The following is a 72,089-nucleotide window of genomic DNA, read 5'->3' on the forward strand; positions in this document are numbered from 1 at the left end:
GTTAAGGCAGATCATACATAATCTCTTTCTTCCTGTGATTGGTTCTGAGCCATTTCAGAATCATCCTATTAGTTGGGAATGGCTGTAGGGTGGGCTGGAAGCCGCCTCCACTTTTTGAGTGTGGTAGTGCCATCCCAAAATATTCCCCCATGGCAGGAGCTGTGGTAAGGTGGATGGAAGGCAATTTCTTTTTTCATATGATTGGTTCTGAGCCATTTCAGAAGCATCCCATTAGCTGGAAGCGGTCGTCTGGTGGCCCAAAAGCTACCTCCACTATGGGAGCAAGGTTGCGCCAGGGCAGGGTCATCTCCCATGGCAGGAAATGTGTTAAGGTACATCAAACCCATTCTCTTTTGTACTGTGAGTGGTTCTGAGCCATTTTGGAAGCAACTGATTAGCTGGGAGCAGTGTTAAGTTGGCCAGGAAGCCACCACTCCTAAGGGAGTGGCATTGTGCCATTCTAAAATATTCCCTCTGTGCAGGAGATGAGGCAAGGTGAATGAAACACACTCTCTTTTTTCCTCTGAGCGGTTCTGAGCCATTTCAGGAGCATCACATAGGATTTGAAATTCCATAGGGTGGCTCAGAAGCCACCTCCAATATGGGACCTGCATGGTGCAAGGCCAGAATACTCAATGAGGCAGAAGATGAGTTATAGCAGATTGAATACAATGACTTTTTTCGTGTGATTTTTTGTGATCCATTTTGGAAGCATCCCATTAGCTGGGAGCAGCTGTACAGAGGCTAGCATGCGGCTTCCTCCATGAGAGCAGCATTGTGCCATTCTAAAATATTCCACCATTTCAGGAGATGTGGAAAGGTGGATGGAATACATTCTATTTTTTCTTGTGAGCTGTTCTGAGCCATTTCAGAGGCAATCACTTTGCTGGGAGAGGCCGTAGAGTGGCCCGGAAGCCACCTCTACTACTGGAGTGGGGTTGTGAAAGGCCAGACTCCTCCTCCATGGCTGGAGATGTGTTCTGATAGGTCATACATAATCTCTTTTTTCTGAGATTTTTTTCTGAGCCATTTCAGAAACATCCCATTTGCTTGGAACAGCCATACACAGGCCTGGAAGCTGGCTCCATTTCTGGAGTGGGGTAGTGCCATCCCAAAATATTCCCCCGTGGCAAGAGATGTGGTAAGGTGTAAGGAATGCAATCTCTTTTTACCTGTGATTGGTTCAGAGCCATTTCAGAAGCATCCCATTAGCTGGGAGCAGCCTTACATTTGGCAGGAATCTGCCTCCATTTCTGGAGTGGGGTAGTGCAGTCCCAAAATATTCACCCATGGCAGGAGATGTGGGAAGGGGGGATGGAACACAATCTCTTTTTTTCCTGAAATTGGTTCTGAGCCATTTTGGAAGCATCCCATTAACTGGAAGTGGCCGTCTGGTGGCCCAAAACCACCTCTTCTATAGGAGTAGTGTTGTGCCAGGCCAGGATTCTCCCCCGTGTCAGGAAATGTGGTAAGGTACATCAAACGCATTCTCTTTCTTCCTGTGAGTGGTTCTGAGCTATATTGCAAGCAACCAATTAGCTGGGAGAAATGGTACGGTGGCCAGGAAGCCACCGCACCTATGGGAATGTCGTTGTGCCATCCTGTAATATTCCAAAGTTGCAGGAGATGAGTTAAATTGGATGGGATGCATTCTCTTTTTCCTATGAATGCTTCTGATCCATTTCAAAAGCACCCCATTAGATTTGAAGGTCCGTTTGGTTGCATTGAAACTGCTTCCACTATGGCAGCTGCGTGGTGCCAGGCCAGTATCTTCAAAGAGGCATTAGCTGTGTTATGGCATGTCGAATGCAATGGCTTTATATGTGTGATTTTTTATGATCCATTTTAGAAGGCTTCCATTATCTGGGAGCAGCCATAGAGTGGCTAGGTTGCCACCTCCACTTTGGGAGTGGCATTGTGCCATCCCAAAATATTTCAGCATGGCAGGAGATGTGGAAATGTGGATTTAATGCATTCTCTTCTTTCTTTCTTTTTTTTTGGACATTCTTTTACTTTTATTGAGTTGTTACATTTTAGGTACACATTATGATCACATTCATTATTGGGAATTTGTAGCTGTACATGACATATCTTTTATTTCCCCATTAAGTTTATTGGTACATTTTTGGTATAAAATACAGTTACATTCATCATTGGGACCTTGTACCTTTACATTAGTCTCTTGGTTCTTATTTTTTCCCCTTCCCTTGCCCTCCCTTCACCCCTCCACCTGTCCCTATTTGCAAAGACCTTGTTTCCATTTTTTTTCCTCTTCTCATATTTTTTCTTTTCCCTTTTTTCCCTTCCCCTACCCCTCCCAATTCCCATGCTCTTTTAGACCTTTTCTTCCTGTTACACAATATCAGTTATACATTTTTGAAATTACAATACTAAGATCTAGGAGACATGACCACAGATTTTACAGAATTTAAAAGGATATAGAAAGCATATTACAAAAATCTTTTTTGAAATAAATTTGACAACTTCTAAGAAGTACCTTGGAAGACAAATTAATGAAACTAACTCTGGAGGAAATACAAAATTTGAATAGCACCTATTAAAGAAAGTATATTCCTAGCTTGAAAACCTACCTATATGACAACAGCAGGCTCATAAACATTTTAACTGATAAATTATAGCAAACAATTAAAGCAGAAAAAAGAAGGAACACTTCTCCCCTCATTTTAGGAAATCAACATTGTGCTAATCCTAAAACTGGATAAAGATAATAGAAGAAAAAAGTATGAACACAGATAGAAATTTGTTTAACAAAACAAACTCTTAGAAGTCAGATCTGGCAGGATGTAGAAAGTGGTTTTTTTTATAGGGATGGCAGAGTTGGTTCAGCATTGGAAGATCCACCCCCAAAAGTCATCATTTTAACAGAGGAAAGGAAAAAGCCATATGATCCTGTCACTAGTTGGAGAAAGAGTATTGGATTAAATTCTACAGCTGTTCATGGTAAAAGCTATCAGGAGACTAGAAGTAGAACATAAACTTCTCAACAAATTAAAGACATGTACTCCATACTTCCAGAGAGAATGCCTTATATAAATGGAGAAGATACAATGCTTTCTCCTTAAGGTGGGGAACAAGGGCAGATATGCTTACTCTTTATCTGTCCATTAAACTTTGAAACCTAGTCCCCACCAAAATAGTCTGGCAATAAAATGACACAACTAGGATAGGATTGGCACAGCAGAAGCAAAATCTTTATATGTAGATGAAATGATCATCTACAGAAAAAATACTAAGAAATCTCTAGGAGCCCCTAGAACTTGTACTTGAATTTAGCAGGATTAGAAAACACAAGGTATATATAAAAATTCAGGTCTGTGTATACTTGCTATAAATGAAGAACTGGATATTGAAATTTAAAAGTTATGTAGGAGTACAAAGGACCCAGAAAAGCCAAAAACAAAAACAAAAACAGTGTTGGAAGACGTTTAGTACCTAATTTTAAGACTTCTAAAGCTACAGTAATCAAGGCAGTGTTGGTGTAAGGAAAGACATATAGATCATTTGAATCAAACAGAGAATCTAGAAATAGAACCACACATATATGGTCCACTGAGTTTTGAAAGATTATTTAACATTAGCATTTTATAGAATATAAACTCGATTCAAGAGCCGAGGAAGAGATAGTGTTTTCAGCAAACAGCACTAGAACACCTGTATTCATATATAAAAAATTAACCTCAACCCTTTTTTTCCATACATGAAAATAACTTGAAGGGATCTATGAACCTAAATAAGAAAGCCTAAAAGTATAAAACTTTAAGAAGAAATTATAATGGAAAATATTTATGAATTCAGGGTAGGCAAGAACTACCTATGATACAAAAAACATGATGTATAAAAGAAAAAAATTGATAAATGAGATTCCATCAAAATTTAGAACTTTAAATGACATCATTAAAATGAAAAGTAGTTCTTAAACAGACCATATTTACAATGCAAATAATCTATAAGCAGAATATATAAAGAATTCTTCGAGCTCATTAATAGACAACCCATTTAAAATGTAGACATAAGAAGATGATAAATAGCCAGTATAGCACAAGGAATGGTGTGCAATTCTAGGATCAGAAAAATACTAATCAGTACAATAATAAGATTGAATTATACACTTATTAGGGAGATGAAGTTAAAAGGTTTTTTTTGTATTAAATTATTGGTACATTGTAGGTATACAACACAATTACATTTCTCACTGGGAATTGTACCTTTACATAATGCATTTTGGTTCTTATTTTTTCCCCATTCCTGGCCCTCCCTTCACGCCCTCCATCCTTCCCTATTTACAAAGACTTTACTGCCATTTTTTCCATTTCTCAGCATTTTTCTTTTCCCTTCTTTCCTTTCGCCTGCCCTTCCCACTAGCCCTACCCCATTGGACCTTTTCTTCCTATTTTACATTATTGATTATTCATTCTAACCATTGGTACATTTTAGGTATACAATATAATGACATATGTCATTAGAAATTTGCACCTTTACATAGTCTCTCTTGGTTCTTGTTTTTCACCCTTGCCCAGCCCTCCCTTCAACCCCTCCAGCCCTCCCTATTTACAAAGATTTTGTTCCTATTTTTCCATTTTCTCATATTAATCCCATTCCCTTCTATCCTTTCCCCTAGCCCTCCCACTTACTTCCCCTTTGCCCCTTTTCTTCCTATTTCACATGACCTATTATACATTTAGTCCTTATTTACACTTTCAGTTTCTCACACTAGAGAAACTATTCGGTATTTACACACCTGTGTCCTATTTATTTCACTTAAGAGTATTGCCTCAATGTGCATCCACTTAGCTAGAAATGTCTCTAATTTCTCATTTTTTATGGCTGAGTAGTACTCCATTTTATAAAAAACCCCCACATTTTCTTTATCCAGTCTCCAGTTGATGGGCATTTGGGCTGTTTCCAAGTTTTAGCTATTACAAAGTGTGCTGCTATGAACATGGGTGCACATATATCATTGTGGTATGATTCTTTTAATTCTTTGGGGAAGATCCCCAGCAGTGGAATAGTGGGGTCAAATGGGAGTTCCAGTCCTAGTTCTTTGAGGTATCTCCATACTGATTTCCTTAGTGCTTGCACCAGTCTACACTCCCACCAGCAGTGGAGCAGGGTTCCTCTTTCCCCACAGCCCCACCAGCATTTGTTATTGGTTGATTTCATGATAGCAGCCATTCTTTCTGGAGTGAAGTGGAATCTCAGCATTGTTTTCATTTGCATCTCTTGAATGGCCAGTGATGTTGAACATTTTTTCATGTATTTATTTGCTATTTCTACGTTTTTATCTGAGAAGTGTCTGTTCACTTCAGCCACCCATTTTTCAATTGGGTCTTTAAATTTGGGAAGTCTGATCTTTTTAAGTTCTTTATAGATTCGAGATAGTAGACCTTTGTCTGAAGAAGAGCAGGTGAAGATTTTTTCCCACATTGTGGATTGTCTCTTCACACTGCTGGTGGTTTCTCTTGCTGAGCAGAAGCTTTTTAATAAGAAGAGATCCCATTTGTTGATTGTTTGTGCTAGTTCATGGGCACCTGAGGTTTTGTTCATAAAATCTTTTCCTACACCGATGTCTTCAAGGGTTCTACCTAACCTCTCCAACTGGTTCAGAGTTTCTATTTTAATATTTAGATCTTTAATCCATTTTGATTTTAGTATAGTGCATGGTGAGAGATATAGGTCTAGTTTTAATCTTTGGCAAGTTGAAGCCCAACTTTTCCAGCACCATTTATTAAAGAGGCTATCTTTCCTTCAGTGAGGGTGTTTGGCTCCTTTGTCAAAGATGAGATGGCTGAGTGTTTCTGGCATTGTTTCTACATCTAATCTGTTCCACTGGTCCTCAAATCTGTTTCTTTGCCAGTACCATGCTGCTTTTATCACAGTAGCTTTGTAGTATAGTTGCAGGTTGGGGATTGTGATACCCCCTGCCATGTCTCTGTTACCTAGAATTGCTTTTGCTATTCTGGGTCTCTTCTTGCTCCAAATGAATTTTTGGATTTTTTTCTCAAGGTCTATGAAGTATGCTGCTGGGATCTCAATTGGAATTGCATTAAATCTATATAGCAGTTTTGGAAGTATGACCATTTTCACTATATTAATCCTTCCTACCCAGGAGCAGGGGATGTCTGTCCATTTTCTGATATCATCTTCAATCTCTCTTTTCAGAGTGCCATAGTTTTCAGAGAAGAGGTCTTTGATTTCTTTCATTAGGATGATTCCTAGGTATTTCAGTTTTTTGGATGCTATTGTGAAAGGAATTATTTGCCCTATTTCTCTCTCAGTGAGTCTGTTATTGGTGTAGAGGAAAGCTATTGATTTTTGTGTGTTAACCTTGTAACCAGCTACTTGACTGAATTTGGTTATTAAGTCTAGAAGTCTTTTGATGGAGTTCTTGGGGTCTTCTATATAGAGTATCATGTCATCTGCAAATAATGACAGTTTGACTTCTTCATTTCCTATCTTTATTCCTTTTATTTCTTTCTCTTGTCTAATTGCTGCGGCTAATGTTTCCAGAACTATATTGAACAAGAGTGGTGATAGTGGACATCCTTGTCTTGTTCCTGATTTGAGTGTGAAGGATTTCAGTTTTTGACCATTTAGTATGATATTGGCTGTTGGTTTTTCATAGATGGTTTCTATCAGTTTGAGGTAGAGACCATCTATTCCAATTTTTTGTAGGGTTTTTATCATAAATGCATGTTGGATTTTGTCAAATGCTTTTTCTGCATCTATGGAGATAATCATATGGTTTTTGTCCTTGGCTCTGTTGATATAGTGTATTATATTAATTGATTTTCATATATTGAACCATCCCTGCATCCCTGGGATGAATCCCACTTGATCAGGGTGTATGATCTTCTTGATGATCTTCTGCATTCTGTTTGCCAGGATCTTATTAAGGATTTTTGCATCTATGTTCATTAGTGAGATTGGCCTATAGTTCTCTTTTTCAGTTGGGTCTTTCTCTGATTTGGGGATCAAGGTGATGCTTGCTTCCAGGAATGAATTTGGGAGCATTGCTTCCCTTTCAATTTCACTGAAGAGTTTAAACAGTAGTGGCAGCTGTTCCTCTCTAAATGTCTTGTAGAATTCAGCAGTGAAGCCATCAGGGCCCAGGCTTTTCTTAGTTGATAAGTTTTTAATTACATTTTCAATTTCATTGGTTGATATTGGGTTGTTCAGAAGTTTTAGGTCTTCTTCGTTCAACTTTGGTAATTCATATGTATCTAGGAATCTGTCCATTTCTTCTGTGTTTTCCATCTTATTGGTGTATAGGTTCTGGAAGTAGGTATTGATGATCATCTGGATTTCTGCTGGGTCTGTTGTAATTTCAACCTTTTCATTCCTAATTGCATGGATTTGGGCCTTTTCTTTCCTTTTTCTGACAAGGTTGACTAAAGGTTTGTCAATTTTGTTGATTCTTTCAAAGAACCAACTCTTGGCTTCATTGATTTTTTTATTGTTCTCTTAGTCTCCATTGCATTGATTTCTCCTCTGATCTTTATAATTTCCTCCCTTGTATGAGCTTTGGGGTTGTCCTGCTCTTCTTTTTCTAGAAGCTTGAGGTTCAGCATCAGGTTGTTTAATTGGGCTCATTCTGTTTTCCTAATATGCGTATTCACTGCTATGAATTTCCCTCGTAAGACTGCTTTCATTGTGTCCCATAGATTCTGATATGTTGTATTGTCATTGTCATTTAATTGAAGGAACTGTCTGATTTCTTCTTTAATTTCCTCTGGGACCCATTGGTTATTCAGAAGTGTGTTGTTCAATTTCCACATGTTTATGAAATGTTTTGAGTTTCTTTTGCTATGGATCTCCAATTTCATCACACTATGGTCTGATAATGTACAGGGGATAACTTCAATTCCTTTGCACTTACTTAAACATGTTCTATGTGTGAGTATGTGGTCTATTTTGGAGAATGACCCATGTGCATCTGAGAAGAATGTGTATTCTGATTTTGTGGGGTGGAAGACTCTGTAAACATCTGTTAAGTTCATTTGTTCAAGAGTTCGATTGAGTTCTAGTATTTCATTACTTATTTTTAGTCTAGTTGATCTATCTATTTGTGACAGTGGGGTGTTGAGGTCCCCCACTACAATTGTATTAGTGCATATATGACTTTTCATGTCCGTTGTTATTTGTTTTATATAGTTGGGTGCACTAGTGTTTTGTGCATAGCTATTTATGATTGCCATCTCTTCCTCTTGGATTCTTCCCTTTAAAAGGATGTAGTGTCCTTCTTCATCTCTCTTAATCAGTGTTGGTTTGAACTCTACTTGATCTGCCAAGAGGATAGGTACTCCTACTGTTTTTCGGGTTCCTGTCACATGGAGTATTGTTTTCCACCCTTTAACTTTCAGTCTATGAGTTTCCTTTTGAATTAAGTGTGTTTCTTGTATGTAACACATTGTTGGATTTTGCTTCTTGACCCATTCTGCCAGTCTATTTTTTTTGATTGGTGAATTGAGACCATTAACGTTGATGGTTATAACTGAAACATATTGACTTGTCATTGCCATGACTTTTCCTTTTTGTTGGGTTCTCCCCCTTTACATTTAATTTCTTGTCATGCCAGATAGGTTCATTCTGCTTTGCTTCCCGGGGTTGTGATCCTCAATGTCTGTTCCTAGGCTATTGTGTAAAATTCTTTGGAGTGCTGGTTTGGTGTTCACGAAGTTCCTAAGGTGCTCTTTGTCATGAAAGTATCTTATTTCTCCATCCATTTTGAAAGATAGTTTTGCAGGGTACATCAATGTGGGTTGGAGGCTGTTTTCTTTTAGGGCTTGGAATATGTCATTCCAAGCTCTTCTTGCCTTGATGGTTTGTGTTGAGAAGTCTGCTGTGATTCTGATGGGCTTTCCTTTGTATGTGATTTGTTTCTTTTCTCTGACTGCTTGGAGAACTTTGTTCTTCTGTTGTGTTTCTGGAATCTTAACAATTATATGTCTATGTGTAGATTTTTTTTGATCAAGGCTATTTGGAGTCCTATATGCCTCACTTATCTGTATGTCAAGCTCTTTTCCCCTGCTTGGGAAGTTTTCTGCCATTATTTCTGTGAAGAGATTTTTTATGTCATCTGCACTCTCTCCTGTTTCTTCATTGGGCCCAATCAGTCTTATGTTATTCTTCTTTGCATCATCTAGCAGCTGCTGGATTGATTTCTCATGTTCCCTTATAATTTTGAAGCAATTTTTCTTTTCCTGGTCACTAATTGCAATCTTATCTTCTATGTCTGAAATTCTGTCCTCACATTGGCTCATTCTGCTGTGTAGACTTTCAATGGAGTTTTTCATGTCCTGGAAATCTATTTGCATCTGTTTTATGGATTCCATTTGTTTCCTATGTTGGGATTCCATCATGTTCCTGAGCTCCTCTCTAGATTTATTAATCATGTCTTGCACTAGGGGCACATTTTCTCCTGTTATCTGAGAAATTATTTCTGATTTCATTTTTTCCAGATCCCTTTTTGTTGCCAGTTCAGTGGGTCCAGGTGGTTGAGTATCAGAGGTTTCCATCTCTTTTCCCTTTGGGATTGCTGTAGGTGATCTGGAAGTCTGGTTTTGAGACTTATTTATGTGTTTTCTCATTTTGACTGGGGCGGGGGCAGATGTTAGCACCTGCACAGATTACCTCCTCTGAGCTGGGTGAGGTGGGACAGGGGCCGGGAGCAGCGGTAGGGATGGTGACCCAAAAGCCCTTTCCTGTGGGCTGGGAGCAGCTGGAGGGATGGTGGCTGGGAAATCCCTTCCTCTGGACCAGGAGCAGTGGGATGGTGGCTCAGAAGCCCCTCCCTCTGGGCCAGGAGCAGAGGCACAGGAGGTGGCTCAAAAGCCCTTTCTTCTGGGCTGGGAGCAGCAGGAGGGATGGTGACTGGGAAGCCCCTTCCTCTGTACCAGGAGCAGTGGGACAACATCTCAGAAGCCCCTACCTCTGGGCCAGGAACAGTGGGACTCAGTACCTTGGTCTGGTGGTCTGGTGTCCTCTGTGTCTTTGTAGTGTGGAACCAGGTGGCTGCCTATCTGCAGTGGGGTGATTTGGTGTCTTCTGCATGACTCAGGACCTCGATAGGTCATGCACAGACCTTCTTGTGTGCAACGGGCTGATTTGGCATTTTCTGTGCAATTCAGGACCTTGGCAGGTCATGGGCAGACCTGCCTGTCTGCAGTGGGGTGATTTGGCATCTTCTGCATGACTCAGGACCTTGGCAGGGTGTGCACAGACCCGCCTGTCTGCAGCATGCTGATTCGGTGTGCTCTGTGCAACTCAGGATCTCGGTAGGGCATGGGCAGACCTGCCTGTCTGCAGCGGGGTGATGGGGTGTCTTCCGTGTGACTCAGGACCATGGTAGGGCATGCACAGGCCTGCCTGTCTGCAGCAGGGTGATTCAGCATGCTCTGTGCAACTCAGGTCCTCGGTAGGGCATGGGCAGACCTGCCTGTCTGCAGCGGGGTGACTGGGCATCTTCCTAGCGACTTAGGACCACAGTAGGGGATGCACAGACCTGCCTGTCTGCAGCGGGGTGATTCGGCCATTCTCTTCTTTCTTGTGATCAGTTCTGAGCCATTTCAGAGGCATCCAATTTGCTGGGAGTGGCCATACAGTGGCCAAGAAACCGTCTCCACTACAGGAGTGGAGTTATGCCAGGCCAGAATCCACCTCCGTGGCTGGAGATATGTTTTGACAGATCATATGTAATCTCTTTTTCTCTGTGATGGTTTCTGAGCCATTTTGCAAGCATTCCATTAGCTGGCAACAGCTGTACAGTGGCCTGGAGGCCACCTCCAGTTCTGGAGTGGAGTTTTGCCATCCTGAAATATTTCCCTGTTTAAGGACATTGGGTAAGATGGATGGAATGTAATCTCTTTTATCCTGTGAATGCTTCTGATCCATTTTGGAAGCATTCCATTAGCTGGGAACATCCATACAGTGGCTAGCATGCTGCTTCCTCCATGGGTGCAGCATTGTGCCATTCCAAAATATTCCACTGTGGCAGAAGATGTGGAAAGGTGGATGGAACGCATCTTCTTCTTTCTTTTGACCAGTTCTGAGCAATTTCAGAGGCATCCAATTTGCTGGTATGGCCGCAGAGTGGCCCAGGAGCCACCTCCACTACTGCCCTGGGGTTGTGTCAGACCAGATTCCTCCTCATTGGCTGGAGATGTGTTATGGCAGCTCATACATAATCTCTTTCATCCTGTGATTGGTTCTGAGTCATTTCAGATGCATCTCATTTGTTGGGAGCGGCTGTACAGAGACCTGGAATCCACCTCCACTTCTTGAGTAAGTTAGAGCCATCCCAAAATATTCCCCCATGGCAGGAGATGTGGTAAGGTGTATGGAATGCAATCTCTTTTTTCCTGTGAATGGTCCAGAGCCATGTCAGAAGCATCCCATTAGCTGGGAGTGCCCATACATTGGCCAGGAATCCGCCTCCATTTCTGGAGTGGGGTCGTGCAATGCTAAAATATTTGCCCATGGCAGGAGATGTGGGAAGGGAAATGGAACACAATCTCTTTTTTCCTGTGATTGGTTCTGAGCCATTTCAGAAGCATCCCATTAACTGGGAGGGGCCATCTGGTGGCCCAAAGCCACCTCTTCTATATGAACAGGGTAGTGCCAGGCCAGGATCCACCCCAGTGTCAGGAAATGTGGTAAGGTACATTGAATGCATTCTCTTTTTTCCTGTGAGTGGTTCTGAGCCATATTGCCAGCAACCACTTAGCTGGGAGAAGTGGTAGAGTGGCCAGGAATCCACAACACCTATGGGAGTGGAAATGTGACTTCGTATAATATTCCCCAGTTGCAGGAGATGAGGTAAATTGGATGGAACACATTCTCTTTTTTCCTATGAATTGTTCTGATCCATTTCAAAAGCATCCCATTAGATTTGAAGGGCCATTCCATTGCCTTGAACCCGCCTACACTATGGCAGCCTCGTGGTGCCAGGTCAGTATCCTCAAAGTGGCATTAGCTGTATTATGGCAGATCAGACACAATGGCTTTATTCGTGTGCTTTTCTCTGATCCATTTTAGAAGGCTTCCATTAGATGGGAGCAGCCATAGAGTGGCTAGGATGGGGCCTCCGCTTTGGGAGTGCCATTGTGCCATCCCAAAATATTCCAGCCTGGCAGGAGATGTGGAAAGGTGGCTTTAATGCATTCTCTTCTTTCTTTTAAGAGGTTCTGAGCCATTTCAGTCATCCAATTTGCTGGGAGTGGCTGTACAGTGGCCCAAAAACTGCCTCCACTACAGGAGTGGGGTTGTGCCAGGCCAGAATCCACCTCTGTGGCTGGAGATGTGTTATGGCAGATCATACATAATCTCTTTTTATCTGTGATGGTTTCTGAGCCATTTCAGTAGCATCTCATTACCTGGGAACAGGTGTACAGTGGTCTGGAAACCACCTCCATTTCTGGAGTAGGGTAGTGCCATCCAAAAATATTCCCCCATGGCAGGAGATGTGGTAAGGTGAATGGAACACAATCTCTATTTTCCTGTGATTTGTTCAGAGATACTTTGAAAGCATCTCATTAGCTGTGAGTTCCCATCCGGTGGCCCAAATCCACTTCCACTATCGGAGCTGTGTGGTGCCAGGCCAGAATCCTCTATGTGGCAGGAGATGTGTTATGGCAGATATAGTGCAATGGCTTTATCCATGTGATTATTTCTGATCCATTTTGGAAGCATCCCTTTAGCTGTGAGCATCCATACAGTGGCTAGCATGCCACTTCCACCATGGGAGCAGCATTGTTCCATCCCAAAATATTCCACCATGGCAGCAGATGTGGAAAGGTGGATGGAATGCATTCTCTTCTTTCTTGTGAGCAGTTCTGATCCATTTCGGAGGAGTCCCCTTTGCCTGGAGAGGCTGTAGAGTGGCCCAGAAACTGCCTCCACTACTGGAGTGGGGTTGAGGCAGGCCAGAATCCTCCCCCCATGGCTGGAGTTGTGTTCTTACAGGTCATATGTAATGTCTTTCTTGCTGAGATTTTTTCTGAGCCATTTCAGAAACATCCCATTTGCTTGGAACAGCCATACACTGGCCTGGAAGCCACCTAAAATTCTGGAGTGGGTTTGTGCCATCCCAAAATATTACCTCATTTAAGGACATTGGGTAAGATGGATGGAATGTAATCTCTTTCTTCCTGTGAATGCTTCTGATCCATTTTGGAAGCATCCCATTAGCTGGGAACATCTATACAGTGGGTAGCATGCCACTTCCTCCATGGGTGCGACATTGTGCCATCCCAAAATATTCACTGTGGCAGGAGATTTGGAAAGGTGGATGGAACACATCCTCTTTTTGCTTTTGAGACGTTCTGAGCAATTTCAGAGGCATCCAATTTGCTGGTATGGCCACAGAGTGGCGTGGTAGCCACCTCCACTACTGCACTGGGGTTGTGTCAGGCCAGATTCCTCCTCATTGGCTGGAGATGTGTTATGGCAGCTCATACGTAATCTCTTTCTACCTGTGATTGGTTCTGAATCATTTTGGAAGCATCTCATTAGTTGGGAGCGGCTGTACAGTGGTCTGGAATCCGCCTCCACTTCTCGAGTTTGTTACAGCCATTCCAAAATATTCCCCCATGGCAAGAGATGTGGTAACGTGTATGGAATGCAATCTCTGTTTTCTTGTGAATGGTCCAGAGCCATGTCAGAAGCATCCCATTAGCTGGGAGTGCCCGTACATTGGCCAGGAATCCGCCTCTATTTCTGGAGTGGGGTTGTGCAATCCCAAAATATTCCCCCATGGCAGGAGATGTGGGAAGAGGGATGGAAAGCAATCTCTTTTTTCCTGTGATTGGTTCTGAGCCATTTTGGTAGCATCCTTTTACCTGGAAGCGGCCATCCGGTGGCCGAAAAGCCACCTCCACTATGGGAGCAAGTTTGCGCCAGGACAGGAACCTCTCCCATGCCAGGAAATGTGTTAAGGTACATCAAACCCATTCTGTTTTGTCCTGTGAGTGGTTCTGAGCCATTTTGGAAGCAACCAATTAGCTCTGAGCAGTGGTAAGGTGGCCAGGAAGCCACCATTCCTAAGGGAGTGGCATTGTGCCATCCTAAAATATTCCCTCTTTGCAGGAGTTGAAGTAAGGTGGATGAAACGAATTCTCTTTTTTCCTCTGAATGGTTCTGAGTCATTTCAGGAGCATCCAATTATCTGGGAGCCACCATACAACACACTGGATGCTGCCACTCTTACTAGATTGGCATGGTGCTAGCCCAGAATCCTCACCCATGCTGATAGATGTGATATGGTGGATTGAACACATGTCATTTTTTCCTGTGAGTGCTTTTAGCCATTTTGGAAGCATAACATTAGCTGGGAATGGCTGCACCATTGACTGGAGGCCACCTCAATTAGCGGAGCCACATGGTGTCAGCCCAGAATACTCCATCATGGCAATGGATGTGATATGGTGGATTGATCATAGGCAGTGCTTTCCTATGAGTGCTTTTACACTATTTTGGAAGCATTCCATTATCTTGGAATGGTTATGAGACTGAACGGATGTCGCCTCCATTGCCAGAGCGGCATGGTGCAAGTGCAGAATCATCCACTGTGGCAATAGATGTGATTTGTTGGATTGATCTCATGTTATATTTTCCTGTGAGTGCTTTTGAGCCATTTCAAAGCATCCCATTAGCTGAGAGTGGACATAACACAGACTTAGTGCTACCTCCATTACTGGAGTGGCATGGTGTCAAAACAGAATCCTCTCCCATGGCAATACATGTGATATGGTGGTTCGAATGCATGCTATTTTTTCCTTTGAGTGCTTCTGAGCTGTTTTGGAAGCATCTCATTAGCTTGGAGCAGCAGAATGACAGACCAGTCACGGCCTCTATTACTGCAGTGGCATGGTGCCCATCTGGAATAATACCTCATGTCAATAGATGTGATATGGTGTATCAATCACATGTCATTTTGTCCTGTGGGTGCTTTTGAGCCATTTTAGAAGCATCTATTTAGCTGCAACGATCCGTTTCACAGACTGGATGCCCCCTCCATTACTGGAGCTGTATGGTGCCAGCCCAGAAACCTCCCCTGTGGCCATAGATGTGATATGGTAGATCGATCACATGTTATTTTTTCTTGTTAGTACTTTTGAGCCATTTTGGAATCATCCCATTGGTTGGGGGCGGCCATAACACAGATGGGATGCCGCCTCCATTACCGGAGCCCCATGGTTAAATGATGGAATCATCCCCGGTGGCAATAGATGTGATATGGTGTATCAATGGCATATCATTTATTCCTGTGAGTACTTTTGAGCCATTTCTGAAGCATCCCATTAGCTGGGAGCATCCTTACAACAGCCCGGATGCCACCTCCATTACTGGAGAGGCATGGTGCCAGCTCCAAATCCTCCAAAGTGAGCATAGATGTGATATGGTATATCAAACGAAGGTTATTTATTTCCTATGAGTGCTTTTGAGACATTTCAGAAGCATCCAATTATCTGGGAGCTGCTGTACAACAGACCAGATGCTGCCACCTTTATTTCAGTGGGATGGTGCTAGACCAGAATCCTCACCTGTGGTGATAGATGTGATATGGTGGATAGAACGCATGTTAATTTTTCCTGTGAGTGATTTTCATCCATTTTGGAAGCATAATATTACCTGGGAGTGGCTGTACCATTGATTGGTTGCCACCTCCATTACCGGAGCCCCATAGTGTCAGCCCAGGATACTCCACCATGGCAATAGATGAGATACGGTGGATTGATTGCCAGTCATTTTTTCCTATTTGCGCTTTTACACCATTTCAGAAACATTCCATTATCTGCGAAACACCATACCACAGACCGAATGCTGCCTCCATTGCCAGAGTGGCATGGTGCCAGCCCAGAATCCTCCACTGTAACAATAGATGTGATTTGTTGGATCGATCTCATGTTATATTTTCCTGTGAGTGTTTTTCAGCCATTTTGGCAGCATCTCATTAGCTGGGAGCAGCGGAACAGCAGACCGGATGCCGGCTCCACAACTGGAGTGGCATGGTGCCAGCCCCAAATCCTCCAAAATGTCAATAGATGTGATATGTTATATAAAAGGCAGGTTATTTTGTTCCTGAGTGTCTTTGAGCCATTTCAGAGGCATCCAATTATCTGGGAGCCGACGTACAACAGACTGGATGCTGCCACCATTACAGGAGTGGGATGGTGCTAGCCCAGAATCCTCACCCGTGGTGATAGATGTGATAGGGTGGATAGAACGAAAGTTATTTTTTCCTGTGCATGCTTTTCAGCCATTTTGGAAGCACAACATTTGCTGGGAGTGGCCATACCATTGACTGGATGCCACCTCCATTACTGGAGCCACATTGGATCAGCCCAGAATACTCCAACATGGCAATAAATGTGATATGGAGGATTAATCCCATGTAATTTTTTCCTATGTGCCCTTTTATGCCATTTCAGAATCATTCCATTATTTGGGAACTGCCATACCACACCCTGGATGCTGCTTCCTTTGCCGGAGTGGCATGGGGCCAGGCCAGAATCCTCGAATGTGGCAATAGATGTGATGTGTTCGATTGATCTCATGTTATATTTTCCTGTTAGTGCTTTTGAGCCATTTCGGAAGCTTTCCATGAGCTGGGAGTGGCCGTACCACAGAACTGGCGCCACCTCCATTATTGGAGCAGCATGGTGCCAAACCAGAATCCTCCCCAGTGGCAAGAGATGTGATATGGTGGATTGAATGCATGCTGTTTCTTCCTGTGAGTGCCTCTGAGCTGTTTTGGAAGCTTCCCTTTGGCTTGGAGCAGCTGAATAATAGATCGGTTGCCCCCTACATTTCCGCAGTGGAATGGTGATAGCCCGGAACACTCCCACGTGTCAATAGATGTGATATGGCATATCAATCACATGTGAATTTGTCCTGGGTGCACCTTTGAGCCATTTCAGAAGCATGCAAATAGCTGGGACAAACCGCACCACAGACAGGACACCACCTCCATTACTGGAGCTGTATGGTGCCAGCCTAGAAACCTCACCCATGACCACAGATGTCATATGGTGGATCAATCGCATGTCATTTTTTACTGTTAGTGCATTTGAGGCATTTCAGAAGCATCTCATTTGACGGGTGCAGCCATAATGCAGATGGGATGATGCCTCCATTACCGGAGTGGTATGATGCCATCCCAGAATCATCCCCGGTGGCAACAGATTTGATATGGTGTATCAATTGCATATCATTTTTTCCTGTGAGTGTTTTTGAGTCATTTTGGAACCATCTCTTTAGCTGAAGGTAGACGTTCCACAGACCGGATGCCACCTCCATTACCTGAGCAGCATGGTGCCAGCCCGGAATTCTCAGATGTGGCATTATATGAGATATGGGGGATCGAAGACATGTTATGCAGAATGTTGCCATCCCGGAATCATCCCCGGTAGCAATAGATGTGATATGGTGTATCAATCGCATATCATTTTTTCCTGTGAGATTTTTTGAGCCATTTTGGAACAATCTCATTAGCTGAAAGTGGACATTCCACAGGCTGGATACCACCATTTTTACCTGAGCGGCATGGTGCCAGGCCGGAATTATCAGATGTGGCATTATATGAGATATGGTGGATCAAAAGCATGTTATTTTTTCTGTGTGTTCTTTTAGCAATTTCGGAAGCATCTTTTTATCTGGAAGTGGACGTAGCACAGACCAGATGCCACCTGCATAACCTGAGTGGCATGGTGTAAGCCTGGAATCCTCCACGATGGCAATCAATGTGATATGGTGGATGGAACGGATGTTATTTTTTTCATTGAGAGATTTTGAGCCATTTTGGAAGCATCAAATTAGCTGGGAGTGGCCCTACAACAGACTGGATGCCACCTCCATAACCGGAGTGGCATGGTGCCAGTCCCCAATCCTACAAAGTGTCAATAGATGGGATATGGTATATGAAAAGCAGGTTATTTTTTTCTTATGATTGCTTTTGAGACATTTCAGAAGCATCCAAATATCTGGGAGCCGTTGTACAACAGATTGGATGCAACCACCATTTCAGGAGTGGGATGGTGGTAGCCCAGAATCCTCACCCTTGGTGATAGATGTGATAGGATGGATAGAACGCAAGTTTTTTTTTCCTGGGCATACTTTTCAGCCATCTTGGAAGCACAGGATTCACTGGGAGTGTCTGTACCATTGACTGGATAACACTTCCATTACCGGAGCCACATGGTATCAGAACAGAATACTCCAACATGGCCATAAATGTGACATGGAGAATTGATCCCATATAATTTTTTCCTATGTGCCCTTTTACGTCATTTCAGAATCATTCCATTATTAGGGAACTGCCATACCACAGACCGGATGCCGCTTCCATTGCCTGAGTGGCATGGTGCCAGCCCAGAATCCTCCAAAGTGGCAATAGATGTGATTTGTTGGATCGATCTCATGGTATATTTTCCTGTTAGTGCTTTTGAGCTATTTTGGAAGCTTCCCATGAGCTGGGAATGGCCGTACCATAGACCTGGTGCCACCTCCATTATTGGAGCGGCATGGTGCCAAACCAGAATTCTCCCCGGTGGCAATAGATGTGATATGATGGATCGAATGCATGCCATTTTTTCCTGTGAGTGCTTCTGAGCTGTTTTTGGAACCTTCTCTTTAGCTTGGAACAGTTGAATGATAGATTGGTTGCCGCCTAAATTTCCACAGTGGCATGGTGATAGCCCGGAACACTCCCATGTGTCAATAGATGTGATATGGCATATCAATCACATGTCATTTTGTCCTGTGTGTGCCTTTGAGCCATTTTGGAAGCATCCAATTAGCTGGGACGACCCACACCACAGACAGGACAACGCCTCCATTACTGGAGCTGTATGGTGCCAGCCTAGAAACCTCACCCATGGCCATAGATGTCATATGGTGGATCGATCACATGTTATTTTTTCCCTTTAGTGCTTTTGCACCATTTCAGAATCATCTAATATGACGGGTGGAGCCATAATGCAGACGGGATGCTGCCTGCATTACCGGAGCGGTATGGTGCCATCCCAGAATCATCCCCGTTGGCAATAGATGTGATATGGTGTATCAATAGCATGTCATTTCTTCCTGTGAGTGTTTTTGAGTCATTTTGGAGCCATCTCTTTAGCTGAAGGTGGACGTTCCACAGACCGGGTGCCACCTCCGTTACCTGAGGGGCATGGTGCCAGCCCGGAATTCTCAGATGTGGCATTATATGAGATGTGGAAGATAGAAAGCATGTAATTTTTTTCTGTGCATTGTTTTGAGCTATTTCACAAACATCTCTTCAGCTGGAAGCTGAAGTAGCACAGACAAGATGCCACCTGCATAATTTGAGTGGCATGGTGTAAGCCTGGAACCCACCAACATGGCAATCAATGTGATATTGTGGATGGAATGCATGTTGTTTTCTTCACTGAAAGATTTTGAACCATTTTGGAAGCATCACATTAGCTGGGAGTGGCCCTACAACAGACTTGATGCGGCCTTCATTACCAGAGCCGAATGTTGCCATCCTGGAATCATCCACAGTGACAATAGATGTAATATGGTGTATCAATCACATATCATTTTTTCCTGTAAGAGTTTTTGTGCCATTTTGGAACAATCTCATTAGCTGAAGGTGGACGTTCCACAGACCGGATGACACCCCCATTAACTGAGTGGCATGGTGCCAGCCCAGAATTCTCAGATGGGGCATTATTTGAGATATGGAGGATCGAAAGCATGTTATTGGATTCTGTTCATTCTTTTGAGCTATTTCGGAAGCAGCGCTTTAGCGGGAAGCGGACGTAGCACAGACCAGACGCCACCTGCATAAACTGAGGGGCATGGTGTAAGCCCAGAACCCTCCAGCATGGCAATCGATGTGATGTGGTGGATGGAACGCATGTAATGTTTTTCATTGTGAGATTTTTGAGCCATTTTGGAAGCACCACACGAGCTGGGAGTTGCCCCACCACAGCCTGGATCCCGCCTGCGTTACCGGAGTGGCATGGTGGCAGTCCCAAATCTTCCAAAGGGTCAATAGAGGGGATATGGTATCTCAAAAGCAGGTTATTTTGTTCCTAGGATTGCTTTTGAGACATTTCAGAAGCATGAAATTATCCGGGAGCCAACATACAACAGTCTGGATGCTGCCACCGTTACAGGAGCGGGAGGGTGCCAGCCCAGAATCCTCACCCGTGGTGATATTTGTGACAAGGTGGGTAGTACGCATGTTGGTGTTTGCTATGCATGCTTTTCAGCCATTTTGGAAACAGCACGTGCGCTGGCAGTGGCCGTGCCATTGACTAGATGCCACCTCCACTGCCAGAGCCATATTTTGTCAGCCCAGAATACTCCACCATGGCAATAAATGTGACATGGTGGACCAGTCCCATGTAATTCTTTCCTAGGAGCCCCGTGAAAACATTTCGGAAGCATTCAATTGTCTGGGAACCGCCAAAGCACAGACTGGATGCCGCTTCCATTGCCTGAGTGGCATGGTGCCAGCCCAGAATCCTTCAATGTGGCAATAGATGTGATTTGTGGCTCGATCTCCAATGACGTTTTCCTGTTACTGCTTTTGAGCCATTTCAGAAGCTTTCCAAGTGCTGGGAGAGGCCGTACCACAGACCTATTGACACCTTCATTATTGGAGCAGCATTGTGCCAAACCAGAATCCTCCCCCTTGGCAATAGATGTGATATGGTGGATCGAATGCATGCTGCTTTTTTCCTGTGAGAGCTTCTGACCTGTTTTGGAAGCTTCCCTTTAGCTTGGAGCAGACGAATGATAGGGCGGTTGGCGCCTACATTTCCGCAGGGGCCTGGCGATAGCCCAGAACACAGCCACGTGTCAATAGATGTGAAAGGTCGAATCCATGGCATGTGGTTTTGCCCTGTGTGTGCCTTTTCGCCATTTCGGAAGCATCCAATTAGCTGGGACGACCCGCACCACAGAGGGGACACGGTCTCCGTTACTGGAGCTGTATGGTGCCAGCCTAGAAACCTCACCCATGGCCATAGATGTCATGCGGTGGGTGGATCACATGTTCTTTTTTCCTGTTAGTGCTTTTGAGCCAATTCGAAAGCATCTCATTTCTCGGGTGCAGTCATTATGCAGACCGGATGGCGGCTCCATAAGTGGAACGGCATGGTGCCATCCCTGGATCAGCCCCGGTGGCAATACATGTGATATGGTGTGTCAGTCGCATATCATTTTCTCTTGTGAGTGTTTCAAGGCATGTTGGAACCATCTCTTTAGCTGAAGGGGGACGTTCCACAGACCGGATGCCACCTCCATTACCTGAGCGGCATGGTGCCAGCCCAGAATTCTCAGATGGGGCATTATTTGAGATGTGGAGGATCGAAAGCATGTTATTGGATCCTGTTCATTCTTTTGAGCTATTTCGGAAGCATCTTTTTACCTGGAAGCGGACGTAGCACAGACCAGACGCCACCTGCATAAACTGAGGGGCATGGTGTAAGCCCGGAATCCTCCACCATGGCAATCGATGTGTTGTGCTGATTGGAACCCCTGTAACTGTTTTTAGTGTGAGATTTCGACCCATTTTGGAAACATCACAAAAACATGGGATTTGTCCACAACAGACTGGATACAGCCTCCCTTATCGGAGAGGCTTGGTGTACGTCCCAAATCCTCAGAGCGTTAATAGATGGAATATGAACTCTCAAAAGCAGGTTATTTTGTTCCTATGATTGGTTTTGTGACATTTCAGAAGCCTGAAATTATCTGGGAGCCGACATACAACAGAGTGGATGCTGCCACAATTGAAGGAATGGGATGTTGCTAGCCCAGAAACCTCAAAAGTGGTGCTACTTGTGATATGGTGTATACAGCACAAGATTATCTTGATCCTAGAAGCCAAAATCACTGCTCAGAATGATCTGGCAGTTTGTCCTTTAGTTTTTATTGAAGCATACTTTGAGAGGCAGTTCTCCAATGCAACGCAATGGAACCTTCGGATTTGAAGTGCTTCTCAGAGAGTGCAGCTAGAGTGCTGTGAGATTACCAGTGCACTCCATTCTAGCACTTACATCCAACACCATTCACAACACATACTAGCTGTCTGCATTGCTGAATTCCGTAGCATAACTTTATGATTCTATTACCGGGAATAGCCCTTTGGCTTAAAATGTGCATTGAGTTTCTACTGAAAGAGAGGTACTTAGTCCTCTACATTGCCCTTAGAAGAACTTGATGTTAGAAGCTGAAAACACTCTTCTGTATGATCCGGCAGTTGGCACTTCAGTTTTCCTTCAAGTTTTCTTCTGGCGCCAGCTCTCCCATGCAAGTCAATGGAAGGTTGTAATATAAAGTGCAGTTCCTTCTCAGAAAAAGGAGCTAGAGCTCTGTGCGTTTACCAGTGCACTCTACTCTTTGACTTATATCAAACGCCTTTGCAACACATTCCAACTGTCTGTATTGCTAAATTCTGTATCACAGGCTTATGAGGCATGTATTTTGTATAGCACTTTGGCCTAGAAATTGCATTGTGGGTGTGCTGAAAGACAGGGCCTGGAAAGTCCTCAACTTTGGTCCAAGAGGAACTTGATTTTAGAAGCCAAAAACACTCTTCAAAATGATGACACAGTTTGTACTTCAGTTTTCACTGAAGCATTCTTCTAGCTCCAGCTCTCGCATGCAAATCAATGGAAGGTTATATTATAAAGTGCAGTTCCTTCTCAGAGAAAGCAGCTAGAGCACAGGGAGGTTCCCAGTGCACTCCACTGTTGGGCTTACATCCAACTTCATTCACAACATATTTCATCTGTCTGCATTGCTCAATTCTGTAGCACATCACTGTGAGGGCCTGTCCCACAAAACATGTTTGTTCTAGAAAGTGCATTGAGGTTCTCCTCAAATATAGGCAATGGAAAGTCCTCAACATTGCCCTAAGAACTTGATGTTAGAAACCAAACAACCCTCAGAGAGGTCCGGCAGTTTGCGCTTCAGTTTTCATTCAAGCATTCTTCTAGGGCCAGCTCTCCCATCAACTCAAAGGAAGCTTATATAAAGTGCAGTACATTCTCAGACAAAGCAGCTACATCTCTGTCCGTTTGGCTGTGCACTCCACTGTGGGACTTATATCCAATACCATTCACATCCCAATCTGTCTCTCTGCATTGCTGGTTTCTGTAGCACATCTCTATGAGGCCAGTACAGTGACTAGAACTTTGGTTTAGAAATTGCATTGAGGTTCTGCTGAAAGTGAGGTGCTGGAAATTCCTCCACTTTGCCCTAAGAACTTATTGTAAGCCAAAATCACTCTTCAGAATGATCCCACAGTTTGTACTTCAGTTTTCATTGAAGCATTTTTCTAGCAACTGCTGTCCCATGCAAGTCCATGGAAGGTCATGACATAAAGTGTATTTCCTCTTCAGAGAAAGCAGCCTGAGCACGGAGGGTTTACCAGTGCACTCCACTCTAGGACTTCCATCCAACACCATTCAAAACACATTCTAGCTGTCTGTATTCCTGAATTCTGTAGCATAACGTTATGTGGAATGTACCTCAAATAGCACTTTGGCCCAAAAATTGCATTGAGGTTCTGCTGAAAGACAGGTGCTTGACAGTCCTCAACTTTGCCCTAAGATGAACTTGATGTTTAAATCAAAAACACTCTTCAGTATGATCCTTCAGTTTATACTTCAGCTTTCATTGAAACATTCTTCTAGCCCCAGCTGTCCCGTGTCAGTCAATGGAAGTTTATAATATAAAGTGCAGCTCCTTCTCAGAGAAAGCAGCTGGAGCGCTGTGAATTACCAGTGCTCTCCACTCTTGGACACACATCAAAGAAGATTCACAACGTGTTCTACCTGTCTGCTTTGCTCTATTCTGTAGCACATCTTTATGAGGCTTTGCCACTAATAGAGCTTGGCCAATAAAGTGCACTGAGGTTCTCCTGAAAGGCACTTGCTGGAAAGTCCTCCACTTTGTCCTGAGATGACCTTGATGTTAGAAGCAAAACACAACTTTCAGAATGGCATAGCAGTTTCCACTTCAGTTTTCCTTCAAGCATTCTTCTAGTGGCTGCTCTCCCTTGCACGTCAAAGGAAGGTTGTAATCTATGTGCAGTTCCTTCTCAGAGAAAGGAGCTAGAATGCTGTGATTTTACCAGTGCACTCCACTCTTGGACTTACATCTAACACGATTCACAACACATTTCAAATGTCTGCGTTGCTAAACTCTATAGCACATATATAGGAGGCATGTACTGTGAATAGCACTTTGGCCAAAAATTGTATTGTGGATCTGCTGAAAGACGGGGCCTGGATAGTCCTCAATTTTGCCCCAAGAAGGTCTTGATTTTAGAAGCCAAATACACTCTTCAATATGATCCGGCACTTTGCACTTCAGTTTTAATTGAAGCATTCTTTTAGCACCAGGACTCCCATGCAAGACAAAGAAAGCTTAAGATATGAAGTGCTGTTCCTTCTCTGAGAAAGCACCTACAGTACTGTGAGTTTACCAGTGCACTACACTCTTGGACTTACATGTACTGCCATTCACATCCCAACATGGCTCTCTGTATTGCTGGTTTCTGTGGCACCTCTCTATGAGGACTGGACTGTGAAGAGCACTTTGGCATAGAAAGTGCACTCAGGTTCTGCTGAAAGACAGGTCCTGGAAAATCTTCAACTTTGTCCTAAGCCGAACTTGAAGTTAGAAGCGAAATACAATTTTCAGAATGGTTGGGCAGTTTGCACTTCAGTTTTTATTCAACCATTCTTCTAGCAGCACCTCTCCCATGCAACTCAATGGAAGGTGAGGATATAAAGTGCAATTCCTTATCAGAGAGAGCAGCTAGAGCAGTGCACTCCACTCTTTGATTTACATCCAATACCATTCACATCACAATCTGGCTCTCTGCATTGCTGATTTCTGTAGCACATAAGTATGAAGCCTGTAATGTTAAAAGCACTGTGACCTAGAAATTGCATTGAGGTTCTGCTGAAAGACAAGTCCTGGAAAGTCCTCAACTTTGTCCTAAGCAGAACTCGATGTTAGAAGCCAAACACACTCTTCAGAATTGTCCTACCCTTTGCACTTCAGTTTTCATTCAAGCATACTTCTAGAACCAGCTCTCCCTTGCAGGTCAATGGAATGAGCAGATATAAGTGCAGTTCCTTCTCAGTGAAAGAAGCTAGAGTTCTGACTCTTTGCCAGTGCACTCCACTCCTGTTCTTACATCACATACCATTCACATCACAATCTGTCTCTCTGCATTCCTGATTACTGCAGTATATCTCTATAAGGCCTGTACCATGAGCAGCACTTTGGCCAAGAAAGTGCATTGACGTTATGCTGAAAGATGAGTCCTGAAATGTCCTCACCTTTTTCCTAAGCAAAACTTGTTTTTAGAAGTGAAACACACTCTTCAGAATGGTCTGGCAGCTAGCACTTCAGTTTTCTTTCAAGCATACTTCTATTACCAGCTCTCCCATGCATGTCAATAGAAGGTGAGGATATAAAGTGCAGTTCCTTCTCAGGGAAAGCAGCTAGAGCTCTGTCAGTTTGGCCATGCACTCCACTCTTGGCTTACATCCAATAGCATTCACATCACAATCTGGCTCTCTGGATTGCTGATTTCCATAGCACTTCTCTCTGATGCCTATAATGTGAAACCTACTTTGGCCTAGAAAGTGCATTGAGGTTGTGCTGAAAGACAGGACCTGGAACGTCCTCAACATTTTCCTTAGCAGAACTTGATGTTAAAAGCCAAACACACTCTTCATAATATTCTGGTAGTTTGCATTTGTTTTCATTCAAGCATTCTTCTACCAGCACCTCTCTCATGCAAGACAATAGAAGGTGAGGATATACAGTGCAGTTCCTTCTCAGAGAAAGCAGCTAGAGCTCTCACTTTGGCAGTGCACTCCATTCTTTACCTTACTTCCATTTCCATTCACAGCACAATCGGGCTGTCTGCATTGCTGATTCCTGCAGCACATCTCTGCGACACCTGTACCGTGAATAGTACTTTGGCCTCAAAAGTGCATTGAGGTTCTGCTGAAAGACAAGTCCCACCTGAAGAAAGCTCCCTGCCTCCATTCCAGCCTCCCAGGCCAGAGAAGCTGAGCCTGTCCCAGTACACAGACTGAAGCTCCCCTGCTGCCATTCCAAGCTCCTAGGGCAGAGAAGGTGAGCCGAGTGGGCCCCAGAAGCACCCCCCCCGGTGAAAATGAGAAGACACAGAAGCCTCAAAAACAGACCTCTGGATCACCTACAGCAACCCCAAAGGGAAACGAGATGGAATACTCTCTGATACACTACCACCTGGACTCTCTGAACTGGCAACAAAAGAGGATCTGGGAAAAATGAAATCAGAAATAATTTCTCAGATAACAGCAAAGATTTTGCTCATGGTGCAAGACATGATTAATAAATCTAGAGAGGACACAGATTAAACAAATTGAGGATCTGAGGAGTATGATGGAATCCCAACATAGGAAACAAATGGAATCCATAAAACAGATACAAACAGATTTCCAAGAGATTAAAAATTCCATCGAAAATCTGTGCAGCAGAATAAACCAATGTGAGGATACAATTTCACATATAGATGATAAGATTGCAATCAGTGAGGAGGAAAAGAAAAATTGCTTCAAAATTGGAAGGGAACAAGAGAAATCAATCCAGCAGCTGCTGAATGATGCAAAGAAGAATAACATAAGACTGATTGGAGTCAATGAAGAAAGAGGAGAGAGTGCAGATGACATAAAAAACTGTTCACAGAAGTGATGGCAGAAAACTTCCCAAGGAGGAGAAAAGAACTTGACATAAAGATAAGTGGGGTATATAGGACTCCAGCTAGCCTTAATCAAAAAATCTACACAAAGGCATATAATAGGATTCCAGAAATCCAACAGAAGAAAAAAATTCTACAAGCAGTGAGAGAAAGGAAACAAATCACATACAAAGGAAAGCCCATCAGAATCACAGCAGACTTCTCAATGCAAACCCTCAAGGCAAGAAGAGCTTGGAGTGATGTATTTCAAGCCCTAAAGGAAAACAGCCTCCAACCCAGATTGATGTACCCTGCAAGACTATCTTTCAAAATTGATGGAGAAATAACATACTTTCATGATAAAGAGCACCTCAGGAACTTCATGAATACAAAACCAGCACTCAAAAAAATTTTAGACAATACCCTAGGAAAAGACAATGTGGATCACAACCCCAGGAAACCCAGCAGAATGAATCCATTGGGCATGACAAATTAAACGCAAAGGGGGAGAATCCAACAAAAAGAAAAAGTCATGACAAGGCTTTTAAAACTTTTGACTTCATCTCTCTAATGAGTGTATAATTCAATCTTATTGTACTGATTAGTATTTTTCTGATTCTAGAATTGCACACCATTCCTTGTGCTATACTGGCTATTTATCACCTTCTTATGTCTACATTTTAATTGGGTTGTCTATTAAGCTCTAAGAATTCTTTATATATTCTGCTCATAGGTTATATGCATTGTAAATATGGTCTGCTTAAGGACTACCTTCCATTTTAATGATGTCATTTAAAGTTCTAAATTTTGATGGAATCTCATTTATCATTTTTTTTCTTTTATACATCATGTTTTTTGTATCCTAGGTAGTTCTTGCCTACCCTGAATCCATAAATATTTTCCCTTATAATTTCTTCTTAAAGTTTTATACTTTTAGGCTTTCTTATTTGGGTTCGTGGATCCCTTCAAGTTATTTTCATGTATGGAAAAAAAGGGTTGAGGTTAATTTTTTATATATGGATACCAAGTGTTCTAGACACTATCTCTTCCTCAGCTCTTGAATTGAGTTTATATTCTATAAAATGCTGTTAAATAATCTTTCAAAACTCAGTGGACCATATATGTGTGGTTCTATTTCTAGATTCTCTGTTTGATTCAAATGATCTATATGTCTTTCCTTACACCAACACTGCCTTGATTACTGTAGCTTTACAAGAAGTCTTACAATTGGGTGCTAAACATCTTCCAACACTGTTTTTGTTTTTGGCTTTTCTGGGTCCTTTGTACTCCTACATAACTTTTAAATTTCAATATCCAATTCTTCATTTATAGCAAGTATACATAGACCTGAAGTTTTATATATACTTTTTGTTTTCTAATCCTGCTAAATTCAAGTACAAGTTCTAGGGGCTCCTAGAGATTTCTCAGTATTTTCTCTGTAGATGATCATTTCATCTACATATATTGTGCTTCTGCCATGCCAATCCTATCCTAGTTATGTCATTTTATTGCCAGACTATTTTGGTGGGGACCAGGTTTCAAAGTTTAATGAACAGATAAAAAGTAAGCGTATCTGCCCTTGTTCCCCACCTTAAGGAGAAAGCATTGTATCTTCTCCATTCATACAAGGCGTTCTAGCTGGAAGCATGGAGCACATGTCTTTAATTTGTTGAGAAAGTTCTGTTCTCCTTCTAGTCTCCTGATAACTTTTATTATGAACAGCTGTCGAATTTAGTTGCATACTTTTTCTCCAACTAGTGACAGGATCATATGGCTTTTTCCTTTCCTCTGTTTAAATGATGACTTTTGGGGGTGGATCTTTCAATGCTGAAAAAAACACTGCCATCCCTATAACAAAACCACTTTCTACATCCTACCAGATCTGACTTCCAATAGTTTGTTTTGGTAAACAAATTTCTATGTTCATACTTTTTTCTTCTATTATCTTTATCCAGTTTTAGGATTAGCACAATGTTGATTTCCTAAAATGAGGGGAGAAGTGTTTCTTCTTTTTTGTGCTTTGTTTGATATAATTTATCAGTTAAAATGTTTATGAGCCTGCTGTTGTCATATAGGTAGGTTTTCAACCTAGGAATATACTTTCTTTAATAGGTGCTATTCAAATTTTATATTTCCTCCATAGTTAATTTCATTAATTTTCTTCTTCTTAGATGTTGTCAAATTTATTTCAGAAAAGATTTTTGTAATATGCTTTCTGTATTCTTTTAAATTCTGTAAAATCTGTGGTAATGTCTCTTAATATTGTAATTTCAAAAATGTATAACTGATATTGTATAACAGGAAGAAAAGGTCTAAAAGAACCGGTTAATTGGGAGGGGTAGGGGAAGGAAGAAAAGGGAAAGGGAAAAATATGAGGAAAAAAATGGAAACAAGGTCTTTGCAAATAGGTAATGATGGAGAGGGTGAATGGAGGGCAAGGGAAGGAGAATAAAAATAAGAACCAAGAGACACATGTAATGGTACAAGATCCCAATGATGAATGGAACTGTATTGTATACCTAAAATGTACCAATAAATTTAATGGGGGAAAAAATAGACAAGTCCTGAAAAGTCTAATCTTTCTCCTAAGCACAACTTGCTTTTAGAAGCCAAACACACTCTTCAGAATGGTCTGGCCCCCTGCACTTCCATTTTCTTTCAAGCGTACTTCTATCACCAGCTCTCTCATGCAAGTGAATGGAAGGTGAGGATATAAAGTGCAGTTCCTTACCAGGGTAAACAGCCAGAGCTCTGCCAGTTTGCAGTGCACACCACTCTTGGACTTACATCCAACACCATTCACATCACAACGTAGCTCTCTGCATTGGTGACTTTTGTAGCACATCTCTATGAGGCCTGTACCGTAAATAGAACTTTGCTCTAAAAAATGCATTGAAGTTCTGCTGAGAGATCCTGGAAAGTCTTCATCTTTTTCCTAAGCAGAACTTGATGTTAGAAGCCAAACACACTCTTCAGAATGGTCCGACAATTTGCACTCTAGTTTTCATGCAAGCATTCTTCTAGCATCAACTCTCCCACGAAAGTCAATGGAAGGTGAGGATGTAAAGTGCAGTTCCTTCTCAGAGAAAGCAGCTAAACGTCTGCTATTTGGGCAGTGCACTACACTCTTTGACTTACTTCCAATACAATTCACATCACAATCTGTCTCTCTGCATTGCTGATTTCTGTAGCACACAGCTATGAGGCCTGTACCATGAAAAGCAGTTTGGCCTAGAAAACGCTTTGAGGTTCTCCTGAAAGGTCCTGGAAAGTCCTCAGCTTTAGCCTAAGCAGAAAGTGATGTAGAAGCCAAACACACTCTTCAGAATATTCCGGCAGTTTGCACTTCAGTTTTCATTCAAGCATAATTCCTGCTCTAGCTCTCCCTTGCATGTCAAAGGAAGGTGAGGAATTAAAGTTCAGTTTCTTAGGGAAAGCAGCTAGAGCTCTGTGAGTGTGGCAGTACACTACACCCTAGGACTTATATCCAATACCATTTACATCACAATCTGGTACTCTGCATTGCTGATATCTGCTGCACATCATTATCAGGCTTGTTCCATGAATATCACTTTGGCATAGAACATGCCTTGAGGCTCTACCGAAAGACAGGTCCTGCAAAGTTCTCACCTATTTTTTTAAGCAGAGCTTGATGTTAGACTTGAAACACTCTTCAGAATGGTCCTGCAGTTTGCATTTCAGTGTTCCTTCAAGCACACTTCGAATGCTAGCTTTCCCAAGCAAGTCAAAGGAAGGTTCGAATGTAAAGTGCAGTTCTTTCTCAGAGAAAGCAGATAGACATTTGTCAGTTTGCAATTGCGCTCCACACTTGGATGTCCAGTACCGTCCAAAGAAGACCGTTTTGTTAGAAGCCAAACACACTCTTCAGATCGGCCTGGCAGTTTGCACTTCAGTTTTCTTTCAGGCACAGTTCTATCGCCAGCTCTCCCGTGCAAGTCAATGGAAGGTTAGGATAGAAAGTGCAGTTCCTTCTTAGAAAAAGCAGCTAGAGCTCTGTCAGTTTTCTAGAGTACACCATTCTTTGCTGTCCATGCAGGATCATTCACATCACAACCTGGCCGCCTGTATCGCTGATTTCTGCAGCACGAGTCTATGAGGCGTATATGCTGAGTAGCACCTTGGCCTAGAAAATGCATTGAGATCCTGATGAAACACAGGTCCTGGAAAGTCCTCTACTTTGTCTGAAGAAGGACTTCATGTGAGAAACCACGCACAGTCTTCACTGTGGTCCGGCAGTGTGCACGTTAGTGTTCCTTCAAGAACAATTCTAGCCCCAGCTTTGCCATGCAAGTCCAAGGAAAGTTAGGATATAAAGGTCCGTTCCTTCTCCAAGAAAGGAGCTAGAGCTTTGTCAGTTTGCAAGTGCACTCCAATCTTGGACTTGTATCAAATACCGTTAACATCCCAATCTGGCTCTCAGCATTGCTGAATTCTGTAGCAGAACTCTTTGGGGCCTGTACAATGAAAGGCCCTTTGGCCTGAAAATTGCCCTAAGATTCTGCTGAAAGACAGGTCCCGGAAAGCCCTCAACTTTGTCCTAATAACGTGTTGTTAGAAGCCAAACTCTTCAGAGTTGTTCAGCATTCTGCACTTCCCTTTTCATTCGAACCTTCTTCTAGTGCCAGCTATCCCATGCACATCAATGGAAGGTAAGGATACACTCTGCAGTTCCTTCTCGAGAAAGCAGCTAGAGCTCTGTCATTTTGACAGTGGACTCCATGCTTGGACTTACAACCTATACAATTCAAATCACAATCAGGCTCTCTGCAATTCTGATTTCTGTAGCATATCTACATGAGGCCTATAAGGTGAATAGCACTATGGCCTAGAAAGTGCAATGAGGTTCTGCTGAAAGACAGGTTCTGGAATATCCTCAACTTTGTCCTACTAAAAACTTGGTGTTAGAATCCAAAAACACACTCTTCAGAGTGGTCCTGCAGTTTGCACATCAGTTTTCATTCAAGCATTCTTCTAGTGCCAGCTTTCCCATGCAAGTCAGTGGAATTTTATGATATAAAGTGCAGTTCCTTCTCAGAGAAAGCTGCAATAGGTCTGTAAGTTTGACACTGCACTCCAATCTTGGAGTTACATACAATACCATTCACATCACAATCAGGCTGTCTGCATTGCTGATTTCTGTAGCACATCTTTACGAAGCCTATACCACAAAGAGCACATTGGCCTAGAAAGAGCATTGAGGTTCTGCTGAAAGACAGGCCCTGGAATATCCTCAACTTTGTCCTACCAAAAACTTGGTGTTAGAAGACAAGCACATTCTTCAGAATGGTTTGCGAGTTTGCAGTTCAGTTTTCATTCAATCATTCTTTTTGCCACAACTCTCCCTTGGAAATTTGCACCTTTACATAATCTCCCTTGTTTCTTATTGTTCCCCCTTCAACTGCCCTCCCTTCAACCCCTCCATCCCTCTCTACAAAGACTTTGTTTCCATTTTTTCATTTAATTCCATGCCTTTCTTTCCTTTCCCCTACCCCTCCAACTTCCCCTTCCACTTTGCTACTTTTCTTCCAATTTCACATTAATCTTTTAATTCATTTATTGGTATATTTTAGGTACACAATACGTTTACATTTCTCATTGGATAATTGTACCTCTACATGATGTATCTTAGTTATTTTTTCCCCATTACCTGTGCACCCTTCATCTCCTCCACCCTTTCCTATTTACATAGATTTTTGTTTCCAATTTTTAATTTTTCTCATAATTTTTCCTTTCCATTCTTCCCTTTCCCCTTCCCCTCCCACAAGACCTCACCTTTGAAATTTCCCTATTTCATATTGTCAATTATTACTTTAATCATTTTAAACCCTTATTTACACTTTCAACTTCTTATACTACAGAAACTACTCAATATTTAAATGTATGTCCTATTTATTTCACTTAAGAGTATGGCCTCAACAAGCATCCACTTAGCTATAAATGGCTCTAGTTTCTCATTCTTTATGGCTGAGTAGTACTCCATTTTATAAAAAAAACACAGCTTTATACAGTTTCCAGTTGATGGGAACTTGGGCTGTTTAAAAGCTTTAGCTATTACAAACTGTGCCATTACAAATAGGGGTGCACATATATCACTGTGGTATGATTCTTTTAATTCTTTAGGGAAGATACCCAGCAAGGGAATAGCTGGGTTAAATGGGAATTCCGATCTTAGTTGTTTGAGGTATCTGCATACTGATTTCCACAGTGGTTGCACCAATCTGTACTCCCACCAACAATGGAGAGGGGTTGCTTTCTCTCCACACCCCTGCCAGCATTTGATATTGATTGACTTCTTGATAGCAGCCACACTTTCGGGGGTGAGGTGGCATATCAGTGTTGTTTTCATCTGAATTGCTCGACTGACCAGTGATGTTGAACATTTTTTTGTATATTTAGTTGTTGCTTTTACTTGTCTGAGAAATGTCTATTCGTATCAGATGCCCATTTTTGAACTGGGTCGTTAACTTTGAGGTGTCTATTTTTCAATTCTTTATGTATTCTAGATAATAGACCTTTGACTGAGGTACAGCTGCTAAAATTTTTTTCTCACATTGTAGGTTGCCTCTTAGATCTGTTGATGGTTTCTCTTCCAGCATAGAAGCTTTTGAATAAGATGAGATCCCAGTTGTTCTTTGTGCTAGTTCCTGTGCTACTGAGGTTTTGTTCAAAAAGTCTTTTCCTATGCCAATGTCTTCAAGAGTTCTACCTATCTTCCAGCAAGTTTAGTGTTTCTGTTTTAATGTTTAGGTCTTTAATCCACTTCGATCTTAGTTTAGTGCATTATGATAAGGATGGGTCCAGTTTTAATCTTTGGCAGGTTGAAGTCCAGTTTTTCCAACATCATTTATTAAAAAGCCTATCTTTCCTCCAATGAGGGTGGCTGGATCCTTTATCAAACATGAGGTGGCTGAGTATGTCTGGAGTTGTTTTTGCATCTTCTAATCTATTCCATTGATCCTTAGGTCTGTTTCTTTGCCAGAACCATTCAGTTTTATCACAGTAGCTTTGTAGTATAGTTTCAAGTTGAGGATTGTGATACTTCCAGCCATGTCTCTGTTGCCTACAATTGCTTTTGGTATTGCAGATCTCTTCTGGTTTCAAATGAATTTTTGGATTGTTTTATCACGTTCTGTGAAGGATATTGTTAGAATTTCAATTGGTATTGCATTAAATCTGTATAATAGTTTTGGATTATGGTCAATTTCACAATATTGGTTCTTCCTACCCAGGATCAAGGGATGTCTTTCCATTTATGTCCTCATTAATCTTTCTCAAAGTGCTGTAGTTTTCCGAATAGAGGTCTTTTGCTTCCTTCGTTAGATTGATTCCTAGATATTTCATTTTTGGGGATGGTACTGTAAAAGGAATTGTTTCCCAAATTTCTCTTTCAATGTGTCTGATATTTGTGTATAAGAAGGCTATTTATTTTAGTATTGACCTTATATGCAGCTACTATACTGAATCTATCAATTAGATCTAGAAGACTTTCATCCAAGTTTTTTGTGTTTTCTATGTACAGTATCATAACATCAGCAAATAATGACATTTTCACTTCTTTTCCTATCTTTATTCGTTTCACTTTTTTCTCTTTTTCCTGCTATGGCTGTTTACAGAACAATATTGAACAGGAGTGGTAATGGGCATCCTTGTCTTGTTTCTGATTTTGGTACCATTTACTGGATGCCACCTCCTCTCCCGGAGCCACATTTTGTCAGCCCAGAATACGCCATCATGGCAATAAATGTGATAGGGTGGATCGGTCCCGTGTAATTTTGTCCTATGAGCAATTTCTCGCCATTTTGGAAGAATTCCATTACCTGTGAACTGCCATACCACAGACCGGATGCCGCTTCCACTGCCTGAGTGGCATGGTGCCAGCCCGGAATCCTCCAGTGTGACCATGGACGGGATTTGTTGGCTCGATCTCATGTTCTATTTTTCCCGTTAGTGCTTTGGAGCCATTTTGGAAGCTTCCCATGAACTGGGATTGGGCGTACCACAGACCTGGTGCCACCCCCATCATTGGAGCGGCATGGTGCCAAAACAGAATCCACCCCCGTGGAAGTAGATACGATAGGGTGGATCGAATGCATGCTATTTTGTTCACGTGAGTGCTTCTGAGTTGTTTTGGGATCTTCCCTTTACCTTGGAGCAGACGAATGATAGAGCGGTTGCCACCCACATTTCCGCAGTGGCATGGTGATAGCCCGGAATACTCCCACGTGTCAATAGATGTGATATGGTGTATCAGTTCCATGTCATTTTGCCCTGTGTGTGCCTTTGAGCCATTTCGGAAGCATCCGATGAGCTGGGACCACCCGCACCACAGAGAGGACACCGCCTCCTTACTGGAGCTGTACGTTGCCAGCCTAGAAACCTCACCCATGGCCATAGATGTCATATGGTGGATTGATCTCATGTTGCATTTTCCTGTTAGTGCTTTGGAGCCATTTCGGAACCATCCCATTTGACGGGTGCAGCCATAATGCAGACGGGATGCCGCCTCCTTACAGAGAGGCGCGGTGCCATCCCGGAATCTTACCCGTTTTCAATAAATGTGATATGCTGTATCAATCGCATATCGCTTTTCCCTGTGAGTGTTTTTGAGCCATTTGGGAACCATATCATTAGCGGAAGGTGGACATTCCACCGACCGGATGACACCCCCATTAACTGAGCGGCATGGTGCCAGCCCAGAATTCTCAGATGGGGCATTATTTGAGATGTGGAGGATCGAAAGCATGTTATTGGATCCTGTTCATTCTTTTGAGCTATTTCGGAAGCATCTTTTTACCTGGAGCAGACGTAGCACAGACCAGACGCCACCTGCATAAACTGAGGGCATGGTGTAAGCCCGGAATCCTCCACCATGGCAATCGATGTGTTGTGCTGATTGGAACCCCTGTAACTGTTTTTAGTGTGAGATTTTGACCCATTTTGGAAACATCACAAAAACATGGGATTTGTCCACAACAGACTGGATACAGCCTCCCTTATCGGAGAGGCTTGGTGTACGTCCCAAATCCTCAGAGCGTTAATAGATGGAATATGAACTCTCAAAAGCAGGTTATTTTGTTCCTATGATTGGTTTTGTGACATTTCAGAAGCCTGAAATTATCTGGGAGCCGACATACAACAGAGTGGATGCTGCCACAATTGAAGGAATGGGATGTTGCTAGCCCAGAAACCTCAAAAGTGGTGCTACTTGTGATATGGTGTATACAGCACAAGATTATCTTGATCCTAGAAGCCAAAATCACTGCTCAGAATGATCTGGCAGTTTGTCCTTTAGTTTTTATTGAAGCATACTTTGAGAGGCAGTTCTCCAATGCAACGCAATGGAACCTTCGGATTTGAAGTGCTTCTCAGAGAGTGCAGCTAGAGTGCTGTGAGATTACCAGTGCACTCCATTCTAGCACTTACATCCAACACCATTCACAACACATACTAGCTGTCTGCATTGCTGAATTCCGTAGCATAACTTTATGATTCTATTACCGGGAATAGCCCTTTGGCTTAAAATGTGCATTGAGTTTCTACTGAAAGAGAGGTACTTAGTCCTCTACATTGCCCTTAGAAGAACTTGATGTTAGAAGCTGAAAACACTCTTCTGTATGATCCGGCAGTTGGCACTTCAGTTTTCCTTCAAGTTTTCTTCTGGCGCCAGCTCTCCCATGCAAGTCAATGGAAGGTTGTAATATAAAGTGCAGTTCCTTCTCAGAAAAAGGAGCTAGAGCTCTGTGCGTTTACCAGTGCACTCTACTCTTTGACTTATATCAAACGCCTTTGCAACACATTCCAACTGTCTGTGTTGCTGAATTCTGTATCACAGGCTTATGAGGCATGTATTTTGTATAGCACTTTGGCCTAGAAATTGCATTGTGGGTGTGCTGAAAGACAGGGCCTGGAAAGTCCTCAACTTTGGTCCAAGAGGAACTTGATTTTAGAAGCCAAAAACACTCTTCAAAATGATGACACAGTTTGTACTTCAGTTTTCACTGAAGCATTCTTCTAGCTCCAGCTCTCGCATGCAAATCAATGGAAGGTTATATTATAAAGTGCAGTTCCTTCTCAGAGAAAGCAGCTAGAGCACAGGGAGGTTCCCAGTGCACTCCACTGTTGGGCTTACATCCAACTTCATTCACAACATATTTCATCTGTCTGCATTGCTCAATTCTGTAGCACATCACTGTGAGGGCCTGTCCCACAAAACATGTTTGTTCTAGAAAGTGCATTGAGGTTCTCCTCAAATATAGGCAATGGAAAGTCCTCAACATTGCCCTAAGAACTTGATGTTAGAAACCAAACAACCCTCAGAGAGGTCCGGCAGTTTGCGCTTCAGTTTTCATTCAAGCATTCTTCTAGGGCCAGCTCTCCCATCAACTCAAAGGAAGCTTATATAAAGTGCAGTACATTCTCAGACAAAGCAGCTACATCTCTGTCCGTTTGGCTGTGCACTCCACTGTGGGACTTATATCCAATACCATTCACATCCCAATCTGTCTCTCTGCATTGCTGGTTTCTGTAGCACATCTCTATGAGGCCAGTACAGTGACTAGAACTTTGGTTTAGAAATTGCATTGAGGTTCTGCTGAAAGTGAGGTGCTGGAAATTCCTCCACTTTGCCCTAAGAACTTATTGTAAGCCAAAATCACTCTTCAGAATGATCCCACAGTTTGTACTTCAGTTTTCATTGAAGCATTTTTCTAGCAACTGCTGTCCCATGCAAGTCCATGGAAGGTCATGACATAAAGTGTATTTCCTCTTCAGAGAAAGCAGCCTGAGCACGGAGGGTTTACCAGTGCACTCCACTCTAGGACTTCCATCCAACACCATTCAAAACACATTCTAGCTGTCTGTATTCCTGAATTCTGTAGCATAACATTATGTGGAATGTACCTCAAATAGCACTTTGGCCCAAAAATTGCATTGAGGTTCTGCTGAAAGACAGGTGCTTGACGGTCCTCAACTTTGCCCTAAGATGAACTTGATGTTTAAATCAAAAACACTCTTCAGTATGATCCTTCAGTTTATACTTCAGCTTTCATTGAAACATTCTTCTAGCCCCAGCTGTCCCGTGTCAGTCAATGGAAGTTTATAATATAAAGTGCAGCTCCTTCTCAGAGAAAGCAGCTGGAGCGCTGTGAATTACCAGTGCTCTCCACTCTTGGACACACATCAAAGAAGATTCACAACGTGTTCTACCTGTCTGCTTTGCTCTATTCTGTAGCACATCTTTATGAGGCTTTGCCACTAATAGAGCTTGGCCAATAAAGTGCACTGAGGTTCTCCTGAAAGGCACTTGCTGGAAAGTCCTCCACTTTGTCCTGAGATGACCTTGATGTTAGAAGCAAAACACAACTTTCAGAATGGCATAGCAGTTTCCACTTCAGTTTTCCTTCAAGCATTCTTCTAGTGGCTGCTCTCCCTTGCACGTCAAAGGAAGGTTGTAATCTATGTGCAGTTCCTTCTCAGAGAAAGGAGCTAGAATGCTGTGATTTTACCAGTGCACTCCACTCTTGGACTTACATCTAACACGATTCACAACACATTCCAAATGTCTGCGTTGCTAAACTCTATAGCACATATATAGGAGGCATGTACTGTGAATAGCACTTTGGCCAAAAATTGTATTGTGGATCTGCTGAAAGACGGGGCCTGGATAGTCCTCAATTTTGCCCCAAGAAGGTCTTGATTTTAGAAGCCAAATACACTCTTCAATATGATCCGGCACTTTGCACTTCAGTTTTAATTGAAGCATTCTTTTAGCACCAGGACTCCCATGCAAGACAAAGAAAGCTTAAGATATGAAGTGCTGTTCCTTCTCTGAGAAAGCACCTACAGTACTGTGAGTTTACCAGTGCACTACACTCTTGGACTTACATGTACTGCCATTCACATCCCAACATGGCTCTCTGTATTGCTGGTTTCTGTGGCACCTCTCTATGAGGACTGGACTGTGAAGAGCACTTTGGCATAGAAAGTGCACTCAGGTTCTGCTGAAAGACAGGTCCTGGAAAATCTTCAACTTTGTCCTAAGCCGAACTTGAAGTTAGAAGCGAAATACAATTTTCAGAATGGTTGGGCAGTTTGCACTTCAGTTTTTATTCAACCATTCTTCTAGCAGCACCTCTCCCATGCAACTCAATGGAAGGTGAGGATATAAAGTGCAATTCCTTATCAGAGAGAGCAGCTAGAGCAGTGCACTCCACTCTTTGATTTACATCCAATACCATTCACATCACAATCTGGCTCTCTGCATTGCTGATTTCTGTAGCACATAAGTATGAAGCCTGTAATGTTAAAAGCACTGTGACCTAGAAATTGCATTGAGGTTCTGCTGAAAGACAAGTCCTGGAAAGTCCTCAACTTTGTCCTAAGCAGAACTCGATGTTAGAAGCCAAACACACTCTTCAGAATTGTCCTACCCTTTGCACTTCGGTTTTCATTCAAGCATACTTCTAGAACCAGCTCTCCCTTGCAGGCCAATGGAATGAGCAGATATAAGTGCAGTTCCTTCTCAGTGAAAGAAGCTAGAGTTCTGACTCTTTGCCAGTGCACTCCACTCCTGTTCTTACATCACATACCATTCACATCACAATCTGTCTCTCTGCATTCCTGATTACTGCAGTATATCTCTATAAGGCCTGTACCATGAACAGCACTTTGGCCAAGAAAGTGCATTGACGTTATGCTGAAAGATGAGTCCTGAAATGTCCTCACCTTTTTCCTAAGCAAAACTTGTTTTTAGAAGTGAAACACACTCTTCAGAATGGTCTGGCAGCTAGCACTTCAGTTTTCTTTCAAGCATACTTCTATTACCAGCTCTCCCATGCATGTCAATAGAAGGTGAGGATATAAAGTGCAGTTCCTTCTCAGGGAAAGCAGCTAGAGCTCTGTCAGTTTGGCCATGCACTCCACTCTTGGCTTACATCCAATAGCATTCACATCACAATCTGGCTCTCTGGATTGCTGATTTCCATAGCACTTCTCTCTGATGCCTATAATGTGAAACCTACTTTGGCCTAGAAAGTGCATTGAGGTTGTGCTGAAAGACAGGACCTGGAACGTCCTCAACATTTTCCTTAGCAGAACTTGATGTTAAAAGCCAAACACACTCTTCATAATATTCTGGTAGTTTGCATTTGTTTTCATTCAAGCATTCTTCTACCAGCACCTCTCTCATGCAAGACAATAGAAGGTGAGGATATACAGTGCAGTTCCTTCTCAGAGAAAGCAGCTAGAGCTCTCACTTTGGCAGTGCACTCCATTCTTTACCTTACTTCCATTTCCATTCACAGCACAATCGGGCTGTCTGCATTGCTGATTCCTGCAGCACATCTCTGCGACACCTGTACCGTGAATAGTACTTTGGCCTCAAAAGTGCATTGAGGTTCTGCTGAAAGACAAGTCCCACCTGAAGAAAGCTCCCTGCCTCCATTCCAGCCTCCCAGGCCAGAGAAGCTGAGCCTGTCCCAGTACACAGACTGAAGCTCCCCTGCTGCCATTCCAAGCTCCTAGGGCAGAGAAGGTGAGCCGAGTGGGCCCCAGAAGCACCCCCCCCCGGGTGAAAATGAGAAGACACAGAAGCCTCAAAAACAGACCTCTGGATCACCTACAGCAACCCCAAAGGGAAACGAGATGGAATACTCTCTGATACACTACCACCTGGACTCTCTGAACTGGCAACAAAAGAGGATCTGGGAAAAATGAAATCAGAAATAATTTCTCAGATAACAGCAAAGATTTTGCTCATGGTGCAAGACATGATTAATAAATCTAGAGAGGACACAGATTAAACAAATTGAGGATCTGAGGAGTATGATGGAATCCCAACATAGGAAACAAATGGAATCCATAAAACAGATACAAACAGATTTCCAAGAGATTAAAAATTCCATCGAAAATCTGTGCAGCAGAATAAACCAATGTGAGGATACAATTTCACATATAGATGATAAGATTGCAATCAGTGAGGAGGAAAAGAAAAATTGCTTCAAAATTGGAAGGGAACAAGAGAAATCAATCCAGCAGCTGCTGAATGATGCAAAGAAGAATAACATAAGACTGATTGGAGTCAATGAAGAAAGAGGAGAGAGTGCAGATGACATAAAAAACTGTTCACAGAAGTGATGGCAGAAAACTTCCCAAGGAGGAGAAAAGAACTTGACATAAAGATAAGTGGGGTATATAGGACTCCAGCTAGCCTTAATCAAAAAATCTACACAAAGGCATATAATAGGATTCCAGAAATCCAACAGAAGAAAAAAATTCTACAAGCAGTGAGAGAAAGGAAACAAATCACATACAAAGGAAAGCCCATCAGAATCACAGCAGACTTCTCAATGCAAACCCTCAAGGCAAGAAGAGCTTGGAGTGATGTATTTCAAGCCCTAAAGGAAAACAGCCTCCAACCCAGATTGATGTACCCTGCAAGACTATCTTTCAAAATTGATGGAGAAATAACATACTTTCATGATAAAGAGCACCTCAGGAACTTCATGAATACAAAACCAGCACTCAAAAAAATTTTAGACAATACCCTAGGAAAAGACAATGTGGATCACAACCCCAGGAAACCCAGCAGAATGAATCCATTGGGCATGACAAATTAAACGCAAAGGGGGAGAATCCAACAAAAAGAAAAAGTCATGACAAGGCTTTTAAAACTTTTGACTTCATCTCTCTAATGAGTGTATAATTCAATCTTATTGTACTGATTAGTATTTTTCTGATTCTAGAATTGCACACCATTCCTTGTGCTATACTGGCTATTTATCATCTTCTTATGTCTACATTTTAATTGGGTTGTCTATTAAGCTCTAAGAATTCTTTATATATTCTGCTCATAGGTTATATGCATTGTAAATATGGTCTGCTTAAGGACTACCTTCCATTTTAATGATGTCATTTAAAGTTCTAAATTTTGATGGAATCTCATTTATCATTTTTTTTCTTTTATACATCATGTTTTTTGTATCCTAGGTAGTTCTTGCCTACCCTGAATCCATAAATATTTTCCCTTATAATTTCTTCTTAAAGTTTTATACTTTTAGGCTTTCTTATTTGGGTTCGTGGATCCCTTCAAGTTATTTTCATGTATGGAAAAAAAGGGTTGAGGTTAATTTTTTATATATGGATACCAAGTGTTCTAGACACTATCTCTTCCTCAGCTCTTGAATTGAGTTTATATTCTATAAAATGCTGTTAAATAATCTTTCAAAACTCAGTGGACCATATATGTGTGGTTCTATTTCTAGATTCTCTGTTTGATTCAAATGATCTATATGTCTTTCCTTACACCAACACTGCCTTGATTACTGTAGCTTTACAAGAAGTCTTACAATTGGGTGCTAAACATCTTCCAACACTGTTTTTGTTTTTGGCTTTTCTGGGTCCTTTGTACTCCTACATAACTTTTAAATTTCAATATCCAATTCTTCATTTATAGCAAGTATACATAGACCTGAAGTTTTATATATACTTTTTGTTTTCTAATCCTGCTAAATTCAAGTACAAGTTCTAGGGGCTCCTAGAGATTTCTCAGTATTTTCTCTGTAGATGATCATTTCATCTACATATATTGTGCTTCTGCCATGCCAATCCTATCCTAGTTATGTCATTTTATTGCCAGACTATTTTGGTGGGGACCAGGTTTCAAAGTTTAATGAACAGATAAAAAGTAAGCGTATCTGCCCTTGTTCCCCACCTTAAGGAGAAAGCATTGTATCTTCTCCATTCATACAAGGCGTTCTAGCTGGAAGCATGGAGCACATGTCTTTAATTTGTTGAGAAAGTTCTGTTCTCCTTCTAGTCTCCTGATAACTTTTATTATGAACAGCTGTCGAATTTAGTTGCATACTTTTTCTCCAACTAGTGACAGGATCATATGGCTTTTTCCTTTCCTCTGTTTAAATGATGACTTTTGGGGGTGGATCTTTCAATGCTGAAAAAACACTGCCATCCCTATAACAAAACCACTTTCTACATCCTACCAGATCTGACTTCCAATAGTTTGTTTTGGTAAACAAATTTCTATGTTCATACTTTTTTCTTCTATTATCTTTATCCAGTTTTAGGATTAGCACAATGTTGATTTCCTAAAATGAGGGGAGAAGTGTTTCTTCTTTTTTGTGCTTTGTTTGATATAATTTATCAGTTAAAATGTTTATGAGCCTGCTGTTGTCATATAGGTAGGTTTTCAACCTAGGAATATACTTTCTTTAATAGGTGCTATTCAAATTTTATATTTCCTCCATAGTTAATTTCATTAATTTTCTTCTTCTTAGATGTTGTCAAATTTATTTCAGAAAAGATTTTTGTAATATGCTTTCTGTATTCTTTTAAATTCTGTAAAATCTGTGGTAATGTCTCTTAATATTGTAATTTCAAAAATGTATAACTGATATTGTATAACAGGAAGAAAAGGTCTAAAAGAACCGGTTAATTGGGAGGGGTAGGGGAAGGAAGAAAAGGGAAAGGGAAAAATATGAGGAAAAAAATGGAAACAAGGTCTTTGCAAATAGGTAATGATGGAGAGGGTGAATGGAGGGCAAGGGAAGGAGAATAAAAATAAGAACCAAGAGACACATGTAATGGTACAAGATCCCAATGATGAATGGAACTGTATTGTATACCTAAAATGTACCAATAAATTTAATGGGGGAAAAAATAGACAAGTCCTGAAAAGTCTAATCTTTCTCCTAAGCACAACTTGCTTTTAGAAGCCAAACACACTCTTCAGAATGGTCTGGCCCCCTGCACTTCCATTTTCTTTCAAGCGTACTTCTATCACCAGCTCTCTCATGCAAGTGAATGGAAGGTGAGGATATAAAGTGCAGTTCCTTACCAGGGTAAACAGCCAGAGCTCTGCCAGTTTGCAGTGCACACCACTCTTGGACTTACATCCAACACCATTCACATCACAACGTAGCTCTCTGCATTGGTGACTTTTGTAGCACATCTCTATGAGGCCTGTACCGTAAATAGAACTTTGCTCTAAAAAATGCATTGAAGTTCTGCTGAGAGATCCTGGAAAGTCTTCATCTTTTTCCTAAGCAGAACTTGATGTTAGAAGCCAAACACACTCTTCAGAATGGTCCGACAATTTGCACTCTAGTTTTCATGCAAGCATTCTTCTAGCATCAACTCTCCCACGAAAGTCAATGGAAGGTGAGGATGTAAAGTGCAGTTCCTTCTCAGAGAAAGCAGCTAAACGTCTGCTATTTGGGCAGTGCACTACACTCTTTGACTTACTTCCAATACAATTCACATCACAATCTGTCTCTCTGCATTGCTGATTTCTGTAGCACACAGCTATGAGGCCTGTACCATGAAAAGCAGTTTGGCCTAGAAAACGCTTTGAGGTTCTCCTGAAAGGTCCTGGAAAGTCCTCAGCTTTAGCCTAAGCAGAAAGTGATGTAGAAGCCAAACACACTATTCAGAATATTCCGGCAGTTTGCACTTCAGTTTTCATTCAAGCATAATTCCTGCTCTAGCTCTCCCTTGCATGTCAAAGGAAGGTGAGGAATTAAAGTTCAGTTTCTTAGGGAAAGCAGCTAGAGCTCTGTGAGTGTGGCAGTACACTACACCCTAGGACTTATATCCAATACCATTTACATCACAATCTGGTACTCTGCATTGCTGATATCTGCTGCACATCATTATCAGGCTTGTTCCATGAATATCACTTTGGCATAGAACATGCCTTGAGGTTCTACCGAAAGACAGGTCCTGCAAAGTTCTCACCTATTTTTTTAAGCAGAGCTTGATGTTAGAATTGAAACACTCTTCAGAATGGTCCTGCAGTTTGCATTTCAGTGTTCCTTCAAGCACACTTCGAATGCTAGCTTTCCCAAGCAAGTCAAAGGAAGGTTCGAATGTAAAGTGCAGTTCTTTCTCAGAGAAAGCAGATAGACATTTGTCAGTTTGCAATTGCGCTCCACACTTGGATGTCCAGTACCGTCCAAAGAAGACCGTTTTGTTAGAAGCCAAACACACTCTTCAGATCGGCCTGGCAGTTTGCACTTCAGTTTTCTTTCAGGCACAGTTCTATCGCCAGCTCTCCCGTGCAAGTCAATGGAAGGTTAGGATAGAAAGTGCAGTTCCTTCTTAGAAAAAGCAGCTGGAGCTCTGTCAGTTTTCTAGAGTACACCATTCTTTGCTGTCCATGCAGGATCATTCACATCACAACCTGGCCGCCTGTATCGCTGATTTCTGCAGCACGAGTCTATGAGGCGTATATGCTGAGTAGCACCTTGGCCTAGAAAATGCATTGAGATCCTGATGAAACACAGGTCCTGGAAAGTCCTCTACTTTGTCTGAAGAAGGACTTCATGTGAGAAACCACGCACAGTCTTCACTGTGGTCCGGCCGTGTGCACGTTAGTGTTCCTTCAAGAACAATTCTAGCCCCAGCTTTGCCATGCAAGTCCAAGGAAAGTTAGGATATAAAGGTCCGTTCCTTCTCCAAGAAAGGAGCTAGAGCTTTGTCAGTTTGCAAGTGCACTCCAATCTTGGACTTGTATCAAATACCGTTAACATCCCAATCTGGCTCTCAGCATTGCTGAATTCTGTAGCAGAACTCTTTGGGGCCTGTACAATGAAAGGCTCTTTGGCCTGAAAATTGCCCTAAGATTCTGCTGAAAGACAGGTCCCGGAAAGCCCTCAACTTTGTCCTAAGAACGTGTTGTTAGAAGCCAAACTCTTCAGAGTTGTTCAGCATTCTGCACTTCCCTTTTCATTCGAACCTTCTTCTAGTGCCAGCTATCCCATGCACATCAATGGAAGGTAAGGATACACTCTGCAGTTCCTTCTCGAGAAAGCAGCTAGAGCTCTGTCATTTTGACAGTGGACTCCATGCTTGGACTTACAACCTATACAATTCAAATCACAATCAGGCTCTCTGCAATTCTGATTTCTGTAGCATATCTACATGAGGCCTATAAGGTGAATAGCACTATGGCCTAGAAAGTGCAATGAGGTTCTGCTGAAAGACAGGTTCTGGAATATCCTCAACTTTGTCCTACTAAAAACTTGGTGTTAGAATCCAAAAACACACTCTTCAGAGTGGTCCTGCAGTTTGCACATCAGTTTTCATTCAAGCATTCTTCTAGTGCCAGCTTTCCCATGCAAGTCAGTGGAATTTTATGATATAAAGTGCAGTTCCTTCTCAGAGAAAGCTGCAATAGGTCTGTAAGTTTGACACTGCACTCCAATCTTGGAGTTACATACAATACCATTCACATCACAATCAGGCTGTCTGCATTGCTGATTTCTGTAGCACATCTTTACGAAGCCTATACCACAAAGAGCACATTGGCCTAGAAAGAGCATTGAGGTTCTGCTGAAAGACAGGCCCTGGAATATCCTCAACTTTGTCCTACCAAAAACTTGGTGTTAGAAGACAAGCACATTCTTCAGAATGGTTTGCGAGTTTGCAGTTCAGTTTTCATTCAATCATTCTTTTTGCCACAACTCTCCCTTGGAAATTTGCACCTTTACATAATCTCCCTTGTTTCTTATTGTTCCCCCTTCAACTGCCCTCCCTTCAACCCCTCCATCCCTCTCTACAAAGACTTTGTTTCCATTTTTTCATTTAATTCCATGCCTTTCTTTCCTTTCCCCTACCCCTCCAACTTCCCCTTCCACTTTGCTACTTTTCTTCCAATTTCACATTAATCTTTTAATTCATTTATTGGTATATTTTAGGTACACAATACGTTTACATTTCTCATTGGATAATTGTACCTCTACATGATGTATCTTAGTTATTTTTTCCCCATTACCTGTGCACCCTTCATCTCCTCCACCCTTTCCTATTTACATAGATTTTTGTTTCCAATTTTTAATTTTTCTCATAATTTTTCCTTTCCATTCTTCCCTTTCCCCTTCCCCTCCCACAAGACCTCACCTTTGAAATTTCCCTATTTCATATTGTCAATTATTACTTTAATCATTTAAACCCTTATTTACACTTTCAACTTCTTATACTACAGAAACTACTCAATATTTAAATGTATGTCCTATTTATTTCACTTAAGAGTATGGCCTCAACAAGCATCCACTTAGCTATAAATGGCTCTAGTTTCTCATTCTTTATGGCTGAGTAGTACTCCATTTTATAAAAAAAACACAGCTTTATACAGTTTCCAGTTGATGGGAACTTGGGCTGTTTAAAAGCTTTAGCTATTACAAACTGTGCCATTACAAATAGGGGTGCACATATATCACTGTGGTATGATTCTTTTAATTCTTTAGGGAAGATACCCAGCAAGGGAATAGCTGGGTTAAATGGGAATTCCGATCTTAGTTGTTTGAGGTATCTGCATACTGATTTCCACAGTGGTTGCACCAATCTGTACTCCCACCAACAATGGAGAGGGGTTGCTTTCTCTCCACACCCCTGCCAGCATTTGATATTGATTGACTTCTTGATAGCAGCCACACTTTCGGGGGTGAGGTGGCATATCAGTGTTGTTTTCATCTGAATTGCTCGACTGACCAGTGATGTTGAACATTTTTTGTATATTTGGTTGTTGCTTTTACTTGTCTGAGAAATGTCTATTCATATCAGATGCCCATTTTTGAACTGGGTCGTTAACTTTGAGGTGTCTATTTTTCAATTCTTTATGTATTCTAGATAATAGACCTTTGACTGAGGTACAGCTGCTAAAAATTTTTTCTCACATTGTAGGTTGCCTCTTAGATCTGTTGATGGTTTCTCTTCCAGCATAGAAGCTTTTGAATAAGATGAGATCCCAGTTGTTCTTTGTGCTAGTTCCTGTGCTACTGAGGTTTTGTTCAAAAAGTCTTTTCCTATGCCAATGTCTTCAAGAGTTCTACCTATCTTCCAGCAAGTTTAGTGTTTCTGTTTTAATGTTTAGGTCTTTAATCCACTTCGATCTTAGTTTAGTGCATTATGATAAGGATGGGTCCAGTTTTAATCTTTGGCAGGTTGAAGTCCAGTTTTTCCAACATCATTTATTAAAAAGCCTATCTTTCCTCCAATGAGGGTGGCTGGATCCTTTATCAAACATGAGGTGGCTGAGTATGTCTGGAGTTGTTTTTGCATCTTCTAATCTATTCCATTGATCCTTAGGTCTGTTTCTTTGCCAGAACCATTCAGTTTTATCACAGTAGCTTTGTAGTATAGTTTCAAGTTGAGGATTGTGATACTCCCAGCCATGTCTCTGTTGCCTACAATTGCTTTTGGTATTGCAGATCTCTTCTGGTTTCAAATGAATTTTTGGATTGTTTTATCACGTTCTGTGAAGGATATTGTTAGAATTTCAATTGGTATTGCATTAAATCTGTATAATAGTTTTGGATTATGGTCAATTTCACAATATTGGTTCTTCCTACCCAGGATCAAGGGATGTCTTTCCATTTATGTCCTCATTAATCTTTCTCAAAGTGCTGTAGTTTTCCGAATAGAGGTCTTTTGCTTCCTTCGTTAGATTGATTCCTAGATATTTCATTTTTGGGGATGGTACTGTAAAAGGAATTGTTTCCCAAATTTCTCTTTCAATGTGTCTGATATTTGTGTATAAGAAGGCTATTTATTTTAGTATTGACCTTATATGCAGCTACTATACTGAATCTATCAATTAGATCTAGAAGACTTTCATCCAAGTTTTTTGTGTTTTCTATGTACAGTATCATAACATCAGCAAATAATGACATTTTCACTTCTTTTCCTATCTTTATTCGTTTCACTTTTTTCTCTTTTTCCTGCTATGGCTGTTTACAGAACAATATTGAACAGGAGTGGTAATGGGCATCCTTGTCTTGTTTCTGATTTTGGTACCATTTACTGGATGCCACCTCCTCTCCCGGAGCCACATTTTGTCAGCCCAGAATACGCCATCATGGCAATAAATGTGATAGGGTGGATCGGTCCCGTGTAATTTTGTCCTATGAGCAATTTCTCGCCATTTTGGAAGAATTCCATTACCTGTGAACTGCCATACCACAGACCGGATGCCGCTTCCACTGCCTGAGTGGCATGGTGCCAGCCCGGAATCCTCCAGTGTGACCATGGACGGGATTTGTTGGCTCGATCTCATGTTCTATTTTTCCCGTTAGTGCTTTGGAGCCATTTTGGAAGCTTCCCATGAACTGGGATTGGGCGTACCACAGACCTGGTGCCACCCCCATCATTGGAGCGGCATGGTGCCAAAACAGAATCCACCCCCGTGGAAGTAGATACGATAGGGTGGATCGAATGCATGCTATTTTGTTCACGTGAGTGCTTCTGAGTTGTTTTGGGATCTTCCCTTTACCTTGGAGCAGACGAATGATAGAGCGGTTGCCACCCACATTTCCGCAGTGGCATGGTGATAGCCCGGAATACTCCCACGTGTCAATAGATGTGATATGGTGTATCAGTTCCATGTCATTTTGCCCTGTGTGTGCCTTTGAGCCATTTCGGAAGCATCCGATGAGCTGGGACCACCCGCACCACAGAGAGGACACCGCCTCCTTACTGGAGCTGTACGTTGCCAGCCTAGAAACCTCACCCATGGCCATAGATGTCATATGGTGGATTGATCTCATGTTGCATTTTCCTGTTAGTGCTTTGGAGCCATTTCGGAACCATCCCATTTGACGGGTGCAGCCATAATGCAGACGGGATGCCGCCTCCTTTACCGGAGAGGCGCGGTGCCATCCCGGAATCATACCCGTTTTCAATAAATGTGATATGCTGTATCAATCGCATATCGCTTTTCCCTGTGAGTGTTTTTGAGCCATTTGGGAACCATATCATTAGCGGAAGGTGGACATTCCACCGACCGGATGACACCCCCATTAACTGAGCGGCATGGTGCCAGCCCAGAATTCTCAGATGGGGCATTATTTGAGATGTGGAGGATCGAAAGCATGTTATTGGATCCTGTTCATTCTTTTGAGCTATTTCGGAAGCATCTTTTTACCTGGAAGCAGACGTAGCACAGACCAGACGCCACCTGCATAAACTGAGGGGCATGGTGTAAGCCCGGAATCCTCCACCATGGCAATCGATGTGTTGTGCTGATTGGAACCCCTGTAACTGTTTTTAGTGTGAGATTTCGACCCATTTTGGAAACATCACAAAAACATGGGATTTGTCCACAACAGACTGGATACAGCCTCCCTTATCGGAGAGGCTTGGTGTACGTCCCAAATCCTCAGAGCGTTAATAGATGGAATATGAACTCTCAAAAGCAGGTTATTTTGTTCCTATGATTGGTTTTGTGACATTTCAGAAGCCTGAAATTATCTGGGAGCCGACATACAACAGAGTGGATGCTGCCACAATTGAAGGAATGGGATGTTGCTAGCCCAGAAACCTCAAAAGTGGTGCTACTTGTGATATGGTGTATACAGCACAAGATTATCTTGATCCTAGAAGCCAAAATCACTGCTCAGAATGATCTGGCAGTTTGTCCTTTAGTTTTTATTGAAGCATACTTTGAGAGGCAGTTCTCCAATGCAACGCAATGGAACCTTCGGATTTGAAGTGCTTCTCAGAGAGTGCAGCTAGAGTGCTGTGAGATTACCAGTGCACTCCATTCTAGCACTTATATCCAACACCATTCACAACACATACTAGCTGTCTGCATTGCTGAATTCCGTAGCATAACTTTATGATTCTATTACCGGGAATAGCCCTTTGGCTTAAAATGTGCATTGAGTTTCTACTGAAAGAGAGGTACTTAGTCCTCTACATTGCCCTTAGAAGAACTTGATGTTAGAAGCTGAAAACACTCTTCTGTATGATCCGGCAGTTGGCACTTCAGTTTTCCTTTAAGTTTTCTTCTGGCGCCAGCTCTCCCATGCAAGTCAATGGAAGGTTGTAATATAAAGTGCAGTTCCTTCTCAGAAAAAGGAGCTAGAGCTCTGTGCGTTTACCAGTGCACTCTACTCTTTGACTTATATCAAACGCCTTTGCAACACATTCCAACTGTCTGTGTTGCTGAATTCTGTATCACAGGCTTATGAGGCATGTATTTTGTATAGCACTTTGGCCTAGAAATTGCATTGTGGGTGTGCTGAAAGACAGGGCCTGGAAAGTCCTCAACTTTGGTCCAAGAGGAACTTGATTTTAGAAGCCAAAAACACTCTTCAAAATGATGACACAGTTTGTACTTCAGTTTTCACTGAAGCATTCTTCTAGCTCCAGCTCTCGCATGCAAATCAATGGAAGGTTATATTATAAAGTGCAGTTCCTTCTCAGAGAAAGCAGCTAGAGCACAGGGAGGTTCCCAGTGCACTCCACTGTTGGGCTTACATCCAACTTCATTCACAACATATTTCATCTGTCTGCATTGCTCAATTCTGTAGCACATCACTGTGAGGGCCTGTCCCACAAAACATGTTTGTTCTAGAAAGTGCATTGAGGTTCTCCTCAAATATAGGCAATGGAAAGTCCTCAACATTGCCCTAAGAACTTGATGTTAGAAACCAAACAACCCTCAGAGAGGTCCGGCAGTTTGCGCTTCAGTTTTCATTCAAGCATTCTTCTAGGGCCAGCTCTCCCATCAACTCAAAGGAAGCTTATATAAAGTGCAGTACATTCTCAGACAAAGCAGCTACATCTCTGTCCGTTTGGCTGTGCACTCCACTGTGGGACTTATATCCAATACCATTCACATCCCAATCTGTCTCTCTGCATTGCTGGTTTCTGTAGCACATCTCTATGAGGCCAGTACAGTGACTAGAACTTTGGTTTAGAAATTGCATTGAGGTTCTGCTGAAAGTGAGGTGCTGGAAATTCCTCCACTTTGCCCTAAGAACTTATTGTAAGCCAAAATCACTCTTCAGAATGATCCCACAGTTTGTACTTCAGTTTTCATTGAAGCATTTTTCTAGCAACTGCTGTCCCATGCAAGTCCATGGAAGGTCATGACATAAAGTGTATTTCCTCTTCAGAGAAAGCAGCCTGAGCACGGAGGGTTTACCAGTGCACTCCACTCTAGGACTTCCATCCAACACCATTCAAAACACATTCTAGCTGTCTGTATTCCTGAATTCTGTAGCATAACGTTATGTGGAATGTACCTCAAATAGCACTTTGGCCCAAAAATTGCATTGAGGTTCTGCTGAAAAACAGGTGCTTGACGGTCCTCAACTTTGCCCTAAGATGAACTTGATGTTTAAATCAAAAACACTCTTCAGTATGATCCTTCAGTTTATACTTCAGCTTTCATTGAAACATTCTTCTAGCCCCAGCTGTCCCGTGTCAGTCAATGGAAGTTTATAATATAAAGTGCAGCTCCTTCTCAGAGAAAGCAGCTGGAGCGCTGTGAATTACCAGTGCTCTCCACTCTTGGACACACATCAAAGAAGATTCACAACGTGTTCTACCTGTCTGCTTTGCTCTATTCTGTAGCACATCTTTATGAGGCTTTGCCACTAATAGAGCTTGGCCAATAAAGTGCACTGAGGTTCTCCTGAAAGGCACTTGCTGGAAAGTCCTCCACTTTGTCCTGAGATGACCTTGATGTTAGGAGCAAAACACAACTTTCAGAATGGCATAGCAGTTTCCACTTCAGTTTTCCTTCAAGCATTCTTCTAGTGGCTGCTCTCCCTTGCACGTCAAAGGAAGGTTGTAATCTATGTGCAGTTCCTTCTCAGAGAAAGGAGCTAGAATGCTGTGATTTTACCAGTGCACTCCACTCTTGGACTTACATCTAACACGATTCACAACACATTCCAAATGTCTGCGTTGCTAAACTCTATAGCACATATATAGGAGGCATGTACTGTGAATAGCACTTTGGCCAAAAATTGTATTGTGGATCTGCTGAAAGACGGGGCCTGGATAGTCCTCAATTTTGCCCCAAGAAGGTCTTGATTTTAGAAGCCAAATACACTCTTCAATATGATCCGGCACTTTGCACTTCAGTTTTAATTGAAGCATTCTTTTAGCACCAGGACTCCCATGCAAGACAAAGAAAGCTTAAGATATGAAGTGCTGTTCCTTCTCTGAGAAAGCACCTACAGTACTGTGAGTTTACCAGTGCACTACACTCTTGGACTTACATGTACTGCCATTCACATCCCAACATGGCTCTCTGTATTGCTGGTTTCTGTGGCACCTCTCTATGAGGACTGGACTGTGAAGAGCACTTTGGCATAGAAAGTGCACTCAGGTTCTGCTGAAAGACAGGTCCTGGAAAATCTTCAACTTTGTCCTAAGCCGAACTTGAAGTTAGAAGCGAAATACAATTTTCAGAATGGTTGGGCAGTTTGCACTTCAGTTTTTATTCAACCATTCTTCTAGCAGCACCTCTCCCATGCAACTCAATGGAAGGTGAGGATATAAAGTGCAATTCCTTATCAGAGAGAGCAGCTAGAGCAGTGCACTCCACTCTTTGATTTACATCCAATACCATTCACATCACAATCTGGCTCTCTGCATTGCTGATTTCTGTAGCACATAAGTATGAAGCCTGTAATGTTAAAAGCACTGTGACCTAGAAATTGCATTGAGGTTCTGCTGAAAGACAAGTCCTGGAAAGTCCTCAACTTTGTCCTAAGCAGAACTCGATGTTAGAAGCCAAACACACTCTTCAGAATTGTCCTACCCTTTGCACTTCAGTTTTCATTCAAGCATACTTCTAGAACCAGCTCTCCCTTGCAGGTCAATGGAATGAGCAGATATAAGTGCAGTTCCTTCTCAGTGAAAGAAGCTAGAGTTCTGACTCTTTGCCAGTGCACTCCACTCCTGTTCTTACATCACATACCATTCACATCACAATCTGTCTCTCTGCATTCCTGATTACTGCAGTATATCTCTATAAGGCCTGTACCATGAACAGCACTTTGGCCAAGAAAGTGCATTGACGTTATGCTGAAAGATGAGTCCTGAAATGTCCTCACCTTTTTCCTAAGCAAAACTTGTTTTTAGAAGTGAAACACACTCTTCAGAATGGTCTGGCAGCTAGCACTTCAGTTTTCTTTCAAGCATACTTCTATTACCAGCTCTCCCATGCATGTCAATAGAAGGTGAGGATATAAAGTGCAGTTCCTTCTCAGGGAAAGCAGCTAGAGCTCTGTCAGTTTGGCCATGCACTCCACTCTTGGCTTACATCCAATAGCATTCACATCACAATCTGGCTCTCTGGATTGCTGATTTCCATAGCACTTCTCTCTGATGCCTATAATGTGAAACCTACTTTGGCCTAGAAAGTGCATTGAGGTTGTGCTGAAAGACAGGACCTGGAACGTCCTCAACATTTTCCTTAGCAGAACTTGATGTTAAAAGCCAAACACACTCTTCATAATATTCTGGTAGTTTGCATTTGTTTTCATTCAAGCATTCTTCTACCAGCACCTCTCTCATGCAAGACAATAGAAGGTGAGGATATACAGTGCAGTTCCTTCTCAGAGAAAGCAGCTAGAGCTCTCACTTTGGCAGTGCACTCCATTCTTTACCTTACTTCCATTTCCATTCACAGCACAATCGGGCTGTCTGCATTGCTGATTCCTGCAGCACATCTCTGCGACACCTGTACCGTGAATAGTACTTTGGCCTCAAAAGTGCATTGAGGTTCTGCTGAAAGACAAGTCCCACCTGAAGAAAGCTCCCTGCCTCCATTCCAGCCTCCCAGGCCAGAGAAGCTGAGCCTGTCCCAGTACACAGACTGAAGCTCCCCTGCTGCCATTCCAAGCTCCTAGGGCAGAGAAGGTGAGCCGAGTGGGCCCCAGAAGCACCCCCCCCCGGGTGAAAATGAGAAGACACAGAAGCCTCAAAAACAGACCTCTGGATCACCTACAGCAACCCCAAAGGGAAACGAGATGGAATACTCTCTGATACACTACCACCTGGACTCTCTGAACTGGCAACAAAAGAGGATCTGGGAAAAATGAAATCAGAAATAATTTCTCAGATAACAGCAAAGATTTTGCTCATGGTGCAAGACATGATTAATAAATCTAGAGAGGACACAGATTAAACAAATTGAGGATCTGAGGAGTATGATGGAATCCCAACATAGGAAACAAATGGAATCCATAAAACAGATACAAACAGATTTCCAAGAGATTAAAAATTCCATCGAAAATCTGTGCAGCAGAATAAACCAATGTGAGGATACAATTTCACATATAGATGATAAGATTGCAATCAGTGAGGAGGAAAAGAAAAATTGCTTCAAAATTGGAAGGGAACAAGAGAAATCAATCCAGCAGCTGCTGAATGATGCAAAGAAGAATAACATAAGACTGATTGGAGTCAATGAAGAAAGAGGAGAGAGTGCAGATGACATAAAAAACTGTTCACAGAAGTGATGGCAGAAAACTTCCCAAGGAGGAGAAAAGAACTTGACATAAAGATAAGTGGGGTATATAGGACTCCAGCTAGCCTTAATCAAAAAATCTACACAAAGGCATATAATAGGATTCCAGAAATCCAACAGAAGAAAAAAATTCTACAAGCAGTGAGAGAAAGGAAACAAATCACATACAAAGGAAAGCCCATCAGAATCACAGCAGACTTCTCAATGCAAACCCTCAAGGCAAGAAGAGCTTGGAGTGATGTATTTCAAGCCCTAAAGGAAAACAGCCTCCAACCCAGATTGATGTACCCTGCAAGACTATCTTTCAAAATTGATGGAGAAATAACATACTTTCATGATAAAGAGCACCTCAGGAACTTCATGAATACAAAACCAGCACTCAAAAAAATTTTAGACAATACCCTAGGAAAAGACAATGTGGATCACAACCCCAGGAAACCCAGCAGAATGAATCCATTGGGCATGACAAATTAAACGCAAAGGGGGAGAATCCAACAAAAAGAAAAAGTCATGACAAGGCTTTTAAAACTTTTGACTTCATCTCTCTAATGAGTGTATAATTCAATCTTATTGTACTGATTAGTATTTTTCTGATTCTAGAATTGCACACCATTCCTTGTGCTATACTGGCTATTTATCATCTTCTTATGTCTACATTTTAATTGGGTTGTCTATTAAGCTCTAAGAATTCTTTATATATTCTGCTCATAGGTTATATGCATTGTAAATATGGTCTGCTTAAGGACTACCTTCCATTTTAATGATGTCATTTAAAGTTCTAAATTTTGATGGAATCTCATTTATCATTTTTTTCTTTTATACATCATGTTTTTTGTATCCTAGGTAGTTCTTGCCTACCCTGAATCCATAAATATTTTCCCTTATAATTTCTTCTTAAAGTTTTATACTTTTAGGCTTTCTTATTTGGGTTCGTGGATCCCTTCAAGTTATTTTCATGTATGGAAAAAAAGGGTTGAGGTTAATTTTTTATATATGGATACCAAGTGTTCTAGACACTATCTCTTCCTCAGCTCTTGAATTGAGTTTATATTCTATAAAATGCTGTTAAATAATCTTTCAAAACTCAGTGGACCATATATGTGTGGTTCTATTTCTAGATTCTCTGTTTGATTCAAATGATCTATATGTCTTTCCTTACACCAACACTGCCTTGATTACTGTAGCTTTACAAGAAGTCTTACAATTGGGTGCTAAACATCTTCCAACACTGTTTTTGTTTTTGGCTTTTCTGGGTCCTTTGTACTCCTACATAACTTTTAAATTTCAATATCCAATTCTTCATTTATAGCAAGTATACATAGACCTGAAGTTTTATATATACTTTTTGTTTTCTAATCCTGCTAAATTCAAGTACAAGTTCTAGGGGCTCCTAGAGATTTCTCAGTATTTTCTCTGTAGATGATCATTTCATCTACATATATTGTGCTTCTGCCATGCCAATCCTATCCTAGTTATGTCATTTTATTGCCAGACTATTTTGGTGGGGACCAGGTTTCAAAGTTTAATGAACAGATAAAAAGTAAGCGTATCTGCCCTTGTTCCCCACCTTAAGGAGAAAGCATTGTATCTTCTCCATTCATACAAGGCGTTCTAGCTGGAAGCATGGAGCACATGTCTTTAATTTGTTGAGAAAGTTCTGTTCTCCTTCTAGTCTCCTGATAACTTTTATTATGAACAGCTGTCGAATTTAGTTGCATACTTTTTCTCCAACTAGTGACAGGATCATATGGCTTTTTCCTTTCCTCTGTTTAAATGATGACTTTTGGGGGTGGATCTTTCAATGCTGAAAAAACACTGCCATCCCTATAACAAAACCACTTTCTACATCCTACCAGATCTGACTTCCAATAGTTTGTTTTGGTAAACAAATTTCTATGTTCATACTTTTTTCTTCTATTATCTTTATCCAGTTTTAGGATTAGCACAATGTTGATTTCCTAAAATGAGGGGAGAAGTGTTTCTTCTTTTTTGTGCTTTGTTTGATATAATTTATCAGTTAAAATGTTTATGAGCCTGCTGTTGTCATATAGGTAGGTTTTCAACCTAGGAATATACTTTCTTTAATAGGTGCTATTCAAATTTTATATTTCCTCCATAGTTAATTTCATTAATTTTCTTCTTCTTAGATGTTGTCAAATTTATTTCAGAAAAGATTTTTGTAATATGCTTTCTGTATTCTTTTAAATTCTGTAAAATCTGTGGTAATGTCTCTTAATATTGTAATTTCAAAAATGTATAACTGATATTGTATAACAGGAAGAAAAGGTCTAAAAGAACCGGTTAATTGGGAGGGGTAGGGGAAGGAAAAAAAGGGAAAGGGAAAAATATGAGGAAAAAAATGGAAACAAGGTCTTTGCAAATAGGTAATGATGGAGAGGGTGAATGGAGGGCAAGGGAAGGAGAATAAAAATAAGAACCAAGAGACACATGTAATGGTACAAGATCCCAATGATGAATGGAACTGTATTGTATACCTAAAATGTACCAATAAATTTAATGGGGGAAAAAATAGACAAGTCCTGAAAAGTCTAATCTTTCTCCTAAGCACAACTTGCTTTTAGAAGCCAAACACACTCTTCAGAATGGTCTGGCCCCCTGCACTTCCATTTTCTTTCAAGCGTACTTCTATCACCAGCTCTCTCATGCAAGTGAATGGAAGGTGAGGATAAAAAGTGCAGTTCCTTACCAGGGTAAACAGCCAGAGCTCTGCCAGTTTGCAGTGCACACCACTCTTGGACTTACATCCAACACCATTCACATCACAACGTAGCTCTCTGCATTGGTGACTTTTGTAGCACATCTCTATGAGGCCTGTACCGTAAATAGAACTTTGCTCTAAAAAATGCATTGAAGTTCTGCTGAGAGATCCTGGAAAGTCTTCATCTTTTTCCTAAGCAGAACTTGATGTTAGAAGCCAAACACACTCTTCAGAATGGTCCGACAATTTGCACTCTAGTTTTCATGCAAGCATTCTTCTAGCATCAACTCTCCCACGAAAGTCAATGGAAGGTGAGGATGTAAAGTGCAGTTCCTTCTCAGAGAAAGCAGCTAAACGTCTGCTATTTGGGCAGTGCACTACACTCTTTGACTTACTTCCAATACAATTCACATCACAATCTGTCTCTCTGCATTGCTGATTTCTGTAGCACACAGCTATGAGGCCTGTACCATGAAAAGCAGTTTGGCCTAGAAAACGCTTTGAGGTTCTCCTGAAAGGTCCTGGAAAGTCCTCAGCTTTAGCCTAAGCAGAAAGTGATGTAGAAGCCAAACACACTATTCAGAATATTCCGGCAGTTTGCACTTCAGTTTTCATTCAAGCATAATTCCTGCTCTAGCTCTCCCTTGCATGTCAAAGGAAGGTGAGGAATTAAAGTTCAGTTTCTTAGGGAAAGCAGCTAGAGCTCTGTGAGTGTGGCAGTACACTACACCCTAGGACTTATATCCAATACCATTTACATCACAATCTGGTACTCTGCATTGCTGATATCTGCTGCACATCATTATTAGGCTTGTTCCATGAATATCACTTTGGCATAGAACATGCCTTGAGGTTCTACCGAAAGACAGGTCCTGCAAAGTTCTCACCTATTTTTTTAAGCAGAGCTTGATGTTAGAATTGAAACACTCTTCAGAATGGTCCTGCAGTTTGCATTTCAGTGTTCCTTCAAGCACACTTCGAATGCTAGCTTTCCCAAGCAAGTCAAAGGAAGGTTAGAATGTAAAGTGCAGTTCTTTCTCAGAGAAAGCAGATAGACATTTGTCAGTTTGCAATTGCGCTCCACACTTGGATGTCCAGTACCGTCCAAAGAAGACCGTTTTGTTAGAAGCCAAACACACTCTTCAGATCGGCCTGGCAGTTTGCACTTCAGTTTTCTTTCAGGCACAGTTCTATCGCCAGCTCTCCCGTGCAAGTCAATGGAAGGTTAGGATAGAAAGTGCAGTTCCTTCTTAGAAAAAGCAGCTAGAGCTCTGTCAGTTTTCTAGAGTACACCATTCTTTGCTGTCCATGCAGGATCATTCACATCACAACCTGGCCGCCTGTATCGCTGATTTCTGCAGCACGAGTCTATGAGGCGTATATGCTGAGTAGCACCTTGGCCTAGAAAATGCATTGAGATCCTGATGAAACACAGGTCCTGGAAAGTCCTCTACTTTGTCTGAAGAAGGACTTCATGTGAGAAACCACGCACAGTCTTCACTATGGTCCGGCAGTGTGCACGTTAGTGTTCCTTCAAGAACAATTCTAGCCCCAGCTTTGCCATGCAAGTCCAAGGAAAGTTAGGATATAAAGGTCCGTTCCTTCTCCAAGAAAGGAGCTAGAGCTTTGTCAGTTTGCAAGTGCACTCCAATCTTGGACTTGTATCAAATACCGTTAACATCCCAATCTGGCTCTCAGCATTGCTGAATTCTGTAGCAGAACTCTTTGGGGCCTGTACAATGAAAGGCTCTTTGGCCTGAAAATTGCCCTAAGATTCTGCTGAAAGACAGGTCCCGGAAAGCCCTCAACTTTGTCCTAAGAACGTGTTGTTAGAAGCCAAACTCTTCAGAATTGTTCAGCATTCTGCACTTCACTTTTCATTCGAACCTTCTTCTAGTGCCAGCTCTCCCATGCACATCAATGGAAGGTAAGGATACACTCTGCAGTTCCTTCTCGAGAAAGCAGCTAGAGCTCTGTCATTTTGACAGTGGACTCCATGCTTGGACTTACAACCTATACATTCAAATCACAATCAGGCTCTCTGCAATTCTGATTTCTGTAGCATATCTACATGAGGCCTATAAGGTGAATAGCACTATGGCCTAGAAAGTGCAATGAGGTTCTGCTGAAAGACAGGTTCTGGAATATCCTCAACTTTGTCCTACTAAAAACTTGGTGTTAGAATCCAAAAACACACTCTTCAGAGTGGTCCTGCAGTTTGCACATCAGTTTTCATTCAAGCATTCTTCTGGTGCCAGCTCTGCCATCAACTCGAAGCTTATATAAAGTGCAGTACATTCTCAGACAAAGCAGCTACATCTCTGTCCGTTTGGCTGTGCACTCCACTGTGGGACTTATATCCAATACCATTCACATCCCAATCTGTCTCTCTGCATTGCTGGTTTCTGTAGCACATCTCTATGAGGCCAGTACAGTGACTAGAACTTTGGTTTAGAAATTGCATTGAGGTTCTGCTGAAAGTGAGGTGCTGGAAATTCCTCCACTTTGCCCTAAGAACTTATTGTAAGCCAAAATCACTCTTCAGAATGATCCCACAGTTTGTACTTCAGTTTTCATTGAAGCATTTTTCTAGCAACTGCTGTCCCATGCAAGTCCATGGAAGGTCATGACATAAAGTGTATTTCCTCTTCAGAGAAAGCAGCCTGAGCACGGAGGGTTTACCAGTGCACTCCACTCTAGGACTTCCATCCAACACCATTCAAAACACATTCTAGCTGTCTGTATTCCTGAATTCTGTAGCATAACGTTATGTGGAATGTACCTCAAATAGCACTTTGGCCCAAAAATTGCATTGAGGTTCTGCTGAAAGACAGGTGCTTGACAGTCCTCAACTTTGCCCTAAGATGAACTTGATGTTTAAATCAAAAACACTCTTCAGTATGATCCTTCAGTTTATACTTCAGCTTTCATTGAAACATTCTTCTAGCCCCAGCTGTCCCGTGTCAGTCAATGGAAGTTTATAATATAAAGTGCAGCTCCTTCTCAGAGAAGCAGCTGGAGCGCTGTGAATTACCAGTGCTCTCCACTCTTGGACACACATCAAAGAAGATTCACAACGTGTTCTACCTGTCTGCTTTGCTCTATTCTGTAGCACATCTTTATGAGGCTTTGCCACTAATAGAGCTTGGCCAATAAAGTGCACTGAGGTTCTCCTGAAAGGCACTTGCTGGAAAGTCCTCCACTTTGTCCTGAGATGACCTTGATGTTAGAAGCAAAACACAACTTTCAGAATGGCATAGCAGTTTCCACTTCAGTTTTCCTTCAAGCATTCTTCTAGTGGCTGCTCTCCCTTGCACGTCAAAGGAAGGTTGTAATCTATGTGCAGTTCCTTCTCAGAGAAAGGAGCTAGAATGCTGTGATTTTACCAGTGCACTCCACTCTTGGACTTACATCTAACACGATTCACAACACATTCCAAATGTCTGCGTTGCTAAACTCTATAGCACATATATAGGAGGCATGTACTGTGAATAGCACTTTGGCCAAAAATTGTATTGTGGATCTGCTGAAAGACGGGGCCTGGATAGTCCTCAATTTTGCCCCAAGAAGGTCTTGATTTTAGAAGCCAAATACACTCTTCAATATGATCCGGCACTTTGCACTTCAGTTTTAATTGAAGCATTCTTTTAGCACCAGGACTCCCATGCAAGACAAAGAAAGCTTAAGATATGAAGTGCTGTTCCTTCTCTGAGAAAGCACCTACAGTACTGTGAGTTTACCAGTGCACTACACTCTTGGACTTACATGTACTGCCATTCACATCCCAACATGGCTCTCTGTATTGCTGGTTTCTGTGGCACCTCTCTATGAGGACTGGACTGTGAAGAGCACTTTGGCATAGAAAGTGCACTCAGGTTCTGCTGAAAGACAGGTCCTGGAAAATCTTCAACTTTGTCCTAAGCCGAACTTGAAGTTAGAAGCGAAATACAATTTTCAGAATGGTTGGGCAGTTTGCACTTCAGTTTTTATTCAACCATTCTTCTAGCAGCACCTCTCCCATGCAACTCAATGGAAGGTGAGGATATAAAGTGCAATTCCTTATCAGAGAGAGCAGCTAGAGCAGTGCACTCCACTCTTTGATTTACATCCAATACCATTCACATCACAATCTGGCTCTCTGCATTGCTGATTTCTGTAGCACATAAGTATGAAGCCTGTAATGTTAAAAGCACTGTGACCTAGAAATTGCATTGAGGTTCTGCTGAAAGACAAGTCCTGGAAAGTCCTCAACTTTGTCCTAAGCAGAACTCGATGTTAGAAGCCAAACACACTCTTCAGAATTGTCCTACCCTTTGCACTTCAGTTTTCATTCAAGCATACTTCTAGAACCAGCTCTCCCTTGCAGGTCAATGGAATGAGCAGATATAAGTGCAGTTCCTTCTCAGTGAAAGAAGCTAGAGTTCTGACTCTTTGCCAGTGCACTCCACTCCTGTTCTTACATCACATACCATTCACATCACAATCTGTCTCTCTGCATTCCTGATTACTGCAGTATATCTCTATAAGGCCTGTACCATGAACAGCACTTTGGCCAAGAAAGTGCATTGACGTTATGCTGAAAGATGAGTCCTGAAATGTCCTCACCTTTTTCCTAAGCAAAACTTGTTTTTAGAAGTGAAACACACTCTTCAGAATGGTCTGGCAGCTAGCACTTCAGTTTTCTTTCAAGCATACTTCTATTACCAGCTCTCCCATGCATGTCAATAGAAGGTGAGGATATAAAGTGCAGTTCCTTCTCAGGGAAAGCAGCTAGAGCTCTGTCAGTTTGGCCATGCACTCCACTCTTGGCTTACATCCAATAGCATTCACATCACAATCTGGCTCTCTGGATTGCTGATTTCCATAGCACTTCTCTCTGATGCCTATAATGTGAAACCTACTTTGGCCTAGAAAGTGCATTGAGGTTGTGCTGAAAGACAGGACCTGGAACGTCCTCAACATTTTCCTTAGCAGAACTTGATGTTAAAAGCCAAACACACTCTTCATAATATTCTGGTAGTTTGCATTTGTTTTCATTCAAGCATTCTTCTACCAGCACCTCTCTCATGCAAGACAATAGAAGGTGAGGATATACAGTGCAGTTCCTTCTCAGAGAAAGCAGCTAGAGCTCTCACTTTGGCAGTGCACTCCATTCTTTACCTTACTTCCATTTCCATTCACAGCACAATCGGGCTGTCTGCATTGCTGATTCCTGCAGCACATCTCTGCGACACCTGTACCGTGAATAGTACTTTGGCCTCAAAAGTGCATTGAGGTTCTGCTGAAAGACAAGTCCCACCTGAAGAAAGCTCCCTGCCTCCATTCCAGCCTCCCAGGCCAGAGAAGCTGAGCCTGTCCCAGTACACAGACTGAAGCTCCCCTGCTGCCATTCCAAGCTCCTAGGGCAGAGAAGGTGAGCCGAGTGGGCCCCAGAAGCACCCCCCCCCGGGTGAAAATGAGAAGACACAGAAGCCTCAAAAACAGACCTCTGGATCACCTACAGCAACCCCAAAGGGAAACGAGATGGAATACTCTCTGATACACTACCACCTGGACTCTCTGAACTGGCAACAAAAGAGGATCTGGGAAAAATGAAATCAGAAATAATTTCTCAGATAACAGCAAAGATTTTGCTCATGGTGCAAGACATGATTAATAAATCTAGAGAGGACACAGATTAAACAAATTGAGGATCTGAGGAGTATGATGGAATCCCAACATAGGAAACAAATGGAATCCATAAAACAGATACAAACAGATTTCCAAGAGATTAAAAATTCCATCGAAAATCTGTGCAGCAGAATAAACCAATGTGAGGATACAATTTCACATATAGATGATAAGATTGCAATCAGTGAGGAGGAAAAGAAAAATTGCTTCAAAATTGGAAGGGAACAAGAGAAATCAATCCAGCAGCTGCTGAATGATGCAAAGAAGAATAACATAAGACTGATTGGAGTCAATGAAGAAAGAGGAGAGAGTGCAGATGACATAAAAAACTGTTCACAGAAGTGATGGCAGAAAACTTCCCAAGGAGGAGAAAAGAACTTGACATAAAGATAAGTGGGGTATATAGGACTCCAGCTAGCCTTAATCAAAAAATCTACACAAAGGCATATAATAGGATTCCAGAAATCCAACAGAAGAAAAAAATTCTACAAGCAGTGAGAGAAAGGAAACAAATCACATACAAAGGAAAGCCCATCAGAATCACAGCAGACTTCTCAATGCAAACCCTCAAGGCAAGAAGAGCTTGGAGTGATGTATTTCAAGCCCTAAAGGAAAACAGCCTCCAACCCAGATTGATGTACCCTGCAAGACTATCTTTCAAAATTGATGGAGAAATAACATACTTTCATGATAAAGAGCACCTCAGGAACTTCATGAATACAAAACCAGCACTCAAAAAAATTTTAGACAATACCCTAGGAAAAGACAATGTGGATCACAACCCCAGGAAACCCAGCAGAATGAATCCATTGGGCATGACAAATTAAACGCAAAGGGGGAGAATCCAACAAAAAGAAAAAGTCATGACAAGGCTTTTAAAACTTTTGACTTCATCTCTCTAATGAGTGTATAATTCAATCTTATTGTACTGATTAGTATTTTTCTGATTCTAGAATTGCACACCATTCCTTGTGCTATACTGGCTATTTATCATCTTCTTATGTCTACATTTTAATTGGGTTGTCTATTAAGCTCTAAGAATTCTTTATATATTCTGCTCATAGGTTATATGCATTGTAAATATGGTCTGCTTAAGGACTACCTTCCATTTTAATGATGTCATTTAAAGTTCTAAATTTTGATGGAATCTCATTTATCATTTTTTTCTTTTATACATCATGTTTTTTGTATCCTAGGTAGTTCTTGCCTACCCTGAATCCATAAATATTTTCCCTTATAATTTCTTCTTAAAGTTTTATACTTTTAGGCTTTCTTATTTGGGTTCGTGGATCCCTTCAAGTTATTTTCATGTATGGAAAAAAAGGGTTGAGGTTAATTTTTTATATATGGATACCAAGTGTTCTAGACACTATCTCTTCCTCAGCTCTTGAATTGAGTTTATATTCTATAAAATGCTGTTAAATAATCTTTCAAAACTCAGTGGACCATATATGTGTGGTTCTATTTCTAGATTCTCTGTTTGATTCAAATGATCTATATGTCTTTCCTTACACCAACACTGCCTTGATTACTGTAGCTTTACAAGAAGTCTTACAATTGGGTGCTAAACATCTTCCAACACTGTTTTTGTTTTTGGCTTTTCTGGGTCCTTTGTACTCCTACATAACTTTTAAATTTCAATATCCAATTCTTCATTTATAGCAAGTATACATAGACCTGAAGTTTTATATATACTTTTTGTTTTCTAATCCTGCTAAATTCAAGTACAAGTTCTAGGGGCTCCTAGAGATTTCTCAGTATTTTCTCTGTAGATGATCATTTCATCTACATATATTGTGCTTCTGCCATGCCAATCCTATCCTAGTTATGTCATTTTATTGCCAGACTATTTTGGTGGGGACCAGGTTTCAAAGTTTAATGAACAGATAAAAAGTAAGCGTATCTGCCCTTGTTCCCCACCTTAAGGAGAAAGCATTGTATCTTCTCCATTCATACAAGGCGTTCTAGCTGGAAGCATGGAGCACATGTCTTTAATTTGTTGAGAAAGTTCTGTTCTCCTTCTAGTCTCCTGATAACTTTTATTATGAACAGCTGTCGAATTTAGTTGCATACTTTTTCTCCAACTAGTGACAGGATCATATGGCTTTTTCCTTTCCTCTGTTTAAATGATGACTTTTGGGGGTGGATCTTTCAATGCTGAAAAAACACTGCCATCCCTATAACAAAACCACTTTCTACATCCTACCAGATCTGACTTCCAATAGTTTGTTTTGGTAAACAAATTTCTATGTTCATACTTTTTTCTTCTATTATCTTTATCCAGTTTTAGGATTAGCACAATGTTGATTTCCTAAAATGAGGGGAGAAGTGTTTCTTCTTTTTTGTGCTTTGTTTGATATAATTTATCAGTTAAAATGTTTATGAGCCTGCTGTTGTCATATAGGTAGGTTTTCAACCTAGGAATATACTTTCTTTAATAGGTGCTATTCAAATTTTATATTTCCTCCATAGTTAATTTCATTAATTTTCTTCTTCTTAGATGTTGTCAAATTTATTTCAGAAAAGATTTTTGTAATATGCTTTCTGTATTCTTTTAAATTCTGTAAAATCTGTGGTAATGTCTCTTAATATTGTAATTTCAAAAATGTATCACTGATATTGTATAACAGGAAGAAAAGGTCTAAAAGAACCGGTTAATTGGGAGGGGTAGGGGAAGGAAAAAAAGGGAAAGGGAAAAATATGAGGAAAAAAATGGAAACAAGGTCTTTGCAAATAGGTAATGATGGAGAGGGTGAATGGAGGGCAAGGGAAGGAGAATAAAAATAAGAACCAAGAGACACATGTAATGGTACAAGATCCCAATGATGAATGGAACTGTATTGTATACCTAAAATGTACCAATAAATTTAATGGGGGAAAAAATAGACAAGTCCTGAAAAGTCTAATCTTTCTCCTAAGCACAACTTGCTTTTAGAAGCCAAACACACTCTTCAGAATGGTCTGGCCCCCTGCACTTCCATTTTCTTTCAAGCGTACTTCTATCACCAGCTCTCTCATGCAAGTGAATGGAAGGTGAGGATATAAAGTGCAGTTCCTTACCAGGGTAAACAGCCAGAGCTCTGCCAGTTTGCAGTGCACACCACTCTTGGACTTACATCCAACACCATTCACATCACAACGTAGCTCTCTGCATTGGTGACTTTTGTAGCACATCTCTATGAGGCCTGTACCGTAAATAGAACTTTGCTCTAAAAAATGCATTGAAGTTCTGCTGAGAGATCCTGGAAAGTCTTCATCTTTTTCCTAAGCAGAACTTGATGTTAGAAGCCAAACACACTCTTCAGAATGGTCCGACAATTTGCACTCTAGTTTTCATGCAAGCATTCTTCTAGCATCAACTCTCCCACGAAAGTCAATGGAAGGTGAGGATGTAAAGTGCAGTTCCTTCTCAGAGAAAGCAGCTAAACGTCTGCTATTTGGGCAGTGCACTACACTCTTTGACTTACTTCCAATACAATTCACATCACAATCTGTCTCTCTGCATTGCTGATTTCTGTAGCACACAGCTATGAGGCCTGTACCATGAAAAGCAGTTTGGCCTAGAAAACGCTTTGAGGTTCTCCTGAAAGGTCCTGGAAAGTCCTCAGCTTTATCCTAAGCAGAAAGTGATGTAGAAGCCAAACACACTATTCAGAATATTCCGGCAGTTTGCACTTCAGTTTTCATTCAAGCATAATTCCTGCTCTAGCTCTCCCTTGCATGTCAAAGGAAGGTGAGGAATTAAAGTTCAGTTTCTTAGGGAAAGCAGCTAGAGCTCTGTGAGTGTGGCAGTACACTACACCCTAGGACTTATATCCAATACCATTTACATCACAATCTGGTACTCTGCATTGCTGATATCTGCTGCACATCATTATTAGGCTTGTTCCATGAATATCACTTTGGCATAGAACATGCCTTGAGGTTCTACCGAAAGACAGGTCCTGCAAAGTTCTCACCTATTTTTTTAAGCAGAGCTTGATGTTAGACTTGAAACACTCTTCAGAATGGTCCTGCAGTTTGCATTTCAGTGTTCCTTCAAGCACACTTCGAATGCTAGCTTTCCCAAGCAAGTCAAAGGAAGGTTAGAATGTAAAGTGCAGTTCTTTCTCAGAGAAAGCAGATAGACATTTGTCAGTTTGCAATTGCGCTCCACACTTGGATGTCCAGTACCGTCCAAAGAAGACCGTTTTGTTAGAAGCCAAACACACTCTTCAGATCGGCCTGGCAGTTTGCACTTCAGTTTTCTTTCAGGCACAGTTCTATCGCCAGCTCTCCCGTGCAAGTCAATGGAAGGTTAGGATAGAAAGTGCAGTTCCTTCTTAGAAAAAGCAGCTAGAGCTCTGTCAGTTTTCTAGAGTACACCATTCTTTGCTGTCCATGCAGGATCATTCACATCACAACCTGGCCGCCTGTATCGCTGATTTCTGCAGCACGAGTCTATGAGGCGTATATGCTGAGTAGCACCTTGGCCTAGAAAATGCATTGAGATCCTGATGAAACACAGGTCCTGGAAAGTCCTCTACTTTGTCTGAAGAAGGACTTCATGTGAGAAACCACGCACAGTCTTCACTATGGTCCGGCAGTGTGCACGTTAGTGTTCCTTCAAGAACAATTCTAGCCCCAGCTTTGCCATGCAAGTCCAAGGAAAGTTAGGATATAAAGGTCCGTTCCTTCTCCAAGAAAGGAGCTAGAGCTTTGTCAGTTTGCAAGTGCACTCCAATCTTGGACTTGTATCAAATACCGTTAACATCCCAATCTGGCTCTCAGCATTGCTGAATTCTGTAGCAGAACTCTTTGGGGCCTGTACAATGAAAGGCTCTTTGGCCTGAAAATTGCCCTAAGATTCTGCTGAAAGACAGGTCCCGGAAAGCCCTCAACTTTGTCCTAAGAACGTGTTGTTAGAAGCCAAACTCTTCAGAATTGTTCAGCATTCTGCACTTCACTTTTCATTCGAACCTTCTTCTAGTGCCAGCTCTCCCATGCACATCAATGGAAGGTAAGGATACACTCTGCAGTTCCTTCTCGAGAAAGCAGCTAGAGCTCTGTCATTTTGACAGTGGACTCCATGCTTGGACTTACAACCTATACAATTCAAATCACAATCAGGCTCTCTGCAATTCTGATTTCTGTAGCATATCTACATGAGGCCTATAAGGTGAATAGCACTATGGCCTAGAAAGTGCAATGAGGTTCTGCTGAAAGACAGGTTCTGGAATATCCTCAACTTTGTCCTACTAAAAACTTGGTGTTAGAATCCAAAAACACACTCTTCAGAGTGGTCCTGCAGTTTGCACATCAGTTTTCATTCAAGCATTCTTCTGGTGCCAGCTCTCCCATCAACTCAAAGGCAGCTTATATAAAGTGCAGTACATTCTCAGACAAAGCAGCTACATCTCTGTCCGTTTGGCTGTGCACTCCACTGTGGGACTTATATCCAATACCATTCACATCCCAATCTGTCTCTCTGCATTGCTGGTTTCTGTAGCACATCTCTATGAGGCCAGTACAGTGACTAGAACTTTGGTTTAGAAGTTGCATTGAGGTTCTGCTGAAAGTGAGGTGCTGGAAATTCCTCCACTTTGCCCTAAGAACTTATTGTAAGCCAAAATCACTCTTCAGAATGATCCCACAGTTTGTACTTCAGTTTTCATTGAAGCATTTTTCTAGCAACTGCTGTCCCATGCAAGTCCATGGAAGGTCATGACATAAAGTGTATTTCCTCTTCAGAGAAAGCAGCCTGAGCACGGAGGGTTTACCAGTGCACTCCACTCTAGGACTTCCATCCAACACCATTCAAAACACATTCTAGCTGTCTGTATTCCTGAATTCTGTAGCATAACGTTATGTGGAATGTACCTCAAATAGCACTTTGGCCCAAAAATTGCATTGAGGTTCTGCTGAAAGACAGGTGCTTGACAGTCCTCAACTTTGCCCTAAGATGAACTTGATGTTTAAATCAAAAACACTCTTCAGTATGATCCTTCAGGTTTATACTTCAGCTTTCATTGAAACATTCTTCTAGCCCCAGCTGTCCCGTGTCAGTCAATGGAAGTTTATAATATAAAGTGCAGCTCCTTCTCAGAGAAAGCAGCTAAACGTCTGCTATTTGGGCAGTGCACTACACTCTTTGACTTACTTCCAATACAATTCACATCACAATCTGTCTCTCTGCATTGCTGATTTCTGTAGCACACAGCTATGAGGCCTGTACCATGAAAAGCAGTTTGGCCTAGAAAACGCTTTGAGGTTCTCCTGAAAGGTCCTGGAAAGTCCTCAGCTTTAGCCTAAGCAGAAAGTGATGTAGAAGCCAAACACACTATTCAGAATATTCCGGCAGTTTGCACTTCAGTTTTCATTCAAGCATAATTCCTGCTCTAGCTCTCCCTTGCATGTCAAAGGAAGGTGAGGAATTAAAGTTCAGTTTCTTAGGGAAAGCAGCTAGAGCTCTGTGAGTGTGGCAGTACACTACACCCTAGGACTTATATCCAATACCATTTACATCACAATCTGGTACTCTGCATTGCTGATATCTGCTGCACATCATTATTAGGCTTGTTCCATGAATATCACTTTGGCATAGAACATGCCTTGAGGTTCTACCGAAAGACAGGTCCTGCAAAGTTCTCACCTATTTTTTTAAGCAGAGCTTGATGTTAGACTTGAAACACTCTTCAGAATGGTCCTGCAGTTTGCATTTCAGTGTTCCTTCAAGCACACTTCGAATGCTAGCTTTCCCAAGCAAGTCAAAGGAAGGTTAGAATGTAAAGTGCAGTTCTTTCTCAGAGAAAGCAGATAGACATTTGTCAGTTTGCAATTGCGCTCCACACTTGGATGTCCAGTACCGTCCAAAGAAGACCGTTTTGTTAGAAGCCAAACACACTCTTCAGATCGGCCTGGCAGTTTGCACTTCAGTTTTCTTTCAGGCACAGTTCTATCGCCAGCTCTCCCGTGCAAGTCAATGGAAGGTTAGGATAGAAAGTGCAGTTCCTTCTTAGAAAAAGCAGCTAGAGCTCTGTCAGTTTTCTAGAGTACACCATTCTTTGCTGTCCATGCAGGATCATTCACATCACAACCTGGCCGCCTGTATCGCTGATTTCTGCAGCACGAGTCTATGAGGCGTATATGCTGAGTAGCACCTTGGCCTAGAAAATGCATTGAGATCCTGATGAAACACAGGTCCTGGAAAGTCCTCTACTTTGTCTGAAGAAGGACTTCATGTGAGAAACCACGCACAGTCTTCACTATGGTCCGGCAGTGTGCACGTTAGTGTTCCTTCAAGAACAATTCTAGCCCCAGCTTTGCCATGCAAGTCCAAGGAAAGTTAGGATATAAAGGTCCGTTCCTTCTCCAAGAAAGGAGCTAGAGCTTTGTCAGTTTGCAAGTGCACTCCAATCTTGGACTTGTATCAAATACCGTTAACATCCCAATCTGGCTCTCAGCATTGCTGAATTCTGTAGCAGAACTCTTTGGGGCCTGTACAATGAAAGGCTCTTTGGCCTGAAAATTGCCCTAAGATTCTGCTGAAAGACAGGTCCCGGAAAGCCCTCAACTTTGTCCTAAGAACGTGTTGTTAGAAGCCAAACTCTTCAGAATTGTTCAGCATTCTGCACTTCACTTTTCATTCGAACCTTCTTCTAGTGCCAGCTCTCCCATGCACATCAATGGAAGGTAAGGATACACTCTGCAGTTCCTTCTCGAGAAAGCAGCTAGAGCTCTGTCATTTTGACAGTGGACTCCATGCTTGGACTTACAACCTATACCATTCAAATCACAATCAGGCTCTCTGCAATTCTGATTTCTGTAGCATATCTACATGAGGCCTATAAGGTGACTAGCACTATGGCCTAGAAAGTGCAATGAGGTTCTGCTGAAAGACAGGTTCTGGCATATCCTCAACTTTGTCCTACTAAAAACTTGGTGTTAGAATCCAAAAACACACTCTTCAGAGTGGTCCTGCAGTTTGCACATCAGTTTTCATTCAAGCATTCTTCTGGTGCCAGCTCTCCCATCAACTCAAAGGCAGCTTATATAAAGTGCAGTACATTCTCAGACAAAGCAGCTACATCTCTGTCCGTTTGGCTGTGCACTCCACTGTGGGACTTATATCCAATACCATTCACATCCCAATCTGTCTCTCTGCATTGCTGGTTTCTGTAGCACATCTCTATGAGGCCAGTACAGTGACTAGAACTTTGGTTTAGAAGTTGCATTGAGGTTCTGCTGAAAGTGAGGTGCTGGAAATTCCTCCACTTTGCCCTAAGAACTTATTGTAAGCCAAAATCACTCTTCAGAATGATCCCACAGTTTGTACTTCAGTTTTCATTGAAGCATTTTTCTAGCAACTGCTGTCCCATGCAAGTCCATGGAAGGTCATGACATAAAGTGTATTTCCTCTTCAGAGAAAGCAGCCTGAGCACGGAGGGTTTACCAGTGCACTCCACTCTAGGACTTCCATCCAACACCATTCAAAACACATTCTAGCTGTCTGTATTCCTGAATTCTGTAGCATAACGTTATGTGGAATGTACCTCAAATAGCACTTTGGCCCAAAAATTGCATTGAGGTTCTGCTGAAAGACAGGTGCTTGACAGTCCTCAACTTTGCCCTAAGATGAACTTGATGTTTAAATCAAAAACACTCTTCAG

General features: G+C 41.8%; 1 long non-coding RNA gene across 1 annotated transcript; it reads left to right on the forward strand.

Moving 5' to 3' along the window:
- The first annotated feature begins 6,778 nt into the window (after positions 1 to 6,778).
- LOC147829169 (uncharacterized) lies at positions 6,779 to 26,751 on the forward strand. Its single transcript, XR_015449460.1, has 2 exons — positions 6,779 to 20,218; positions 20,412 to 26,751. It is a non-coding gene; the product is annotated as an uncharacterized LOC147829169 (long non-coding RNA).
- The last annotated feature ends 45,338 nt before the right edge of the window (positions 26,752 to 72,089 follow it).

Source organism: Heterocephalus glaber, unplaced genomic scaffold (genome assembly GCF_053883595.1).
Source record: "Heterocephalus glaber isolate CG9 unplaced genomic scaffold, H.glaber_assembly_v1.0 deba00000724, whole genome shotgun sequence".
Classification (NCBI taxonomy): Eukaryota; Metazoa; Chordata; class Mammalia; order Rodentia; family Bathyergidae; genus Heterocephalus; species Heterocephalus glaber.